We start from the raw sequence: 72,089 nt of genomic DNA on the forward strand, positions 1-72,089 counted from the left end.
AGCCCCAGCCGCACACCTCCACCCCACTGCGAAGCTCTGCCGTGCGACGTCACTCGAGCTCCAGATCTCGCAGCCAAAAACTCCACAACACCCACCACTGCGAGGGGCGTGCCCGACCAGCGCGAGCGCCAGATCCCGCCATCGTCGGCCGCCAACGGGATTTGCCCACCGACGAGCGCCGACGGCGGTGAGAGGGGGTGAGGGAGAGGGGGCGGCGGTGGCGGCGTTTAGGGTTCCGCCCGAGCCGCCCCTGCGGGGCGACGCGGGGGCGAAAGGTAGGAAGGGGAGAAGTATTCAGTTAGTGAGAGCAGAAGTACCAAGTTTTCTTGTCATGGCCAAAATATTGGTAGGATAGCCCTGCTAGAGTCCGAATATATGTCACATCACTCATCTCAGTATCTCAGGCTGACTTTGAAAAAACAGCCTCGCATGCGACATCTGCAAGTTGTTTGGTTGCCTGCATATGCACTTCCTGCATTAGGGGATCAACTTTGGCACATTGTTTGATTGCCTGCATTAATTGTATCGTCGCATACAACTACATGTTGTTTGGGTGCCTCCATGAGGTATGATTAAGAGCTAGCACTTGCACTTAGCACGCAGGGTTAAGAGCTAGCAGAGGAAGGGGGAGAAGAAATGCAGTGTGCGCCGGACCATGGCGACTGCGGTGGATAGTGGCCGTGGTGCCAGACCATGGCGACTATAGTGGATAGTGGCACGGCGAGTGACACCGTCGGTGAACTAGTTGCGGTGCTCGCCCAAAGACAGTGGACAGAGGAGGAGAATGCAATGCTCGTGCCATGGTATTGTTCGTGAAAGGGGAAGGGTGTCGGCGTTGAGAGGGACGAATAGGAGGGCTCTGAGCAGAGGACAGAGGAGCTCGACATGGCGGCATGAGTGCACTAGACTGCTGTTCAAGGAGAGATGAAGCTACGGTCGTCGAAACCCAAAACTTACAACACAGATATCATGCGGAACTGCGAGATTAGGCTGCTGGCCAAAGGAAATTTCAAACGATCGATCGTGTGCGATGAATATGACAAAATTCGTCCAGAATAACTTCAAACGGGAACACGAAATAAAGAATTTCCGGCCGACGAAACTACCAACCGATCGCCTGAATAGAACCGTAGCATCAAAGTGCATCTTTTTCATGTAGAGCTTATCTCAAATCGAAGCACCGTTGTGTACAAAGGGACAAGGAAGAGAGGAGATTAGAGAGAAGCTTACTGGAGGTTGAAGAAGACCTCAGGTAATCACCTCGCATCCCTTCCTTATCCACTCATGCAAGGGCCCGCTCGTTTGCATTTGCCTCGGCCTGGCTCGCAAGAAACTGCCGATCTAAGCATTTCCAGCAAGGCAGGCCCTGAGGTGCTTTAATTTCATGCTATGCAGGCCCAACAGTGTATGCAGCCAACCAAACAGCCTGTTTCCTTCCCGTGCGGATCTAGTTGGGCCTTATGCAGACAACCAAACATGTCCTAGGAGCGACGACCGATATTTACCAGATCTGCCAACACCATCTATCTTGCTAAGAAGAAAGAGGCCGGACAAGTAGGGTAATGCTGGTCCGTACGTCCCTTGCGTGACGGTTTCCGTGATTGGCGCTGTGGCGATCGGGAGGCGCTGTGGAGGCGACCCAGGTTCACTCGTCGGCACAGGCGGCAGCGTAGAGAATGTTACCGACCAGACCACAGCCATGCATGGTGATGGATCGCATCGACCGACCGACCTCCCGGGCTATCGATCAAGCCACGGGATCGGGGATCGCAGACGAGCACGCCCCCGCCCCGCTCCCCGTCGACGCCATGTTCCCCGCCGGTCGCCACCTCGATGGCATGGGAGGGAGTGGGACCCGTCGAAATCCCCTCGCACCCTGACTCCCTCGCCGGTCTCTCGCATGGCATCGCATCGATCTCCACTCCTCTGCGTGGAGACGTCACCGTACGTCCACCGATGAGGTGGCGGCGCCGCCTACTGCCTCTTGAGTCTTGACTCTCCTGGTCTCCTGACAGGAATTATTTAGTCTTCTTTCTTTCCTTCCTTCTTTCTTTCTTTCCACCACCAACCGTTCCGATTTCTTATTCCTATTTCGGTTCAGTAGCGGACACGGAAGCGGGGCGATATATGCTTCGCGCTCTGCCCTGCAGCATCCTCCGCCCCCTTCCACCCTGAATCAGCAGCAACGCCCTGTCTCCACTCTCCACCTCCCCAGCCGCTACGTGTCCGAGCGCCGACGATCGAGGTGCGGATTACTTGGCTTTATGCCGTCAAATCACCGTGTTTTCTGCTATTTTGGTCGTTGGACCGGTGCTATTCTTTGTCTTTCTGCTCCTTTTCGTTGAGCTTTTTAAGCGGAAGAACTGAACCGAAACAATTCGGCGTATTAGGTTTTCTTCGTAATCATAGTTGTAGAAACAGAGCATGCAGAGTAACTGGACTAGAACATATGTAATACAGCTGGTGTTGAGAGGAGCTTACATCATGTCATCATCAGTACTAGTAACTACTCCCGAGCTGGTGTTGAGAGGAGCTTACATTCGGAGTAGTAAGCATAGGGGTAGGGGATGAAAAGCTGACCAGTTGCTGGTCATCATAAGCTTACAGTATTTTGTCAATGCAAACAAGCTCTAGGAGAAAACTTGCACTGACGATCTTTGTCCCGAGTATTATTCTGTTCTTTTTAACAAGCAGCCTTCAAGATAGTTACTACAAATATTATTAGGAATTTAGGATGGATATTTTGGGTCTGCACAAAGTCCAAACGAACATGATGGTGAAGTACTTTGCAATTTTTCATAATCGAGTCGCCGTCACTACATATACTACACATGTTTCCCCGGTTCTTCGTGAATTCTTCTGTCTTCTGAGCCAACTTAGTTGACATTTGTATTTCATCCCGTGCAGCAGCAGCAGCATCTCAGGATCCATCCATATCCACTAGCAAACTGGGGACGATGGCGTTCAAGAAGGATGATAACTTCGGAGAATGGTACTCCGAGGTGTGTTTTCTTACCTTCTTTGGCCCTTGCCGTCTTGGTGAGGCTTGCCAAGTCGATTTGGGCTTAATACAAAGCGAAAGTGAAGTGTAATATAGGGGCCATGATTAAGGCGCTGAAAGAAGCCCCGGACAAGATTTGATATGATTAAGGCTCCGTTAATATCTGTTATGGTCGATAGCTTAAAATTTGTGACTTCGTCAACAAATACTACCGAGATTGGTTCACTTGCTTTTTTGGTGTTTTGTTACAGTTTTTGCTCTTGAATGCGACATATTACATTGGTTCACCTGTCGCCTTGATGTTGGTGCAGTCGTGCTCTCTGAATTATTCTTGGTTTAATACTCATTTTCTCATTTAGTTCGTTTTCTCGAAAGAGAAAAGGAAAACTTGATTTTCTGTGCACTAGTTGGATGATTCCAGATACCAAAATTCAGATAATATCCCGTTCTTGCTAGGGGGGTCTTATCTGAAGCTTTGTTGTTTCTTTGTGCAGGTTGTTGTTAACAGTGAAATTATTGAGTATCATGACATCTCTGGCTGTTATATTTTGAGGCCGTGGGCGATGGAGATCTGGGAATTGCTGAAAGTGAGTTTTATGCTATGAAATTCAGTTAATTGAGATGTTTTTTTATGGACTGTTAGTATTTTCCCTTCTTTGCAATTAAATACAAATATGCTTTGTTGCAAGTTTTGTAAATGTCATTTTCTGTGGTGATGAAAGAAAGGCATCTCTATATGTAGAGACTTATTTTTACTGCCATCTGAAGCTTGATTTGTCAAGCATATGCCTTGTCTTCTTTCTTTTTAATCATTATTATGGTGATAATTTGAACTTAATTTGTCCAGTTAACTTATCGACATTTGATATGCTGAGCTGCAATCCCCCTTACGCACTTAGATATGTGATACCATATTTATTTCAGCATTAGGAATATAAGTTTCACTTCTCTTCGTCAGTCTATGGCTGTATTGTATTCAACTTTTGTTGCATCAGCCTCTCTCATCAGTACCTTCTAACTCTGAATTATGTAGATTTATATCGTTGGCTGCACCGGAATCCTCATTGTTTGTTTCATATTATTTTATCTTATCAAGTGACATTGACATTATTATTATAGCCCCGTTTCTTTTAATAACCGATATGTAATTTTTGTGCAGGAATTCTTTGATGCAGAAATAAAAAAACTGAAGTTGAAATCTTATTATTTCCCTTTGTTCGTTACTGAGAATGTTGTGCAGAAGAAGAAGGACCACTTTGAGGGCTTTGCTCCTGAGGTGTGCTTTTCTCTCTCGTCCCTTACATTCAGTTCTGTATTTTGCCAGTGACTTCATTTGAAGTGACTTTGTGCTACTCGCATATCCAACATTGAAGTGACTTCATTTGTACGATTAACAACTGAAAGAAAAATAATCTGTATGAAATGATGCATACATGATGCTGGAAAGTTAAATCGTTTTTTTCTTCTTCTTTTGGTGTGGACACTGCCCACAAGAAGTGTTTGGTTCAAATAGAATTTCTAAGGGGTACCAGAAAACCAGAGCTTTATGAATCATCTGAAGGATGCCACTGTTTCCTTTTTCTTCGGCTTTGCTAGAACTCATCTAGCTGAGTTTTAGTTATGTCTCATTCACTTTTATAGCCATTGGATTGATACTATAAGATGCGTGTGTGCTGACGTGGTTTGTAGTACTATTTCTATTTGTTTTTGTTTTCAGGTGAATGAGACCAAATTATATCTCATCTAGATGAGTTCTAGGCACTCCCCTTTTTCTTTCTTTCTTCTTTTGGTTAAATGTGAGGTAACTGGACCTGAACCACTCATATTTATTTGTGAAATTTGGTGCACAAGTCTCATCAAGAAACTCCCTGAGCACCTTATTCCTTATGAAGCTGTTGTACTTAGGAAACGTTGCTGTTGTAAAGACAATTTAAATTCAACGAACTCGATAATATCCCTTTATAGAAGACCTTGAATGGATGATTAATGAAGAATGTGTCCTGTCAAGCTGTCAAAACTCCAAACTAGTTTGGTGCTGACTATGAGGCTTGTTTGCAACACGTGTCACTGCCTCTCAAGGAACTTCCACCAGAGTTCAGTCAGACCAATAAGATTGTGTAAATCAGTGGCTGCAAGCCTGTGATTGTTGGCAGCTGTCATTTTTTTTAACATTTTGCGTGCGGCTTTTAGTCCATCAGTGCTTCATAAATATGTTATTTCTTTAATTAAATGTGTGCGATGATCCTAAAAAGCCGTGTCATATTTTTATTAAGCTTCTATTTGATGCTTTATCCATTCTCTTATTGCCCTTTGGTCAGTTATGTAAAAAGGTAAGTACTAAGTAAACCATTAATTTGTTTTCCAGGTGGCATGGGTTACTAAAACAGGAAATTCTGAGCTGGAAGCTCCTATTGCAATCCGTCCCACGAGTGAGACGGCCATGTATCCATACTTCGCTAAATGGATAAGAAGCCATCGGAACTTACCTTTGAGATGCAACCAGTGGTGCAGCGTTGTTCGATGGGAGTGTAGCAATCCAATTCCTTTAATAAGGTAGCTCCTTGTTTGGTGCCTGGTGGCCTATTACGTTTGTGCACTTCTCCCATTCTGCTTATCTTCTGTAGTGCCTACAAGATTGCCATTATTGTCTTTTTAGTTATTACTAGTAATAGTGAATGCAAAATATTCATTTATGTGCGAATGAAATAAATACAGTAGCAAAGTGGCTGCTGAAATATTAGTTGCCGGAGTACTAGGGCCAGGGACATCTGTTTCTTTGAATCATAGAATAGCTCTCTAGCAAATACTTTGTTGCCAACTCTGTTTTCTCGAATGTCAACATTTTGAACGAAAGGACCAAAGGAAGATTGGTAAATAAGACTCGTACAACTTGGACTTTCACAGAATTGTTTCAGCCCGGTTACTCTATAATTCCAACCTTATATGGTATCTACAACCACCAATCATACTGTTCTGCTACAATAGCCATCTGATGCTCGCTAACTCAAGAACTATGACAATTTTAAAAAAATCTTCAATATAGTGAAATAATGCAAATTCCATGCACCTTATGTTTCTGCAAAGGTGCATGATGATGGCTGCATCCATTCGGACTTTTCTTACCCACATAAAATTCTCTAACATTCTGCAACTGTTCTACTCAGGAGCCGCGAATTTCTTTGGCAAGAAGGGCTTACAGTTTTTGCAACTAAAGAGGAGTCAGATGAAGAGGTATTAACTACTTATTTATGTACTGTTTTAATATTGGTTTGTTATGAACTAGCGCTGGTTTACTGGGTTGGTTTTAACCCAATATGAATTATGAAGGGAACAAATGTAGCGACCAGACCTCAAACAGTCTGATCTCTGTGCTCAGGTATCATCCCTGGATCAGTAATGCTGACACCACATAGTACTTGGAGGATTTATAACAGAGTAGCAATCACACTTATTACATCGAGTGTCTCAATAGAGAACTTATTACAATAAATATGGCTTAAGGCCATCTAATAACTATAACAGTGGAAGGCTTGGAAGATAAGTAAGTCCATCAACTCCAACGGCATCACTGAGTATAGAACCACGACCTAAAACTCCTTAATCGTCGTCTGAAAAGTCTGCAACATTAACGTTGCAGCCCGAAACGGGTCAGCACATGGAATATGCTGGTAAAGTAACACATAGAGAGTAATGGAATGAAACAGCTATACTATATGCATATTTGGCTGGTGGAAAGCTCTATGGTTACTGTTTTGCGAAAAGCCAATTTTTCCCTACTGCAAAGGAATAAATTTTATTTAACTATCATGGTAGTTGTTAAACATTGAGAATGGTTGACAGCATCCTCAATCCCAATTAAGCATCATCATTAAACAAAACCCAACAAAATTAATTTTTTGAGTAACATGTTGAGATTCACATGATAATCCAAGTACTAGATACTCAAGCTGTCCATAACCGGGGACACGACTAACCATGATTAGTTTATACACTCTGCAGAGGTTTGCGCACTTTTCCCCACAAGACTCGATCGCATCCGTTTGGTTTCTCGCACTACATGGTGTTTGAGAAACGGATGACCAAGACATAGTCTTTCAGAAGCGCTAGCACCTTACGATGGATAGACCGTTACACCTACTTTCCCCTACATCTGCTAGTCTACCCTGTAAGAGTTCGCATGACTTAATCAACTATGCTAGAGGCCATAATAGCTTGTGGCTGCACACGGAAGTTTCTAGTATGAAAAATCTCATGATCCCTTTGGGCCTGGGTGGTGGTCCGTAAAGAAAAACAGGCAATCCTGGAATACCCAGGTACCTCAATCCACCCAGATGTGTGTTTAAGTTGCCACCTTAGATAAACCATTAATTAACAAACTCACATCTGTCATGAATATCACTCACCCAATCCACGTCTACTAGCATAGCATGGCAATAGTAAGCAAACGTAAAAATAACTCCCAAAGGTTTGATAATACAACAGGTAATAGGTACTACCTCAACTACTTCCCATCCCACAATTTAATTAGATCCTAATCATGCAATGTTTGAGGATTGATCTAATGCAATAAAACTGGGTAGTAGGAGGTATGATCAAAGTGTTACTTGCCTTGCTGATGATCCCCGAAACCTAGAGATTCGAAGTAACAGGCGGCGCACTCCGGGTATTCTGGCGCAGACAAACAAACAAGCATACAATAAGTATTCATCTAATGCACGGGTAAAACTCAAATAAGAGATCTAATCGGAAGGTTCAACTTAAGAACTCCGGTTTGCAAAAAGATTCAAATCAAACGAAGCAACGAAAGTCAAACGGCAAAAGAAACAAGCTTCGTTTACTATTCTGGATCTAGGGCATTTTTTATAGTGGCAAAAATTTGTTTAAGTTGGTTAAACGGATAGAGGATTTCGAGACGAAACTCCAGGCGCTTGAATCGCCTGATTCCGATAAACGAGCGAAAAGTTATACTAAAACAAAAATCAGATAAGGAATCGCGATCAGAAAAATCGCGGATTTAATCCGAGAAAAAGAAAAACGACGAACGTTCGCTAGAACGAACGAACGGACGAACGCTCGCTAAATAAATAAACCAGAAAAACCGGTCTATTTTAAAAAAACCGAAACTAAAAAAATAAAACCGCGACCCCTTTTTTTCTCTCTTCTTTTTTTTACCTCGGGAGACGGGTCGGCGACGGTAGGCGCACGAATCGAGGCGCGGCTAGGGTTAGGGTTGGCGGCGGCTCTGGTGGGCTGGGGGGGCTCGGGCGGCGGCTATTTAAAGGCTGCCCCCGGGCGGAGTCCCGCTCGGGTACGGCCCAAAGTCGGTTCGCGTTTTTTTTAATTATTCCGCGCAGAAAAACAAATAAAAGAAATACTAAACGGACTTCAAAAATCCTGAAATAAATATTTCCGGGCTTCTAAAATCAAGCCGCATAAGGTGAACATTTATTTGGGGCCTAAATGCAATTTTGAAAAACGCACATTTTTTCTAAATTCAAATAAAATAACGAAAAACTCCGAAATAAATTCTTATTTGATTTTATTATTAAATCCTCAATATTTCTTTATTTTGGAAAAGTCATTTTATTTCCTCTCTCATATTTTTGTAATAGAAATAATTGATGATAAAATAATTAAAATCAAATGATCCTATTCGCAAAATTTGAGAAAACTCAAATATGAAAATAACGAAATCCCCAACTCTCTCCGTGGGTCCTTGAGTTGCGTGGAATTTCTAGGATCAAAACCAAAAGCAAATAAATATGATATACCATGATGATCTAGTGTATAACATTCCAAATTGAGAATTTGGGATGTTACAAACCTACCCCCCTTAAGATGAATTTTGCCCTCGAGATTCGGGTTGGCTAGAAAATAGGTGAGGGTGGTCCTTCAGCAAATCTTCCTCTCGCTCCCAGGTGGCTTCATCCTTCGTGTGGTGGCTCCATTGAACCTTGCAAAACTTGATAACCTTGTTGCGGGTGACTCGACTGGCATACTCTAGAATCTTAACTGGTTTCTTCTCATGGGCCAAATCATTATCCAACTGAATTGCTTCCAATGGCACTGTGTCTCTCAAGGGTATGTTAGCCATCTCCGCGTGGCACTTCTTCAACTGAGAAACGTGGAACACATCATGAACTCCTGACAATCCTTCAGGCAATTCCAACTTGTAGGCCACTTCTCCCATACGTTCCAATACTCGGTATGGTCCTACAAATCATGGCGCTAACTTTCCTTTAACACCAAAGCGCTTTGTTCCTCGAAGTAGGGATACTCGAAGATAAGCTCTATCTCCAACTTCGTAAACTGTCTCCTTGCGTTTAGAATCTACATAACTCTTCTGTCTAGACTGGGCTATCTTAAGCCTATCGCGAATCAATTTCACCTTCTGTTCAGACTCCTTAATCAAGTCAGGCCCAAACAACTGGTGGTCTCCAACTTCATCCCACGTCAAGGGTGTCCCGCACCTCCTTCCGTACAAGGCTTTGAAAGGGGCCATCTTTAAACTGGATTGATAGTTGTTGTTGTAAGAGAACTCTGCATACGGCAAATTCTCGTCCCAACTAGATTCATAATCTAGCGCACAAGCTCTCAGCATGTCCTCCAAAATCTGATTGACTCTCTCAGTCTGTCCATGTGTCTGTCGATGAAAAGTTGTGCTGAACTCTAGCCTGGTACCCAAAGTTTCGTGTAACTGATTCCAGAACTTTGAGGTAAACTGGGTTCCTCTATCTGATACTATACTCCTCGGAACTCCATGTAAGCATACAATTTTGGTCATGTATATCTTTGCCAACTTAGCACTGGTGTAAGTGGTCTTTACCGAGATGAAATGAGCTACTTTCGTCAACCGATCAACTACAACCCAAATCGAGTCATAGCATGAACGAGTCCTGGATAATCCCGTGATAAAATCCATGCCTAACTTATCCCACTTCCATTCGGGTATCGGCAATGGTTGTAGCAATCCTGCTGGCTTCTGATGCTCTGCTTTTACTCTCTGACATACATCACAAACTGCTACATACTCCGCAATATCTTTCTTTATTCTGGTCCACCAGAAAATCTCCTTCAAATCCAAATACATCTTGGTATTTCCTGGGTGAATCGAATATGGTGAATCATGTGCCTCTTGCAGAATCAACTTCCTGATCTCCAGGTCATTGGGCACATAAACACGGTCTTCAAACCATAGGGTGTCGTGCTCATCCTCACGAAATCCTTTAGCCTTTCCTTCGCTCATTTTCTCTTTTATAGAGGCAATCTCCTTGTCAGTCTTCTGAGCTTCTCTGATTCTATCCATCAAAGTTGACTGAATCTCCAATGCTGCTACATAGCCTCTCAGAACTATTTCCAAACATAACTCTCGAAGATTTTCGACTAACTCCCTTGGTAATTCTCCCGTCATTAGGTTGTTGGCGTGGCTCTTACGACTTAATGCGTCAGCTACTACGTTAGCCTTTCCGGGATGGTAATGCAATCTCATATCATAATCCTTGATGAGCTCCAACCGTCTCCTTTGTCTGAGGTTCAACTCCTTCTGCGTGAAAATGTACTTCAAACTCTTGTGATCCGTGTACACTTCACAATGATTTCCAATGAGGAAATGTCTCCAAGTCTTCAGTGCATGCGCTACGGCTGCTAACTCCAAATCATGCGTAGCATAATTCAACTCGTGAGGTTTAAGCTGTCTTGAGGCATATGAAACAACTCTCCCTTCCTGCATAAGCACTTCTCCAAGTCCTCGACGTGAAGCGTCGCAGTACACCTCATAATCCTTGGTCTGGTCTGGCAAAATCAACACGGGTGAAGTAACCAAGCGTTTCTTCAACTCCTGGAAACTAGCCTCACACTCCTCAGTCCATATGAACTTGGTATCCTTTTTCAACAACTCCGTCATAGGCTTCGCAATCTTTGAGAAATTCTCAATGAATCTCCGATAGTATCCTGCGAGTCCAAGAAAACTCCGGATCTCTCCAACTGTGGTTGGTGCTTCCCACTTGGTCACGGTATCAACTTTAGTGGGATCTACTAATATACCTTCTCCGGATATAACGTGTCCGAGAAATCCTACTTCCTTCAACCAAAACTCACATTTGCTGAACTTGGCATACAACTGATGTTCTCTGAGCTTCTCAAGTACCAATCGCAAATGCTCCTTATGCTCCTCTTCACTTTTCGAGTAAACCAGAATATCATCAATGAACACCACGATGAACTTATCCAAGAACTCCATAAACACTTTGTTCATCATGTTCATAAAATAGGCAGGTGCGTTAGTCAGACCAAATGATATAACGGTATACTCGTACAACCCATACCTGATGGTAAAAGTTGTCTTAGGTATATCCTGTTCTCGAATCTTCAACTGGTGGTATCCTGATCGCAGATCGATCTTGGAAAATACCTTACCTCCTTGCAATCGATGAAACAGATCATTGACCATTGGTAGTGGGTACTTGTTCTTGATGGTTATTTCATTCAATCCTCGATAATCAACAACCATCCTTAAAGATCCATCCTTTTTCTCCACTGGAAGTACTGGTGATCCCCAAGGCGACGAACTTGAGCGAATGTATCCTTTATCCAATAACTCCTTAATTTGCTTCTTAATTTCCACCAAATCCTTTGCAGGCATCCTGTATGGTCTCTTTGATATTGGCCCTGTGCCTGGCAATAGCTCAATCAAAAACTCAATATCTCTATCCGGTGGCATGCCTGGCAACTCTTCTGGAAATACTTCAGGGAAATCCCTTACCACTGGTACCTCCTCCTGCACAACTCCTGTTAAACAATTTACTTGAGTCCCTTTTGGCACATGTCGGGATACATACTTGATCCTTCTCCCTTCTGGGGTAGTAAGCAAAATTGTCTTACTGACGCAATCAATGTTTCCTCCGTACATCGATAGCCAATCCATACCCAGAATTACATCCAATCCTTGTGATTCCAAAATGATTAAATCTAAGGGAAACACATGCCTACCAATACTCAATGGCACTTGAAAACATCCTTGACTGGCCATATACTCCACTCTTGGTAAGCTTACTAGCATAGGTGTTCTAAGAACCTTAGTGGGCAGGTTATACTTATCCACAAATCCCCTTGATATGTATGAATGCGATGCACCAGTATAAAAAAGAACGAGTGCAGTAATTGACTTAACCAAAAACTTACCGATTACGGTATCTGGCTGCTCTTCAACCTCCTCCACGTTAACGTGGTTCACCTGTCCCCTGTTGAAAGGGTTCGGCTTCTTCCGAGAGCTTCCATTACCATTCTGGCCTTTAGGACATTCATTGGCATAATGTCCGGTCTTCTGGCACTTAAAGCAAGTGACTTGGCTCAGGTCCTTCTTGGCTGGGGTTGATGGGTTGGTACGGTTCTGGCCGTTGCTTCCTCCATTGCCATTACCATTCTTGGTGCCGTTGTGATTGTGCGAGCTACCTCCTCCATGGGTATGATGAAAATGTCCTCCCGGTCTAGGGGTAAAACGTGGCTTCTGCTGGGCTCCAGAATTGTACTTCCTCTTGCAGTTCTCAATTTGCTGTTGCTTGCCTTCAATCATAAGAGCACAGTCTACCAACTCCTGGTAGTTGTTGAAGGTTGCTACCATCAACTGCATGCTCAACTCATCATTCAGTCCTTTCAGAAACTTCTCCTGCTTAGCTGCATCCGTAGCAACGTCATCTTGGGCATAACGTGCTAATTTACTAAAGTCCTCCACATACTGGCCAACTGTCCGTCCTTCCTGACGCAAGTTGCGAAACTCACGCTTCTTCATGGCCATAGCTCCTGCTGAAACATGGGCAGTTCGAAAAGCCTGCTGAAACTGGTCCCAAGTGACAGTGTCGACAGGGAAAGTGGCTGTGAAATTCACCCACCATGATGCTGTGGGTCCTTCAAGCTGATGTGCGGCAAACTTCACCTTCTCCGTATCTGTGCATCCTGCTGTGGTCAACTCTCTAGCTGTTTTGCGGAGCCAATCTTCTGCTACTATCGGCTCGGTGCTACAGGAAAACACCGGCGGATTCAGCCTAAGAAAACGGGCTAAGTGATCAACAGGTGGTGGTGGTTTGTTGTTGTTGTTCCCCTGATTCTAATTCTGGACTAGCAACTGCATCAATGTGTTCTGCTGCTGGATCAACTGGGTGAGCTCCGGTGAAAAGGTAAATCCGGGGTCACATCTCGGAGGCATCTGAGGGTTTAGAAAAGATGAGATTTAGAATAGAGGGGGTCTAAAGAGAAAACACTATCCATATGCAAATGAGGCAAAAGCAAACAATTCACTTCATTCAATCAAACAAGGGCATACAATCGATCTAACTATCGCAAAAGTGCTTCAGACTACTGTATTTACATGGTGGACTGCTACTACTGATGAGGTGGTCTACTAGAAATATTCTTCGGTTGCAGACTCCATGATATCTGCTCCAGCTTCATCAACATAGTCATCATCGCTATCATCTGGATCCGAGTCGGTGTCGTCGATGATGATGTAGTCTTCTGGGCGAATCTCCTTGGGTTCTTCGTCTTCATCTACTGGTATAGGGCCTCCCATAAATATTCCGATCTTCTTGATCAGATCGTCATTCTTCTCCACTAATACTTCTATTTTCTCTTCATAATCTTCACGTGTAGCCTTGAGTTCTTCCTCCAGTTCCTTGATTTTTGTCCTTGCCTTCTTTAGGTCTATCATGTCGGCGCACATCTGGTTCTCCTGTCGTCGAATGTGCTGGTTTAACTCCTGGATAAAAGGTGCAACTGATCTATCCTTCCTGGTGCTGATCATCTCCCAGTGTTCATCTCGGCGCCCACAAATCTGGTAGATAGTATCCTTGAGATCATTGCGGTAGACTTCTCCAATGCGTCCCATGGCGATGTGAGCTGCCATGCTCTTTCTTAGACTTCAAATTGGTGCATCAAAAGAAAACTCTATGGGCTCAGTGACTGGCATGAACGTCCTTTCTGGAACTTGAACTTGAATCATCCAGCGCTCTTCTTCAGGTAAGGTGGCATTGTAGGTTCCGGTGAAGCTTGGTACTCCTATGTTCAGGTATCTAGTGACTTCCTTCAAGTGACGTCCAAAGGGTGTATCGTCATCCGGTTGCCTGAACTTGTTCCTTGCATCCGCCATCCTAAAGAGTAGAAAAGATGAGAGGTCAGAAGAGAAGAGAGTGAATAGTGATCTAGGTCTTTAGCTTAGTGGTTGTGTCCTACAGTCAGCGTATGCTCTGATACCATCTCTGTAGCGACCAGACCTCAAACAGTCTGATCTCTGTGCTCAGGTGTCATCCCTGGATCAGTAATGCTGACACCACACAGTACTCGGAGGATTTATAACAGAGTAGCAATCACACACTTATTACATCGAGTGTCTCAATAGAGAACTTATTACAATAAGTATGGCTTAAGGTCATCTAATAACTATAACAGCGGAAGGCTTGGAAGATAAGTAAGTCCATCAACTCCAACGGCATCACTGAGTATAGAACCACGACCTAAAACTTCTTAATCGTCGTCTGAAAAGTCTGCAACATTAACGTTGCAGCCCGAAACGGGTCAGCACATGGAATATGCTGGTAAAGTAACACATAGAGAGTAATGGAATGAAACAGCTATACTATATGCATATTTGGCTGGTGGAAAGCTCTATGGTTACTGTTTTGTGAAAAGCCAATTTTTCCATACTGCAAAGGAATAAATTTTATTTAACTATCATGGTAGTTGTTAAACATTGAGAATGGTTGACAGCATCCTCAATCCCAATTAAGCATCATCATTAAACAAAACCCAACAAAATTAATTTTTTGAGTAACATGTTGAGATTCACATGATAATCCAAGTACTATATACTCAAGCTGTCCATAACCGGGGACACGGCTAACCATGATTAGTTTATACACTCTGCAGAGGTTTGCGCACTTTTTCCCACAAGACTCGATTGCATCCGTTTGGTTTCTCGCACTACATGGTGTTTGAGAAACGGATGACCAAGACATAGTCTTTCAGAAGCGCTAGCACCTTACGATGGATAGACCGTTACACCTACTTTCCCCTACATCTGCTAGTCTACCCTGTAAGAGTTCGTATGACTTAATCAACTATGCTAGAGCCCATAATAGCTTGTGGCTGCACACGAAAGTTTCTAGTATGAAAAATCTCATGATCCCTTTGGGCCTGGGTGGCGGTCCATAAAGAAAAACAGGCAATCCTGGAATACCCAGGTACCTCAATCCACCCAGATATGTGTTTAAGTTGCCACCTTAGATAAACCATTAATTAACAAACTCACATCTGTCATGGATATCACTCACCCAATCCACGTCTACTAGCATAGCATGGCAATAGTAAGCAAACGTAAAAATAACTTCCAAAGGTTTGATAATACAACAGGTAATAGGTACTACCTCAACTACTTCCCATCCCATAATTTAATTAGATCCTAATCATGCAATGTTTGAGGATTGATCTAATGCAATAAAACTGGGTAGTAGGAGGTATGATCAAAGTGTTACTTGCCTTGCTGATGATCCGCGAAACCTAGAGATTCAAAGTAACAGGCGGCGCACTCCGGGTATTCTATCGCAGACAAACAAACAAGCATACAATAAGTATTCATCTAATGCACGGGTAAAACTCAAATAAGAGATCTAACCAGAAGCTTCAACTTAAGATCTCCGGTTTGCAAAAAGAATCAAATCAAACGAAGCAACGAAAGTCAAACTGCAAAAGAAACAAGCTTCGTTTACTATTCTGGATCTAGGGCAATTTTTACAGTGGCAAAAACTTGTTTAAGTTGGTTAAACGGATAGAGGGTTTCGAGACGAAACTCCAGGCGCTTGAATCGCCTGATTCCGATAAACGAGCGAAAAATTATACTAAAACGAAAATCGGATCAGGAATCGCGATCAGAAAAATCGCGGATTTAATCCGAAAAAAGAAAAACGACGAACGTTCGCTAGAACGAACGAACGGACGAACGCTCGCTAAATAAATAAACCGGAAAAACCGATCTATTTTAAAAAAACGAAACTAAAAAATAAAACCGCGACCCCTTTTTTCTCTCTTCTTTTTTTTACCTCGGGAGGCGGGTCGGCGGCGGTAGGCGCACGAATCGAGGCGCGGCTAGGGTTAGTGTTGGCGGCGGCTCTGGTGGGCTGGGGCGGCTCGGGCGGCGGCTATTTAAAGGCTGCCCCCGGGCGGAGTCCCGCTCGGGTACGGCCCAAAGTCGGTTCGCGTTTTTTTTAGTTATTCGCGCAGAAAAACAAGTAAAAGAAATACTAAACGGACTTCAAAAATCCTGAAATATATTTTCCCGGGCTTCTAAAATCAAGCCGCACAAGGTGAACATTTATTTGGGGCCTAAATGTAATTTTGGAAAACGGACATTTTTCCTAAATTCAAACAAAATAACGAAAAACTCCGAAATAAATTCTTATTTGATTTTATTATTAAATCCTTAATATTTTTTATTTTGGGAAAGTCATTTTATTCCCTCTCTCATATTTTTGTAATGGAAATAATTGATGATAAAATAATTAAAATCAAATGATCCTATTCGCAAAATTTGAGAAAACTCAAATATGAAAATAACGAAATCCCGAACTCTCTCCGTGGGTCCTTGAGTTGCGTGGGATTTCTAGGATCAAAACCAAAAGCAAATAAATATGATATGCCATGATGATCTAGTGTATAACATTCTAAATTGAAAATTTGGGATGTTACAACAAATGGCTAGTCTGAAGCAGCGCAGCAGCTTACCTAGTTTAGCGTATGAAGCTATACGATACGAAACGTCTATTATGGATTAAAAAAATATCACTGTTTAAATTACATCACCGGAAAGTTGAAACTCATATAACGTCACTCTTTCATATCTCAAACACAAATAATCTTATTTTTACGTAAGTAATTTTTCCCAATAACTAGTTGCTCAAGTCCTCGCGTATCAAAGGCATACTCGAATGAATGAAATATTGATGTGTTCATTATAAGGTGTGTTTGATAAAATGATTCTATGCCAACCTACATGTGGAATTTCAATGTTCACAATTTTATCAGGTTCTCCGTATATTGGAACTCTACCGAAGGATATATGAAGAATTTTTAGCAGTTCCAGTGTCCAAAGGGAGGAAAAGTGAGATGGAAAAATTCGCTGGTGGACTTTATACAGCTAGTGTTGAGGTATTGATATGAGAACTTTGCTAGATTTAGCTTTCTTAAAGCTGTCCTAGTAAGAAGGCAAGCTGTATGTTTATTTTCAGGCCTTCATTCCAAACACTGGCCGTGGTATACAAGCCGCAACTTCAAATTGTCTTGGTCAAAACTTTGCAAAGAAGTTTGAAATCTTTTTCGAGGATGAGAATGATCCCGCTCAAAAAAAGAAAGAGAAGAACAAAAGGTCCTTGGTGTGCCAGAATTCTTGGGCGTACACCACCCGCTCGGTAATTCTTACCCTCTACTTGATATGGGTTTCTATTTCTTTCTCTGTTTTACTTTCTTCTGAATGCTGAAGTGTTGGAAATGACAATGACGGTTTTCATATATTATACATATGTACTTACCTGATTATACATCTTGCTGGTTGATGTAAATTATTTGATTAGCTTATCAATTCACTTTGTAAGAACAACAGGTGGCAAAATAGGTACATGGCATTTATGACATACTCACTCCGTAAACTAATATAAGAGCGTTTAGATCACTACTTTAGTAATCTAAACGCTCTTATATTAGTTTACAGAGGGAGTACATGCTGTCAATTCTATACATGCATAGCTACTTTCTTTCAAAAGTATCCTCTTAGCACTGCCAAAGCATTCACGTATCAATAGTAGGAAATGGTAAGGTGGGGAATGCTGGTATACATCTGGGTGTAATTTTCACGACGAAAAAAGAACACCCAGTCAGTGTGAAGCCGCGCGTGAGAGCCCGCTCCCCTCTCGCGACCGCCCCGCTCCTAGGGTTCCCTCGCCGCCGCCGGCGGCGCGGGGCCGCCGCCGCGGCCAGAGCCCGCTCCCCTACCCCTCCCCTACCCCTCCCTTCCCTTCCCCGTACCCCCGCGTCGCCTCCCCGAGTGGGGCGACTGGGGGCCCCTTCGCCGCTCCTCTCCAGCGCCCCTCCCCCGCCCCTGCCTCCTCCCGCCGCCGCCAGCGAGCGCCACCGGGCCTCGGCCGCGTGGTGCTGGCGGCGGCGGGCCTACCCTTTCCCCGCGCGCGGTTCCCTCCTGCTCGGACGGTGGTGGCCTGCGGCGGTGCTCCTCGGTCTGCATCGGTGCGGCCCCTCGATGGTGGTGCCGCGGGCCCGGTGGCTCTCGACGCGGCGGTGCGGCCGGTGGGCGGCGCGGTGGCATTGTGGCTGGCGGCGCCCGCCCAGCGCAGATCTGGGCCCTTTTGGGCCCATCTGGGTTGGGGCGGGCCGGTGGCTTGGTGCTCGGCGGCGAAGTTCCTTGGTGGTGGCGGTCTCGGGTGGTGAGGACTTCGTTGGCCGGCGTGCTGCAGCGTGGTGACAGGACTGTCCGGGTCCATGTGGGCCCGGCCGGGCCATCGAGGCCTGGCAAGTCCTCGTCACCGCGTCCGGTCGGCTCCGCTGTGGCGGTGGAGGCTGTCCCCTCCTTCCGGTCGAGTTGCGGTCGCTCCCGTGGCTGGTGTCTCCTCTTCCTCTCCAAGCCTCGTGTTGATAGCTCCAGTGAAGCGGGGAGGGTTGTCCGGTAATCATGGTGGCACAAGCTGGTGGGTGGCTGAGGAGGTGGTGCATTTCGAAATGCCTGAGGTGGAGGTGGTGGTTGTGGATCGGGAGAAATCCCTGTCGGCCTGGCCGGCACCGATGCGATGACGCCTGCGGGCGCCGTCGGACCTTCCTGAGGGGCATCGGGTATACCCCTTCCCCACTATCCCTCGCGTACTGGGGGAAACCCTAGAACTTGTTCGGGCAACAGCGGCGGCATCGTCGCACTCCCTCTTGAGGATGTTGCTTGGGGCGCGGCGCTTCGGGATGCTGGGAGCGTGGTGGTACTTCTTCGGAGGGTGCAGCGGTTACCGGACTTCCCTTCTTCGTTGATCTGCCGTGTCGGCATTTATTTCTCTTTCTTCTTGTTGTTTTTCTTTTGGGCTTATCTGTGCTGCGGCCCCAGCGAGTTGGATGTATCGGGTGTTTGCTTTATAATATAAAGCGGGGGAAACCATTTTTCTTAATTTTCACGACAACTGTTTTTGATATTGTAACTAACTAGACACTTCTGTGTAGTGGCAGCTGGACAGTTGGTAGTTAGTGTTCTGTTTTATTTTCTCATCAAGTTGAGAATTTTGGTGCTAATTCAGCGGGCTGTGAATAACCATGTGGTAATCTTGGCAATATTGTGGGGTGTTCTATATGTTGTCGGAAAATGTATTGCATGTGTACAATTATTTTGTGTCTGAAATATCCCATCCGAATGTTCCACCTAAATTATGTTCAGATATCTAATCATATGCAGCACTTATGGTCTTCTTGCAGATTGGGGTGATGGTGATGACCCATGGCGATGACAAGGGCTTAGTGCTGCCACCAAGGGTGGCACCTATCCAGGTCATAGTTATTCCTGATCCATTAGAGGATGCGGACACGACGGCTATTAACGAAGCATGCGAGACGATTGTATGCACTCTAAACCAAGCTGGGATTCGCGCAGACTTGGATACTCGTGAGAACTACTCTCTGGAATGGAAATATTCTCACTGGGAAATGAAAGGTGTTCCCCTGAGAATCGAGATAGATCTGAAAGATCTGGCAAACAAGCAGGTACCTGGAGTTGTCAGCATACAGTTTTTTACAGAGTTAACAAAGATTTGTCATCATGTCATGAACATCCATTCTGCGGGTTATTCAAACACATAATCTTTTGTCTTTTCAGGTGCGCGTCGTCCGGCGAGACAATGGTGCAAAGGTTGATATTCTTTCGACCGATTTGGTTGAGCATGTAAAGGTGTTGCTGGATGGGATTCAAGATAGCTTGTTTCAAACAGCCAAGCAGAAGAGAGATGCTTGCATTGAAGTCGTCTACACTTGGACGAATTCACAGCAGCTTTGAATGACAAGAAGCTGATCTTGGCTCCATGGTGCGATGAAGAGGTAAGTGAAGGCCTTCTCCACGTATATTATATTCTGCATCGTTGTAATAGGGTTTCCCCTCAGCATGTTTATCACTCAATTTCTTGCCTTCGGTGCAGGAGGTTGAGAAGGACGTGAGGGCTCGGACCGAAGGCAATCTCGGCTCTGCCAAAACATTGTGTGCTCCATTCGATCAACCAGATCTTCCAGAAGGTATATACGGTATCAGATTTCCTAAAATTTCAGTGCAGGTGGGCTACGTTTTAGGTTTCTGTTTTGCTGATGTTCGTGGCTCTGATCGTCTGCATGTGGTATTTTGCGCTGAAATTTTCAGGAACTGTGTGCTTTGCTTCTGGAAAGCCCGCCAAGACCTGGTCGTTTTGGGGCCGCAGCTATTGATTGAATCTTCTCCGTGTGTGCCATGATACCGCCTGCCATGCTGCGGTTCTTTGCCATTCCTTGCCGTTTGGAGAGCCCATTGATTTTGAATAGGCCTGCAATCTTGGACTTCACGCACCCGCGCACGCACACATGCACACATATTTAGCATGCGGTGTTGCTTATTACTAGAGGCTAATGTGCGCTTCGCCGCGCCGTTCTTCACCTGTAGGATTAACTCTTTTTTCTATGTTGGCTTGGGTTTAAATTATGTTATGTTCTTTCATCCATATATATATCGTGTTGGCCTGCTACTGAAGACAATATTGTTCTGAGATAAGAGTGAAGTTGTTAGGTGCATTGTTGTGGAGTCCTTCTATGTTTCCGCCTCGGTGTCAGTTGATGGTGGTTGTATGAGTCCTTTGAGAGCTCTCATTCCATGCTGAAATCGTGGAATTGTTGTTATAAGGCTCACATGGGCCGGCACATGAAGCTCTCGGCTTAGCTCGGCTCCCTATTTCACTTGTTCTCTTAGTTTTTTTCAGTCGCTCCACTGCTAGCTCAGAAAAAAAAACGGTTATCGTACTTTTTACTTAAAGAAGTTCATTACATCAAAAGTTTATGTACTTTAAAAAGATCTTGGATTTTTATAAAATGAATGTGAATTTAAAAATATCCGTGGATTTCAAATAACATACATGAGTTTGAAAAAATTGAAAATTTAAAATGTTCACAAACTTACAATATGTTCATGAACTTTAAAATTATTCACTAATTAAAATATGGTCATGAGTTCAAAAAAATAATAGTGATTTCTTTTTAAAAAAGTTCAATGTCTTTAAAAAATCATCCTTTCAAACATATTCATGAATTAGCATGTGAAAACTAAAAAATAAAAAGAGAAGAACAAAGGGGAAAAGATAAAACAAACAAAAAACAAAAATACAGGAACTAGCCAAAGAAAAACTATTAAAATTGATGAAAAACATAGAAAGGTGAGAAAACAAAAGACCAGGCAATATCTTCTCAAAATAATAATAATAATAAAGGTCGGCTCAGTGACACACACCATTATAGGCGGTGGCCACTGTTGAATTATAGATGGGCCTTGGCCCATATAAGACAATAATTCGTGGTCAATCTTTTAGGGCCATGTAGGTGCATGACAAGTGGTGCGAAGTTTAGTATCACCTCCCAAATTGAGGAGAGTTGAGGCCTTTTTATATGGGCTGCTCTACCACTTGCCATTCGAAACTTGAGAAGAGTGGTACACGTGTGCTCCTCCTACGTCGTTGCCCACCTCATCATGTGCATGCATCTTGTTTCATGAATCGAGCCAAGCTCAGACCTATGCTTGCGCTTTACTTTTGTTGGGAAAGGTTAATTAATTCCGAATTAATTAGCGAGTCGTTCACAAATGCGACTCAATCGTGGGTCTAAGCCCAGGCCCACGACTCCCTACTCGACGACGTATAAATTGGAGGCGCTTGTGGGATGGATTATGTGGATTAAGATGATCTTCAGCTCAAGATGTTCTTCAATTATGTTACATGGGGTGTCTTAAAAGCAATTTCACTGCAAAAGAGGTGTAAGACAAGGGACCCTTTGTCATCACTGACCTTTGTTTTGGCTGCTGATCTTTTGCAAACAGTAATGGAGCAATGCAGGCAAACATCATCCAAGCATCGTTACCCTATCAAGCAAATCCAGATTTCTGTTATTCAATATGTTGATGGCACAATCCTCATTCTGCCTGCTATTCAAAGCAAAGTAATGCAAGTGAGCAGTCTGTTAGGTCACTATGCTTCTCAAACTTGTTTAAAGATTAACTATCATAAGTCAATTATGGTACCTATTAATGTCACTGAGGTAACTCTGACTCAACTTCTCAATGCTCTTGGATGCAAATAGGGGAGTTTTCCTTTTACTTACTTGGGAATGCCTCTAAGTGCAAAAAAAAATTAAGATTGAAGACTTCCATTTGCCAGCAAATTGTGAGAAGACTTGCAAGGTGCTCCACTATGCTATCCTATAATGGTAGATTTTGGCTCGTCAAATTAGTGTTTTGAGCTCTAAATATTCTTCATGAGCAGCCTGGCTCTTCCAGTGGCTATCACAAGCCACATCAACAAGTATTTAAGACACTTCCTATGAAGAAAATTTGGTCAGGGCAATGCTAGACTTGCACTAATTTCTTAGAAAAAAGTGTGTAAGGCAAGGTTTCAAGGAAGACTAGATATCCTGGATGTTGCTCCGCATAACAAAGGCCTCATGATGAAAATATGCATAGATTATTTAACAAGGGAAATCTACCTTGGGTTAACGGTTAACCTGATCTGGGAGACCTATTACCTATAGACCTCTCTGGTATTAGGATGGAGGGCTCAAGTTGGTGAAGAACCACCTGAAACTTTTAAACATGTACAAACAAAATTCTGAATGGAAAAATTGGCAATGGACAAACCATACTCCTTTGGCATGACCGGTGGCCAGGGCAACCTTTGATTAATAAATATCCAAAGCTGCATTCTTTTGTCAAAAATGATTCCAAACTGTTGCAAGCTGGATAACATCTGATGACTAAACCCAATTTTTTCATACACCTCTGTCAGCTCAAGCCTTTCTTCAGTACATTGAGCTTCAAGGTCTGATTGATCAGCGCAACAACTTTTGGGTACAGGACATTGCAAATGTCATGGGGGGAACAAAAATACTCCTAAATTAAGATGTATCAGAACCTATGTGCAAATGAGGAGGAGCACATTTTCTTCAAATGGATTTGGAAAAGTGCAAACAAACTAAGACACATGATTTTCCTCTGGCTTCTCCTGCATGATAGAGTCAACATCGGGAATCTCTTAAGAAGAAAAACTTTCCACTTGGAATTTTACGAATGTGTTTTCTATAATGAAAAATCTGAGGAAAGTGCAAGGCATCTCTTCTGGGATTGTTGTTTCTCTCAAGATTGTTGGACCAACATCATTCCAAGCAAAAAGATGGGTATCTCTAACTTTGATGATATACTCCTAGCCCACCAACTACTTCCAAGGAAAATTGCTATTGATGTCTCATACAAGGATGTTGGAACATTTGGGATCCAAATAAATGGCAAGGTCTTCAGAAATGAAGTCGAGACTGTTACCTGTTGGAAATTCAAGCTCAAGGAAGATGTTGTACTGTTGGAGCGGATAATCAAGGCAAAACATTTAAATACTTTGAAAGGATGGATTAGTGCACATCTATGATGCTGGCACTTTGAGAATCAAATCTACTAGATAATTTCATGTTCCCAAGAGTAGGAATTGGTTGAACTCAGTATTTTTTCTTTAATCTTATTGTTGTTTCACTTGTTCCCAGTTATTTTCCTTTACAATTATTTGTTCTACGGTTTGCGATTCAAAAAAACTTGAGGTGAATTCAAGAGAATTTCAAACACCTTTCGGTAGAGTATTAGCTATTGATGAGGTATGTGTTAGTCTAGTAGAATAATGGACATGCTGCCTTTATAACATAGTCTCAACGTATGTTATGATTTGTTATGAATGTTTAATTGGCCATTACACATACGTATATTTATATTTATGTGTCACCTCTGCTTTGAGAAATTTTACTGGTGAATTTATGAACCCCTGTAGAATTTCCTACATAACAAACTTCTTCAAGCTACTTTTACATGCACTTTTAGTTTTTGTAATTAATTGATCTCAAATTATAGAAACACTTATATTAACATCATGTGCCCATAACTTATTGCAACTAGCAATGCTAGTGAGGTTCGCAACCTGACCAAAACCGTTGGAAGCACAAGTGGGTTCATTTTTCACGTGGCATGATAAATTACAATATATGGTGCAAAATATAAGTTTGACTAAAAATGGTTGGGTGTTATGATATCCACTTTCAAATGAAGAAGTCAATTAAATTCAGAAACACATCAATCTATTTCCAACTAAAATGAGCACTTGCCATGTTTGAATTAAAAATGGGAATTTTCATATCAGAGTCCCTCTCATACTGCAAAAAAATCTAAGACTGGTCCGTCAAACCTAATGCCATATTTTTCTCAAAAAGGATAAACTGAAACCATATGATTGGTCTGTGTCAAAACCATCGAGCTTTACCCCGATCAAAAATAACTTTGACAGTGATGTGGCCACAATTTTGCAGACCTAGCAAACCCAAACAACACAATACTTGAAAGATAAGTGAAAAAACAAGAGAACGTATGGAAAAAACATGTTTATAGACATTATTAACAAAGCACGTTTGTCCTAAATATTCTACAAAAGCACATATATGGGCTTCAATTAATTTCGGAAGGTTGTTTAATATGTGTTTTACAAAATACTCCCTCCGTCCCATAATATAAGAGCGTTTTTGACACTACACTAAAACCGCTCTTATATTATGGGACGGAGGGAGTACAAGTTAGTCTAAAAATGGTTAGGTGATACGACGATATCCGCTTTGAAATGAGGAAGCCAATTAAATTAGAAAGCGCATCAATCTACTTCCAACTGAAATGAACACTTTCAAACTATCTAGCCACAAAAGAATCATGAAGCGCTCGATACAAAGAGCCAGGGGAAATGATGAGGGAGCGGAATCAATAGAGGTGCAAAATTTATATTAAGAAAACAGATCAACCAAAATGTCATAAATTTCAGAGATTGCCCGGGGCATTTCCAAATTGGAAATTTGAAACCATGCATAATTTTCACTCCGAGATGCCTAGTCTATGCTTTGGAACAGCTTCAGCAATTACTATGAGGCGACGAGTACGTGTCCACCACTAGTCACTCTGGGGAATTGAAACGGTCTTCATAGGGAGTTTCATGTGGGAGCCAGGTCTCTGTCACCACGAAGGCCCGGAAATCAATTCAAATCCGGTGTCCACATCGCCGCAGAATGGGGAGTTCCACGCTTTGGCGGTGCCCCATCGAGGAGGGGCGCAAACTAGTCCCCAAGAAATAATAATAAGCAAGTAAAAGGTGTTCAATTCATTCAAGAAGAAGATGCCAAAGAAAAAGGGAACGAGAAATAGCAGCCATGACCATGGCGCCGCCCCCCTCCCCCCTCCGCTTGCTCCCGCCACTTCCTCCTCTCTCTTTATATATATCTGCGCTGAGACAACAAGTGCCAATTATGCATCGGCAGCTCCAAATCGGCCATCGCAGTCTCTGGCCGCTTCCAGGCAGCACGAGCCAAGCCACGAGAGACGGACAATTGGACATATCGCATGCGCTTGACGCCTTGAGAAACCTTCGTGGATTGATCTGGTCCATTTTGATTGTGCACCTAGCAAGCAAAGCATAGGCTGGTTCGTTGAGCGGTTCATGGTGGGACGAGCGATGGCCAGGGCCAGGGCGGTGAGCGGCGGCGGCGAGGAGATGGCGGCGGCGGTGGCGAGCGCGGTGAGCTGCCTCGGCACGGGGGTCGACATGGCGGGCGACCTGCGGCTGAAGCACTGCAAGGCCGCGGAAGGGTGCCTCGTCGCCCGGAGCGGCGGCAAGGCGGCGGCGGTCCCCGTGCCGGGGATGGGCGCGGTGGCCGACGTGCCGGCGGACGTCATGTGCGGCAAGGGCAACCGGGTCAGGATCAGGTCCGACGTGCTCGAGTTCAACAAGGTTTGTTACTAGCTGCTGCTCAACTGCACCTTCCTCTCCTCCTTTTTTCTTGAGAGGCCCTCTAATTTTCTACTCATGCCTTAGAGTTGGAGGAGAAGAATTTTGGCTAAAATGATTTAGTATGAAAATGGAATTTGTTGAGCTGTGTTCAACTGTTAGATCTATATGCACCAAAAAAATGTCAGATTGATAAATCAGAGATGATAAAAATTAACTAGTCAAGTCATGAAACTATTGACCAAGATAATTCATTATCATTCTAATCCAGTTCCCTCGCAATCCCACCCGAGTACTCAACTCCTCGCCCTGGTCAAATTTTCCGACCAAACAAATCAGAGCAGCATGACGAATTACATTATCTTGTATTGACTTTCTAGTTGTCTTGAATCCTGGAGTTCTTGACTAAGCCAAACGCGACGGAACAGTTACTACAAAAGAATACACTCTAGCAGAGAATTCATCAAAGTTTAAAAATAATGGACAATGGCAAACAGCGACGGCCTCAAAATAAGACTAAAACCGTTATATCCCGCTATTCAAAACTTTGAATTTTTGTAAGGAAATTAGAGAACGCGTTCGTGACCGTGGATTGAATCTTGACCGCGCGCGCGCGTGGGTGCAGATGACGGAGCTGTTCAACGGCCGGAGCTCGGTGGCGGGGAAGATCCCGTCGGGGCTCTTCAACGCGTGCTTCGGCCTGGACGGCGGGTCCTGGGCGCAGGACGCCTCCAGCACCAAGTGCCTGGCGCTCGACGGCTACTTCATCTCCCTCCTCGACCTCCACCTCGACTGCCGGCCGCTCGCGCTCGCCGACCGCGTCGTCGCCGACGTGCCCGCCGCCTGGGACCCGTCAGCCATAGCAAGGTACTCTACAGTCTACATAGTGTGCAATGCATACATGTGAGCAGCTCCTGCTTGACCGTACTTGGAAACGAATCATGCAATTGACGAGGCGATCAGCTGTGGACGGCGACCTCCTCGTCCTTTGCCAGGATAGTGCAAGGCCGCCCACGACACTCGTGCCCATGTGGTGTGAAAGATCGTATGCGTGCGCGGTGGAAAATTGACGCAGGGCTTGACTTGTTCAAGTCAAGGTCTCGAATTACCTTTCACAACTTTGTGGGGCCTAATAGTATGTGAACCCTGATCATTTCACCCTCGAGAGTCATGGAAGCATGATGCATCAGATGATGTTTTGTCAGTCAGGACTTAGGACTCGGGACTCAGGATTCAAATTATCAGCTGATCTCCACACTTTTTTCGAAACGGAGGCAAAAGATTTGCCTCATCGATTAATTAAGCAGAAGAGAATTGCCCGGTTAATTAAAGAAAAACCGGACGAAAACCGATACAAACTCACCACATGTGGACTACTCACAGAGCATGCAACCCTATAACCACACAACCAACCCGACAACCAAAACCAACACGCAAGGTCCATCAACCCTCACACTCTTACATCGCAAAGAAGACCCCAACGAGAGTACCTCGCTAAATACCATGCTCATCACCAAAATCCACTGAACCATCAAGCTGCTGCGGACACCTTTCCTGTGGCGCTACTCTTCTTTGCATTGCTCCTGAGAGCCTCCTCCACAATCGTCTTGCCAGATCCAGGGCTAGCCCTCTTCAAACGTTTGAGCAAACTGTGAATCTCAATCTCGAAGAGAATTTCATCAACCTTGTCGCGCACAGACGCCTCGTGCCTCACAGCCACATGCGAGCCGGTAACCGCAACGTCGGAACCTCCACGATCCACAGAGGCGAGCGGCTGGCTGGGCGCTGAAGGATCAGGCGCCAACATACTGACCGCCTCACCATCATCAGCCACGGGTACCACTGACACAATGGACTCAGGTGCCACCGACACAGTGGACTCAGGCGCCTCCAGTTGCTCACATGACAAACGAGAATCATGTCCCTCACACGAGGTCGCTGGCGCGTCGACCTCCATATGCTCCACAGACGGAGGCGAAGCTGGTCTCACACATAGTTGTTGAAGCTCGGGCATGACCTGCAGCACAGGGGTGACGACCTCGACGATGGCCTTATCCTCAACAGTAGCCGACACAAGGGGCAAGACAAACACCGGCGAAGAACTGGCCCCAGCACGAGGGGAGAAACAACCGAAGAGCTCCGTCCCCTCGTCTCCCACGGAACCAACACCAGAAACAACAGGAGGTCGCGGCGTCGGAGCAGTCGGCAACAAAGCCGACACGAGGGAGAGCTTGGTCAGAGTAGCCTCCGCCCGCTCCAGAAAACTCTCAACACGTGCCATCAAGCCTTGCAACATCTTGGACTGATCTGCCAGAGTGGACTGTAGCTGATCTCCACACTGATAAACTGCATGAAAACTAACCCCACTCCCACTCTGTGAATCTGTGAGCAGTTTCATCGAGAGGTACGGGACGCACATCGTCGTCGGGGTGAGCATTGGCGGCCAGGACGTGGTCTACGTGAAGCAGGACAAGTCGTCGCTGCTACCGGAGTCCGAGATCAAGGAGCACCTGGAGAAGCTAGGCGACCAGCTCTTCACCGGGACATGCCCCATGCCTCCTTCACACAGCAAGTCCAGAGATAACAAGACCAAGGTCAAGAAATTTTGTTAATTTTCTGACCATCCCAAACTGAAACTATGATTACCTCAAGCGAAATGTGCTTAAAAGAACTCCATGATTATGACTGCAGCAGGTCCCTGAGGCCTTCAACGTGTTTGATGCCCAGTTAACACAGCCGAGGGTTGAAGGAATGACTAGTCAGGTCGCATGCAAAGAGGTACACTACTATTCCAAGTTGCAACTTATCAACAGTCATGAAGCAGGTCGTCTTTGCTGATTTTCAGCTGATGCAGGGCGTGACAGTGATATACTCCAAGAGGGGAGGGGACACGGCGGCGAGGAGCCACGCCGAGTGGCTGCTCACCGTGCCGGCAAAGCCGGACGCCATCGGCTTCAAGCTTGTGCCCCTGACATCCCTTCTCAAGGGAGTGTCAGGCTTGGGCTTCCTCTCGCATGCCATAAACCTCTACCTGAGATGTAAGACCTCTATCTACTCCAACAACATTTTTGGTCTAGCAGTTTCATGGAAAATCACCAGAGGAGAGAACGTCTATGTGCAGCTAAAAATGCTTAACTATGTCACTGATCTCCAACAGACAAACCCCCGGTAGAAGATTTGAGGTACTTCCTCGACTTCCAGCACCACAGATCATGGGCCCCTGTGCTCAGTGACCTACCCCTCGCTCTGTGTTCGAACCGGCAGGGCGCGAGCCAAGCCTTGCACTTCAGCCTTGTGGGATCAAAGCTCCATGTCAACTCAAACCAGGCAAGAAACCATTCCCCTTTGCTTCAAACCATCTGCAAATCCAATGGAGATGCATGCTCACTCAACTAAATGCAGGTTATCATTCCAAACTTGCCGGTCACCGGGATGAGACTGCATCTAGAAGGCAAGAAGAACAACAGGTAGCTGTGCTATCTGCAGTTTGCTGTAGCAGTATGTTCAGTTTTCTTCTATTGGTCCCGCAAAAAAAAAAAAAAAGTTTTCTTCTATTGGAATGTTGACTGAACATCTTCATGTCATGGTCAGGCTAGGCCTCCACCTGCAGCATCTGGCGAGCACCCCAACGTTCATCAAGGGACGGCGGGACAAGCCGCCGATATGGCGCGGGTCGGAGGCGGTCTCCGACGAGCGGTACCACGAGCCGGTGCAGCGGCGGATGTTCGCCCGCGTCTGCACCGCGCCGGTGAAGTACGATCCCAACTGGTGCAGCGCGCACCGGCGGACCGCGTACGTCGTGTCCGGCGTGCAGCTGCACGTCAGGGCCCACGACTCGACCGCCGTGCTGCACCTCAGGGTCCTGTACACCGAGCTGGCAGGGTACGCCGTGGTGCAGTCCAAATGGGCGCACAACACGGCGAGGCTCTCGGGTAAAGGGAGCTTCCTGTCCAAGTCGTTAGGGGCGGCGGCGTCTTCGGGCGCCGCTGAGAGAGACCGGCAGGAACCGGCAAGAGTCAACGTCGACTCCGGCGTGTTCGCCGGAGGGCCGCCGGTGCCCGTCGGCGACCAGAAGCTGCTCAAGTTTGTTGACACGTCTCAGGTTACCATGGGGCCGCAGGACGCCCCTGGGTACTGGCTGGTCACAGGTGCAAAGCTTGATGTCGAGAAGGGGAAGATCTCACTCCATGTCAAGTTCTCACTGCTGGCTCCAGTTTCTTGACAAGCTGCTCCAAGAACTGTACAGTATCAGACTTGCTATCTTTTGTCATGCATTCTTTCAGAAATTTGTACAGGGAATCAGACCCAGGGAAATCCAATGGGCAACATTTCTATTTCTGATTGTCAGGCTGGAATGTAAATCAACGACGAGTATTGTAATGGAATTTCCAACCAAAACACCATGGTAAATAGAGGAGAGCCAATAATCATGTGAGAATAACAATATATTCACAACCTGGGCAGCGGGGGTATGGAGGAGCAGAACCAAGCAAACACTCTAGCTACATTACAGATGGGAGAAGGACGTGGAGACCCGTCCAGCCTATACAAAAGCATCAGGTGCATCGACGACAAAACGAGGGCGAGCCGTAGGGGGTTAGACCTCGCCTCAGGGCCACCTCCTCTACGGCAGAGAAGCAATCACGTCAGATCCGAGCCTACTGCCCTTTCCCCGGCTCCCAAGATTATCACAGGGTCATCTGTGCTATCATCTCAACCACAAAACTAATACGTAATGGAACGAAACAAATACAGAGCGAAATGGACTCTATGGAATAGTACGCCGCCTCAAGTTAGTGCCGCCGTCATTGGAAGTTGCGTGCCAACCCACTTCGTGTTGCGCTTCTGCACACAAGGAACAAAATTCACTGTGGGTTAGAGGAAGAAACTGTATGAAGATGTAATTTCAGGAAGAGGGTGGTAAAAGATAAAGTCTCCTTAAATTTTTTCAGTTTCACCACATAGTAGTTGAGCTTATAGGTACGACAGACTTGAGAGCTTTCTCCAGTATCAAATTTACCAAGTGGCAAAATAATTCTAAGCTTTTGTTGTAAATGTAGTTCTGTACACCTGAATAATTCACAATTTCACATGTTCTCCTCGTATATTTTTTTAGTGGCATGACATCGTAAGAGAACTAATCACTAAGAGCAAATATGGACATAAAATTGCAGGTGCAACATAACAAAACTAAGATCACTTGGTGATGGAAATATTAAACAGAAATTGCTACTAATGTCACACATGGCAAATCATCATCCCAAGAATGTCATTTGAACTATTTCAATCAGAATAAGTTCCTGAAAACGTTTAAGAATCTGTGAAGATGTACCTTCCAGGAAGCAGTTGAGAACTCCCAGACCCTTTTGAGTTACCAAGCCGCCTGGCTTTGATTTCTTGGTCCTTATCGACACGCATAGCTGCAACTTCTTTCTCCATGGCAGCAACCTCTCGCCTCATCTTTTTAGCCTCCACTTCCATGGCTTTGGTTAAGGTATCAACTTTCTTTGCTAACATCTGCAAGACAAAAGGAGATAATAAATAACTTTATAATGTCCGCATCATGTCCGCACAAACTGCATAAATAAGAAATGGTTGCATACTTCAATGGCATCATCTTTGTCCTTTAGACTTTGATCTTTTTCATGGCATGCTTTCCTCAAAGATACCACCTCCTTCTGCAACATATTATACAGGAAACCAGAGACCATTTCAATTGAGTTGCTATTTGTGGTTTCATTACTTCTCTGATCTGCATTGCTATTTGGACTTTCATTAGTTCCCTCATCCACAGTCCCTTTCCAACCATCATTCGCTTCACGATCTTTAACTGCATCTGTAGATTTGTTAAGTAAATGTGATCCATTCCCATGGACCTTTCCCCTGTCTTGTGACCTAGTTCCACCATCAAATGACTTTGAAGTTCCTTTAGCGTGTTTTAGTATCAAGCTGCTGCTAGAAGAAAGAGAGGATCTTGAATGGAAAGATGGAGATCTCCTTGTTAATAAGCCATTTGGTGAGACTTTAGACACATTATCTGCTCCGCCGAGTGATAACCGACGGGAAGGACCGTTGCTGAAACTCTTCCCTTCAGTAGGCGGTCGACTAGAGCCACTTGGTGGCCCTCGCAGTCCATCTTCCAAAACTTTCAGGCGCAACTGGTATTTTTCCTGAGTTTATGAAGAACTAACAAGTTTAGCCTGTCTGAACAATTCCCTTAACAAGTTCTAGCTCACACTGAATTAAAACAGAACGGTTTGCAAACCTTAAGTTGAGCTTCAGACCGTGCTGTTCGTTCTGCAACAGCAAGCTTATCACGAAGTTGTTGCATTTCACCCTGCAGAAACCCCCCAAAAAAGGTAATTACAGGTTGCCACATATGATTTCAATAAAAGAGCCAGCAGGCAAAACGTTTAACTTCACCAAGAACAAGCATATGCCTGCATCTAAGCAAACAATGCACATCAATAACAGAAAGGCATAAATAAATCCTACTAGTCTCACCTGCATGAATCTGCGCTCTTCAAGCCACTGTTTAACTGGCATCACTTTATCATTAGAATCTTTCCACTCATTTGCTACCACCACAGCAACCCTATTTGCTGTAACTTTCGCACGAGCAAGTTCACGGTCAAGTGTTTTTCTTTCGTCCTGACAAAATCATGAACATAACTAGGTATCAGCCAATTAATATTTGATGGCAAAGGCAACAAATTAAGGGTAGTTTGTTACATTCATCTCCTGCACTTTGCGCTGGTAATCTCTAACAGCATTGGCAGCTGCACCACCTGCAAGAACAGACTCTTCCAGCTCCCTCACAGTTTGACTAAGCTTTTCAACTTCTGCAACCTTTTGGCGATGCAACTTATCCAATATCTTATTTTCTTCCTGCAATGCATAAAGTAAACAATTCAGCATTTTCATAGCTCTATTGCTATATGTTGGAAGTTATTTACTCCAGATGGCCAAGAATACACTACATGCACCCACATACATGACAGATCTCAATTTGCTTCATCAAATCTTGGTTCTTGTTTTGCAAGTCATCAACCATAGCAGCTTTTGCAATTGCTATTTGCACAGTCCTTTCTGCTTCCAGTAGTGCTGCCTCTTTTTGTTTTGTTAGTCGATCCAAGGCTCTATTATCCTCCTGGAGCTTTGCAATCTGAAATCAACCAAGTCAATTTCATAGTTTATCATCTCTTTTGTTCATGTGAATACATGACTACTGGAAAGTTGCAATTAGATACTCCCTCCATATCACAAATAAGTGACATTTTGGACGTTGACACAGCCTTCGAGATGTAATTTTGTCCACTAACTCCTATTGTAATATATGTATAAAAGACAAGAAAAATATAGTGCTCTAGAAATACCTTTCGAGACAATTTACACATGATTTTCAAATTTCCAATATGAATAATTAAAATGATATTCGCAGTCAAGGTTCAAAAAAAATCACTGGAGACATGTCCAAAACATCACTTATTTGTGACAAGGAGTAACCATCTAGGTGCATTGGAGGATGAAGATTGTGGGCTGTTAGGGAGACATTATAAATTCATGACAAACACAAAAATAGAAGGGGGGATATATGAAGTAAAAGTAGAACCTCTTGCCGAGATAGCTTTAGCTCTGCTTCAAGTGGGGCAAGAATGGCTTCAATTGGCGGCATGTCATCATCCTTTTGAGCTGCATGCACTCTTCGCAAAGTAGCTTCTGCCGCAAACTGAGCAGCCATTGCAGCCTTTTTCTCGTCATTTATCTTCTTGACTTCTAGATTCTACAAGTTTTATTCTCTATATTAAAGCACAATCAAAAGACAGAGAATAGCAAAAGATAAGACATAAATCATAAGACAGTACTTTGTTATCTAGGTGATATTCTGTCAACTTGAGCTTCTCGTCCATCCTCTCCAGCTCATCTGTAAGCTGCCACACAAGATTACAGTCATGTTAATCAGAGAAAGTAGGTAATCATCGTCAGGTTTATGGTTAATAAAAAATAATTAGTATCAACAAGTAATTCAGCGTTTTAACTTATGAACTTACACGAAACAGAAAAAATATTCAGTATAATATGAGCTGCAATAACTTATACTCAAACTTGTTTTCTAATTCATAGTTCTCTAGTCAGAGGATTTCAAGCCCTAAGTTTCAATCCATAATGATAGGTTGACAACAAACAAGTGAAATTCAATATAGGTATACACAAGCATTTTAAGTTCTTCGACGCCAATTTATAATAAGAACTCATTGTCCACCAAAAAATATGCAATCATCGATAGTGATTCACATAAAATAAAAGGACTACTAGTGCATTATGACATTCGAATGGTCAAGAAAATGAAAATAATAATCAATAGCACATCATAAATATTTTATATTTCAAAGTTTGTTAACATGAAAGCAGGATATAGTATGCCAATGCACAAATATATAAGCTCCTCTACCTTATCTATGGACCATGGAATGTATTGAAACCCAAGAGTGGAAGAAAGCTGTATTATTCAAGTGCAACTGAAGAACTCAATTCGTGAAAAGCCATGCTACCATATTTGACCAATTAACTCTTGACGCCAAAAAAAAATATTGATAAAAGAATAACAGAGAGCGAAAGTAAGCTATAAGCATACAGTAACCCAGTCATAGTAATCCTAAGAGTTGGCAACAAGAGCCATTAGGCCCTGTTTGGTTCGGCTGTGGATTTCTAAAAGCAGCTGTGAAAAATCTGCTGCGGAAAAACAGCTGTGGAAAATCTGATGTAAAAAATATGTAGGTCATTTGGCAAACCAGCTGATACAGCCTTTTCAGATTTTGGCCCGCAGCGGAATCAGATTTTGGAAAGCACGTCCTGGGCTGATTCTGCTTTTGGTTCAGATTTTGGCAGCGGATTTCTGGAATCGGATTCTGCTGGGTTCGCCCTTTGGTTCAGATTCTGCTGCGCGGCAGCGGAATCTGTCGATAAAAGCTGAACCAAACAGGGCCTATGTCACAAGAAAAGAAAAGCCAGGCACCTCCTATACAACAGTTTGGCAGCATAAGTCCCCGGTTAGCAGAATGATTTCATTGTTGTTGAGCATCTAAACCCATTCACATTCAGTCCTTGCAAATCTAAAAATCTAGTTTGATAACCTAGCACACGGTATATCGAAATGAACCAGAATTCAGTGACAGCACACGCAGCAAGAGCCATGAATTAGCATACTGAAGTGTCCATTCTAAATAAATACAAGACCAGCAAAAAAACGAACAGCTTTATCTTTTTACCACAGGTGCTTCTGGCATTGCTTAAGAATGAAGTCATGGAAATTTGGTAGAGTTGAGCACCGAAATACCACAAGTACAGCCCAGAAAAATACAAGGCACAGGACCACTAAAAAATATGAAGCATGAAAAACAAATGGCTATATTCCATTGCTAAGAACAAGATTAAAGATGGCTGTAGAAACACAAACACCTCCTATACGACAGTTGACAGCATAGGTCCCCACTTAGCAAATCGACTTCATTGCTGCTGAACACCTAAACCCATCGTTGCAAAACTAAAATTTTGGTTTGATAATCTAGCATTCAGTGGGCCAAAATGGACCATAATGCAATGACAGTACAAGGTACCTCAACACCGCAACAAGAGGCTAGAGCCATGCAATTAGCATACTGAAGTGCCCATTCTAACTAATAACCTAACCGAATTTGGCACTTCCCCGCAATCCCTGACATCAATTCCAGCCTAAAATAGCAGATACCGCACCTCCGTACCACAAAATCCCAAGAGCAATCGGCAATTTACCTCCTCCACGGCCTTCTCCCGCGCCCTCTCGGACAGCCGCAGCGCGCGTATCTCCGTGTGCGCCTCCCCGAGCTCCCGCTCCTTGTCTGGCACCACAAACCAGCAAAACAGTCAGACCCTATCGAAAACACCGGAGCGAAACGGCAGGGGCAGATCAGCAGCTCACCCCTGAGCTCGTTCTCGAGGCGGGTGAGCTCGACCCGGACGGGATCCGAGCCGTGCATGAGCGCCATGAGCTCGTCGGCGTCGAGGCTGGCCCGCACGGCGCCCCTCCGCCGCGAGAAGCCCCTGGGCGCCGCCACATTCCCCTCCTCGCCGCCGTCGGCCATCTCAGATCTGAGCCCCGGCGGGCCGCCCCGGCATGCAGGGTCCGCCGCGCCCCCCGCGTCGGAGGGAGCCCTCGCCCCGCCGCGCCGGCGAGCCTCCCCCGCCCTAAGCGGCGAGCTCGGGGAGCGCCCCTGCCGCGCGCCGGGATCGGGGAAACCCTAGCTGAGCTCCGGCGCTTGCTCCTCCTCTTCCCCCCGCGTCACTGTGCGTGTGCTGTCTGCTGTGCGTGTCTCGCTTTTAGTAGTTGCGGTTGTCTTGCTCTTAAGTGGCGCGTTTAAAAAACTCGGGGCAGGGGAGGTCGGGGGGAGGGGCTTTTTGGATTATCTTAGTAGTACTCCCTCCGTTCCTAAATATAAGTCTTTCTAGAGATTCCACCAAGTGACTACATACGGAGCAAAATGAGTGAATCGACACTCTAAAATATGTCTACATACATCCGTATGTTGCATTCCATTTGAAATGTCTAAAAAGACTTATATTTAGGAACGGAGGGAGTATAAGCGTGTCGGGTTTTGAGAGCGATTAGTGGCTTGATTTCTTTTTCATGGAGGAGGATTAGGGTGGTTCACAATGCTATTTTTAGAGACGGAGATGGAGTGTATTGTTACTCAAGTGTCTCCCTCTCTATTGAGCCTTTGTACTTTATTTATTTTTTAGTTTTTTATTTAGGATTTTTGTACCTTAGGTTTCTTTTGAATGGGTGTATTTATATCTTAAAAAAACACTTTGAATATGGAGGGCAACACATGGTAACTTTGGCGGTGGTGCTCTGCGAGCACAAGTCTCGAGCTTAGGTGTGAAGATCATCCGTTTGGACTTGGATGGTTGCACCTGGCAAAGCGATGTTTACGCATCACGTCCTTTGTTGAACAGTTGAAGGTGTTGTTTTCGAGTTTGCTCAGATGTGCATTTCAGGGTGAAGACCTAATATATGATCCTCGGTGGTGGGCCCGGCGACGACTGACGCCTATGACAGCTTCATTCCTAGGGGATTGCTTTTGGAAAACGTTTCCCGTGGCCCGTGTGTTGCCAAGGACGATGGATGGTGTTCCCTTGCAAGTCGCTCATCTGGTCGACTCTCTTTGTTTTTCCTTATTTTTCTAATTTTCTTGGCTTTGTGCATCCTTGATGTCTTGATTTAGTCTTGATATTTTGTCGTCATGTAAGGTAGGTGTAATATGGAAGAAAAATATCACCCTCCCACCCTGCACCCGCGTGCGACGAGGAGGGCAGCCCTAGCAGATGTAGCCAGGTAGTCCCTACACCATGTCTCCTCTCCTTCGCTGCGGCCAGAGGGCGCGGTTGGGACCGGACGCCGGCACCGGCGACGAGGTCTACTCGTCTTCCCCCATGGCTGGCTCGACGCAGGACATTGTCATGGTGATGGGGACTGCTATGTGGTCGCGCGCCAAAGCTTGAAGGGGCAACAGTGTGCCCGTGATGCAACGGGGAGCCTGGAGGTGGTCAAGGTGGTGCATGCCTGACGGGTTGGTGTCGGCGGGCGCAACAGGCTTCGGCGGCGGCGGCTGGCCAGGTTTGGACAGACGGGTGACGCGAGCTACGGCGGCTTGGGCTGTTAGCTGTTGCCTTGGCGGTGGTCGAGGACAATGGTGCCCTAATGTTGGTTGGTCATGGCGACCTTGTGGCATGTGGCTGGCATAGTCCGGGTCTCCGCCTCTCTCTATGGGTGCATGGATCATGGTTTGACGGTGAGTTGGCAGTCCTCGGTGGTTATTGTGGGGGCTAGCGCTAGTATGGGGGCTTGGAGGTGGTGGTGGTCGGCGCGAGCAACGTTGCCCGTCGACCGGACGTGCCAGTTCCTAGGAAGCCCCTGTTGAGATCTGGATGGTCAGATCTGACGGGGCGATGCATGACACTCCCTCTGGTGGTGCTACCAGGAGGTGGCTAGCGGTGCGAGTCTGGTGTAGGACGCCCCTGCCCAGGACAGGCTTTTCCACTCTCGCAATCCAGTGTTGGCTGGGCAGCCATGGCGGCGGTCCTGGATGGCAATGCCCCCTCCGGCAGGCCAAGTGATGGGCCATGAAGGTTGTTGGTGAGGTATTTTGCCTCCACTTCGGGGTGACATTCATGTGTTTTGACATCAGCGGGAGGTTTGGAGTGAAGGAAATATGCCCTAGAGGCAATAATAAAGTTATTATTTATTTTCTTATATCATGATAAATGTTTATTATTCATGCTAGAATTGTATTAACCGGAAATATAATACATGTGTGAATACATAGACAAACAGAGTGTCACTAGTATGCCTCTACTTGACTAGCTCGTTGATCAAAGATGGTTATGTTTCCTAACCATAGACATGAGTTGTCATTTGATTAACGGGATCACATCATTAGGAGAATGATGTGATTGACTTGACCCATTCCGTTAGCTTAGCACTTGATCGTTTAGTTTGTTTCTATTGCTTTCTTCATGACTTATACATGTTCCTATGACTATGAGATTATGCAACTCCAGTTTACCGGAGAAACACTTTGTGTGCCACCAAACGTCACAACGTAACTGGGATATTATAAAGGTGCTCTATAGGTGTCTCCGAAGGTACTTGTTGGGTTGGCGTATTTCGAGATTAGGATTTGTCACTTCGATTGTCGGAGAGGTATCTCTGGGCCCACTCGGTAATGCACATCACTCTAAACCTTGCAAGCATTGCAACTAATGAATTAGTTGCGGGATGATGTATTACGGAACGAGTAAAAAGACTTGCTGGTAATGAGATTGAACTAGGTATTGAGATACCGACGATCGAATCTCGGGCAAGTAACATACCGATGACAAAGAGAACAACGTATGTTGTTATGCGATTTGACCGATAAAGATCTTCGTAGAATATGTAGGAGCCAATATGAGCATCCAGGTTCCGCTATTGGTTATTGACCGGAGACGTGTCTCGGTCATGTCTACATAGTTCTCGAACCCGCAGGGTCCGCACGCTTAAAGTTCGATGACGGTTATATTATGAGTTTATGGGTTTTGATGTACCGAAGGTAGTTCGGAGTCCCGGATGAGATCGGGGACATGATGAGGAGTCTCGAAATGATCGAGACATAAAGATTGATATATTGGACGACTATATTCGGACATCGGAAAGGTTCCAAGTGATTCGGGTATTTATCGGAGTACCGGGGAGTTACGGGAATTCGCCGGGGAGTGTATGGGCCTTATTGGGCTTTAGGAGAAAGAGAGAGAGGCAGCCCCGCCCCCCAAGGCCTGGTCCGAATTGGACTAGGGGGAAGGGTTGCGCCCCCTCCTTCCTTCTCTTATCTTTTTCATTTCCTTCTCTCCTACTCCTACTACTTGGAAGGGCTCCTAGTTCTACTAGGAAAGGGGGAATCCTACTCCCGGTGGGAGTAGGACTCCCCTAGGGCGTGCCATAAAGAGGGCCGGCCCTCCCCTCCTCCACTCCTTTATATACGTGGCCAGGGGGCATCCCATAGACACAACAATTGATCTCTTGATCTCTTAGTCGTGTGTGGTGCCCCCCTCCATCATAATCCACCTCGATCATATCGTAGCGGTGCTTAGGCGAAGCCCCGCGTCGGTAGAACATCATCATCGTCACCACGTCGTCGTGCTGACGAAACTCTCCCTCAACACTCGGCTGGATCGGAGTTCGAGGGACGTCATCGAGTTGAACGTGTGCAGAACTCGGAGGTGTCATGCGTTCGGTACTTGATCGGTCGGATCGTGAAGATGTACGACTACATCAACCGCATTGTGCTAATGCTTCCGCTTTCAGTCTATGAGGGTACGTAGACACACTCTCCCCTCTCGTTGCTATGCATCACCATGATCTTGCCTGTGCGTAAGAATTTTTTTGAATTTACTACGTTCCCCAACAGTGGCATCCGAGCCTGGTTTTATGCGTAGATGTCATATGCATGAGTAGAACACAAGTGAGTTGTGGGCGATATAAGTCATACTGCTTACCAGTATGTCATACTTTGGTTCGGCGGTATTGTTGGATGAAGCGGCCCGGACTGACATTACGCGTACGCTTACGCGAGACTGGTTCTACCGACGTGCTTTGCACACAGGTGGCTGGCGGGTGTCAGTTTCTCCAACTTTAGTTGAACCGAGTGTGGCTACGCCCGGTCCTTGCGAAGGTTAAAATAACACCAACTTGACAAACTATCGTTGTGGTTTTGATGCGTAGGTAAGAACGGTTCTTGCTAAGCCCGTAGCAGCCGCGTAAAATTTGCAACAACAAAGTAGAGGACGTCTAACTTGTTTTTGCAGGGCATGTTGTGATGTGATATGGTCAAGACATGATGCTAAATTTTATTGTATGAGATGATCATGTTTTGTAACCGAGTTATCGGCAACTGGCAGAAGCCATATGGTTGTCGCTTTATTGTATGCAATGCAATCGCCCTGTAATGCTTTACTTTATCACTAAGCGGTAGCGATAGTCGTAGAAGCATAAGATTGGCGAGACGACAACTATGCTACGATGGAGATCAAGGTGTCGCGCCGGTGATGATGGTGATCATGACGGTGCTTCGGAGATGGAGATCACAAGCACAAGATGATGATGGTCATATCATATCACTTATATTAATTGCATGTGATGTTTATATTTTATGCATCTTATCTTGCTTTGATTGACGGTAGCATTATAAGATGATCCCTCACTAAATTATCAAAGTATAAAGTGTTCTCCCTGAGCATGCACCGTTGCGAAAGTTCTTCGTGCTGAGACACCACGTGATGATCGGGTGTGATAGGCTCTGCGTTCAAATACAACGGGTGCAAAACAGTTGCACACGCGGAATACTCAGGTTAAACTTGACGAGCCTAGCATATAACAGATATGGCCTCGGAACACTGAGACTGAAAGGTCGAGCGTGAATCATATAGTAGATATGATCAACATAGTGATGTTCACCATTGAAACTACTCCATCTCACGTGATGATCGGGCATGGTTTAGTTGATATGGATCACGTGATCACTTAGAGGATTAGAGAGATGTCTATCTAAGTGGGAGTTCTTAAGTAATATGATTAATTGAACTTAAATTTATCATGAACTTAGTCCTGGTAGTATTAGCATATCTATGTTGTAGATCAATAGCTCGCATTTAGCTCCCCTGTTTTATTTATGATATGTTCCTAGAGAAAACTAAGTTGCAAGATGTTAGTAGCAATGATGCGGATTGGATCCGTGATCTGAGGTTTATCCTCATTGCTGCACAGAAGAATTATGTTCTTGATGCACCGCTAGGTGACAAACCTATTGCAGGAGCAGATGCAGATGTTATGAATGTTTGACTAGCTCAATATGATGACTACTTGATAGTTTAGTGCACCATGCTTAAACGGCTTAGAATTGGGACTTCAAAGACGTTTTGAATGTCATGGATCATATGAGATGTTCCAGGAGTTGAAGTTAATATTTCAAGCAAATACCCGAGTTGAGAGATATGAAGTCTCCAACAAGTTCTATAGCTAAAAGATGGAGGAGAATAGCTCAAGCAGTAAGCATGTGTTCAGATTGTCTGGGTACTACAATCGCTTGAATCAAGTGGGAGTTAATCTTCCAGATAAAATAGTGATTGACAGAATTCTCTAGTCACCATCACCAAGTTAGTAGAACTTCGTGATGAACTATAATATGCAAGGGATAACGGAAACGATTCTCAAGCTCTTCGTGATGCTGAAATCGACGAAGGTAGAAATCAAGAAAAGCATCAAGTGTTGATGGTAAACAAAACCACTAGTTTCAAGTAAATGGACAAAGGGAAGAAAGGGGAACTTCAAGAAGAACGGCAAGCAAGTTGCTGCTCAAGTGAAAAAACCCAAGTCTGGACCTAAGCCTGAAACTGAGTGCTTCTACTGCAAAGGGACTGGTCACTGGAAGCGGAACTACCTCAAGTAATTGGCGGATAAGAAGGATGGCAAAGTGAACATAGGTATATTTGATATACATGTTATTGATGTGTACTTTACTAGTGTTTATAGCAACCCCTCAGTATTTGATACTAGTTCAGTTGCTAAGAATAGTAACTCGAAACGGGAGTTGCAAAATAAATAGAGACTAGTTAAGGGTGAAGTGACGATGTATGTTGGAAGTGGTTCCAAGATTGATATGATCATCATCGCACACTCCCTATACTTTCGGGATTAGTGTTGAACCTAAATAAATGTTATTTGGTGTTTGCGTTGAGCATAAATATGATTGGATCATGCTTATTGCAGTACGGTTATTCATGTAAGTTAGAGAATAATTGTTGTTCTGTTTACATGAATAAAACCTTCTATGGTCATACACCCAATGAAAATGGTTTGTTGGATCTCGATCATGGTGATACACATTTTCATAATATTGAAGCCAAAAGATGCAAAGTTAATAATGATAGTGCAACTTATTTGTGGCACTGCCGTTTAGGCCATATTGGTGTAAAGCGCATGAAGAAAATCCATATTGATGGGCTTTTGAAATCACTTGATTATGAATCAGTTGATGCTTGTGAACCATGCCTCATGGGTAAGATGACTAAGACTCCGTTCTCCGGAACAATGGAGCGAGCAACAGATTTGTTGGAAATCATACATACTGATGTATGTGTTCCGATGAATATTGAGGCTCGCAGCAGGTATCATTATTTTCTGATCTTCACAGATGATTTGAGCAGATATGAGTATATCTACTGGATGAAACACAAGTCTGAAACACTTGAAAAGTTCAAAGAATTTCAGAGTGAAGTGGAGAATCATCGTAACAAAAATAAAAGTTTCTACGATATGATCGCAGAAGTAAAATATTTGAGTTACGAGTTTGGCCTTCAGTTAAAATGATGTGAAATAGTTTCACTACTCATGCCACCTGGAACACCACAGTGTAATAGTGTGTCCGACGTAGTAACCGTACTTTATTATATATGCTGTGATCTATGATGTCTCTTACCAATTTACCACTATCGTTTTGGGCTTATGCATTAGAGACAGCTACATTCACGTTAAATAGGGCACCATCTAAATCCGTTGAGACGACACCATATGAACTATGGTTTGGCAAGAAACCTAAGCTGTCGTTTCTTAAAGTTTGAGGTTGCAATGCTTATGTGAAAAAGTTTCAACCCGATAAGCTCAAACCCAAATCGGAGAAGTGCGTCTTCATAGGAGACCCAAAAGAAAATGTTGGGTACACCTTCTATCACAGATCCGAAGGCAAGATATTCATTGCTGAGAATGGATCTTTTCTAGAAAAGGAGTTTCTCTCGAAAGAAGTGAGTGGGAGGGAAGTAGAACTTGATGAGGTAATTGTACCTCTCCCTTATTGGAAAGTAGTTCATCACAGAAATCTGTTTCTGTGACTACTACACCAATTAGTGAGGAAGCTAATGATGATGATCATGTAACTTTAGATCAAATTACTACCGAACCTCGTAGGTAAACCAGAGTGAGATCCGCACCAATGTGGTACGGTAATCCTGTTCTGGAGGTCATATTACTTGACCATGACGAACCTACGAACTATGAGGAAGCAATGATGAGCCCAGATTCCGCGAAATGGCTTGAGGCCATGAAATCTGAGATGAGATCCATGTATAAGAACAAAGTATGGACTTTGATTGACTTGCCCAAAGATCGGCGAGCCATTGAGATTAAATGGATCTTCAAGAGGAAGACGGACGCTGATAGTAGTGTTATTATCTACAAAGCTAGAATTGTCGCAAAAGGTTTTCGACAAGTTCAAGGTGTTGACTGCGATTAGAGTTTCTCACTCGTATCTATGCTTAAGTCTGTCCGAATCATGTTAGCAATTGCCACATTTTATGAAATCTGGCAAATGGATAAACAAAACTACATTCCTTAATGGATCTATTAAAGACGAGTTGTATGTGACGCAACAAGAAAGTTTTGTCAATCCTAAAGGTGCTAACAAAATATGCAAGCTCCAGCGATCCATCTATGGACTGGTGCAAGCATCTCGGAGTTGGAATATACGCTTTGATAAGTTGATCAAAGCATATAGTTTTATACGGACTTGTGGTGAAGCCTGTATTTACAAGAAAGTGAGTGGAAGCACTACAACATTTCTTATAAGTACATGTGAATGACATATTGTTGATCGGAGATAATGTAAAATTATTCTGCAAAGCATAAAGGAGTGTTTGAAAGGAGTTTTTCAAAGAAAAACCTCGATGAAGCTGCTTACATATTAAGCATCAAGATCTATAGAGATAGATCAAGATGCTTGATAAGTTTTTTCAATGAGTACATACCTTGACAAGATTTTGAAGTAGTTCAAAATGGAACAGTCAAAGAAAGAGTTTTTGGCTGTGTTACAAGGTGTGAAATTGAGTAAGACTCAAAGCCCGACCACAGCAGAAGATAGAAAGAGAATGAAAGTCATTCCCTATGCCTCAGCCATAGGTTCTATAAAGTATGACATGTTGTGTACCAGATCTATTGTATACCCTACACTGTTTTTTTAGCAAGGGAGTACAATAGTGATCTAGGAGTAGATCACTGGACAACGGTCAAAATTATCCTCAGTGGAATAAGGATATGTTTCTCGATTATGGAGGTGACAAAAGGTTCATCGTAAAGGGTTACGTCGATGCAAATTTTGACACTAATCCAGATGAATCTAAGTCTCAATCTAGATACATTTTGAAAGTGGGAGCAATTAGCTAGAGTAGCTCCGTGCAGAGCATTGTTGACATAGAAATTTGCAAAATACTTACGGATCTGAATGTGGCAGGCCCGTTGACTAAACTTCTCTCACAAGCAAAACATAATCACACCTTAGTACTCTTTGGGTGTTAATCACATAGCAATGTCAACTAGATTATTGACTCTAGTAAACCCTTTGGGTGTTGGTCACATGTCGATGTGAACTATGAGTGTTAATCACATGGTGATATGAACTATTGGTATTAAATCACATGGCGATGTGAACTAGATTATTGACTCTAGTGCAAGTGGGAGACTGAAGGAAATATGCCCTAGAGGCAATAATAAAGTTATTATTTATTTCCTTATATCATGATAAATGTTTATTATTCATGCTAGAATTGTATTAACCGGAAACATAATACATGTGTGAATACATGGACAAACAAAATGTCACTAGTATGCCTCTACTTGACTAGCTCGTTGATCAAAGATGGTTATGTTTCCTAACCATCGACATGAGTTGTCATTTGATTAACAGGATCACATCATTAGGAGAATGATGTGATTGACTTGACCCATTTCATTAGCTTAGCACTTGATCGTTTAGTTTGTTGCTATTGATTTCTTCATGACTTATACATGTTCCTATGACTATGAGATTATGCAACTCCCATTTACCGGAGGAACACTTTGTGTGCCACCAAACGTCACAACGTAACTGGGTGATTATAAAGGTGCTCTACAGGTGTCTCCGAAGGTACTTGTTGGGTTGGCGTATTTCGAGATTAGGATTTGTCACTCCGATTGTCGGAGAGGTATCTCTGGGCCCACTCGGTAATGCACATCACTATAAGCCTTGCAAGCATTGCAACTAATGAATTAGTTGCGGGATGATGTATTATGGAACGAGTAAAGAGACTTGCCGGTAATGAGATTGAACTAGGTATTGAGATACCGACGATCGAATCTCGGGCAAGTAACATACCGATGACAAAGGGAACAATGTATGTTGTTATGCGGTTTGACCGATAAAGATCTTCGTAGAATATGTAGGAGCCAATATGAGCATCCAGGTTCTGCTATTGGTTATTGACCGGAGATGTGTCTCGGTCATGTGTACATAGTTCTCGAACCCGTAGGGTCCGCACGCTTAAAGTTCGATGACGGTTATATTATGAGTTTATGTGTTTTGATGTACCGAAGGTAGTTCGGAGTCCCAGATGAGATCGGGAACATGACGAGGAGTCTCGAAATGATCGAGACGTAAAGATTGATATATTGGACGACTATATTCGGATATCGGAAAGGTTCCGAGTGATTCGGGTATTTATCGGAGTACCGGGGAGTTACGGGAATTCGCCGGGGAGTGTATGGCCCTTATTGGGCTTTAGGGGAAAGAGAGAGAGGCAGACCACGCGCCCCCCAAGGCCTGGTCCGAATTGGACTAGGGGGAAGGGCTGCGCCCCCTCCTTCCTTCTCTTCTCTTTTTCCTTTCCTTCTCTCCTACTCCTACTACTTGGAAGGGCTCTTAGTTCTACTAGGAAAGGGGGAATCCTACTCCCGGTGGGAGTAGGACTCCCCTAGAGCGCGCCATAGAGAGGGCCGGCCCTCCCCTCCTCCACTCCTTTATATACGTGGCCAGGGGGCACCCCTTAGACACAACAATTGATCTCTTAATCTCTTAGCCGTGTGCGGTGCCCCCCTTCATCATAATCCACCTCGATCATATCGTAGTGGTGCTTAGGCGAAGCCCTGCATCGGTAGAACATGATCATCGTCACCACGCCGTCGTGCTGACGAAACTCTCCCTCAACACTCGGCTGGATCGGAGTTCGAGGGACGTCATCGAGTTGAACGTGTGCAGAACTCGGAGGTGTTGTGCGTTCGGTACTTGATCGGTCGGATCGTGAAGACGTACGACTACATCAACCGCGTTGTGCTAACGCTTCCGCTTTCGGTCTACGAGGGTACGTAGGCACACTCTCCCCTCTCGTTGCTATGCATCACCATGATCTTGCGTGTGCGTAGGAATTTTTTTGAGTAACTACGTTCCCCAATATGGAGTAGGATGCCAGGGTGGCGGTGTACCCAATGTCTAATGTCTGCATCGATAATATGCCAATATTTCTTGAAAAAAATTGCATGTAGTCCATCAGGAATAGGCACCTTTAGATCCCATACATTAATTTATTATTCATATTATCCTTATTATAAGGTGCTATCAAATAATTATTCATCTATCTTGGACCGGATTTTTGGTAGAATAGAGGGGTTTGTTCTACACTTCAGAGGTAATCCAGCCATACCTTTTAACCAATTCCCACTGTCATCTTTCAATCTTTTATGAAGTTTCTCTTTCTTCTAGCAGACAGAAAGGCTTGAAAGGAAGTTGTGTTGCGGTCATCACTTTTTCTACCAAGGTGCATGAGACAATGATCAGAATGGTTGTACTTCATATTTTTTCAATGCTGCATTGAGGAAGATTGTCGTCCATGCATCATTAACAAGTCCCTGTCAAACCTCTCTCCGATTCACCTCTATGCCACCCTCTATCAGATTGAATACTTTGGATTTGAGATCACTTCATGCATGTCTCACTCGCGGATATTCGTGGTGACATTGAACTATCTAGGTGAAATTAGAGTTAGATTTATGTGAATCATATGGTGTTGTTGGAGTACGATCTCTAGAGCTATTCGTGACACTTTGGTATGGTTCAATAGATTGAGTGAAAACACAACTTTGAGACGGTTTACTACCTACGTGATTTCATTCTACTTTCTCTGATAGAAATAAAGACTTTGGAGTGATTTTTTGCCTCACTTTGAGGGATTATTATATGATTCAGTTATGTTAGTAATGCTAAGAGATTGCACTAGTGAAAGTATGAACCCAATGCCTTATTTCCAAGCATTGCAATAACGTTTGTGCTCACTTTTATCACTTGCTACCCTGTTGTTTATGTCCTTTCAAATTACAAAAACCTATATCTACTATCCATACTTGTATCACCATCTCTTCGCCGAACTAGTGCACCTATACAATTTACAATTGTATTGGGTGTGTTGGATACACAAGGAATTTCTTGTATTTGATTGCATGGTTGTTTGATAGAGACCATATTCATCCTACACCTCCCACGGATTGATAAACTTTAGGTCATCCACTTGAGAAAAAATTGCCCCTGTCCTACAGAACTCTACGCTTGGAGACCCAACAAAGTCTAAAAGAATAAAGTTGTGTAGTAGACATCAAACCCCAAGTCGTGCAGCTTAGAATCACCAATGTCGCTCTGGAGTCTTGCATGTACTGAGATGGACGTGGATTCCAGCCTTATTTCTTGTGCAAGAACTATATTTCATTATGGTCACCTAACAAAATCCATGGGAGATGAAGATTTTGGTGTAGCTGTCTCATATGGTTCCACGTCAGGTGCTTGTTCTCCCAATGAAATTCCTCGTACATCCCCATCAAATGCCAAATACTATTATTCTTTTCCCTAACCAGGCGTGTTTAGATCCACTATACTAAATATTGCTTTTCTTTTTTTTACTTCATCCTCATTATAAGGTGCCTTCAAAACTTATTCATTTGTTCTGTAACTTCAGACTAAACTTTTTGTGGAATAGAGGGTCTGTTTGCTGCAATTCATACATAAACAAATGAGTAAAACAGTTTAGTATATGGCGGTTTAATCCAGCCATCCCTTCTAACCAATTTCCACTATCAACTTTCAATCTTTTTATGAAGTTCCTCTTTCTTCTAGCAGATGCCAAGGCCTGAAAGAGAGCGGTGTTGCGGTCACCACTTTGCAGCCAAGTCGCATGAGACCTTTGCGTAACTTGAATTTCTTCTAACTCCAGTGGGTATTCATTCATCTCTGCAACTTCTTTTTTCTTTGTATCATTTTCATCATTCATTGCCCTAACTAAACCTTTTCCAACTCTTTGTGCCTTACGGAGTCTCTTCCTTGGCTTCTTCTGTACTCGCTCATCTCAATCATGGGATTTTGTGTGCATTTTATTCAGCTTCTTATAGATATATGTGACGTTCGGGCCAGCCCCAACCTTAGATCAGGCCTTTAGCACAATCACGTTAAAGTTGTCTTCCCTTAACCATTGTGCCTCGGACCTGCTTTGATGTACATTATTTAATGCTTCACATTGGTTATAATTTTCAGTATTTACGTCATCCTCTATAAGGTGCCATCAAAATATTACTCATATGTTTGTAACTTTGGACTAAATTTTCTGTCGAATAGAGGGGTTTGCTTGTTGCACTTCACACGTAAGCAAATGAGTAAAATAGTTTTCTATGTGAGGGTTTAACCCATCAATACCTTCTAACCAATTCTCACGCCCATCTTTCAATCTTTTCACGGAATTCCTCTTTCTTCTATTGGACGCAAAGGCCTGAAAGAGAGCGGTGTTGTAGTCACCACTTTGCAGCCAAGTCGCATGAGACCTTTGCATAACTTGACTTTCTTCCAACTCTAGTAGGTATTCAATCAGTTATGCAAGTTCTGTTTTCTTTGTATCATTTTTGTCATTCATCGGCCATGACATGGCCTTTTTCAGGTCTCTTTGTGCCTTACAAAGTCTCTTCTTTGGCTTTTTTAGCACTCGACAATGGAATTCAGTGTGCATCTTATTCAGCTTCTCATAGATACATGTGAAGACTGGGTCAGCCCAAACCTTAGACAAGGCCTCTAGAATAGTCGCGTTAAAGCTCTCTTCCTTTAATCACCATAGCTTGAACCTGTTTTGTTGTCCACTGTTTGGTACTTCAGGTTGGTTATAACATCAATATTTATACACAAGGGGCGATGATCATAATGGTTTTACTCCATATTTCAAATGCCGCATTGTGGAAGAGTGTCGTCCATGCATCATTAACAAGTCTCATGTCCAACCTTGCTCTATTTCGTCCTCTATGCCATGTGAAGGGGTCCCCAATAACCCCAAGTCGCGCAGCTCGCAATCATCGATAGCTCTTTGGAACGCTTGCATATACCGAGATGGACGTGGAATCCCGCCTTCTTTATCACTCAAGAACTATATTTCGTTAAGGTTGCCTAACAAAATCCATAGGCGATCAAGACTTTGATGTAGCTGTCTCATACGGTATCATGCCAGATGCTTGTTCTCCCAATGAAATTTCCCGTACATCTCTATCAAGCCCCAGACACTATTATTTTTTCCTCAATCAGATGCTTTTAGATACCCCGTACTAAATGCTGGATTTTCACACCATCCTCATTATAAGGTGCCATAAAAAAATTACTCATCTATTTTGTAACTTTGGACTGAATTTTTGCCGAATAGAGGGGTTTGCTTGCTGCAATTCACACGTAAGTAAAATAGTTTTCTATATGAGGGTTTAATCCAGCCATACCTTCTAACCAATTCTCATTGCCATCTCTCAATCTTTTAACGGAGTTTCTCGTTCTTCTAGTAGACGCAAAGGCCTGAAAGAAAGCAGTGTTGAGGTCACCACTTTTCAGTCAAGTCGCACGCGACCTTTTCATAACTTGAATTTCTTCGAACCCCATTAGGTATTCAATCAGTTTTGCAAGTTTTGTTTTCTCTTCGTTTTCTTTTTTAACACCCGCTAATCCCAACCATGGATTCTGCGTGCATCTTATTCAACTTCTCATAGATACATGTGACGTCCGGGTTAGTCTCAATCTTAGACCAGGCCTCTAGCAAAGTCGCCTTAAAGCTCTCTTCCCTTAACCACCGTGGCTTGAACATGTTTTGCTGTCCATTGTTTGGTGTTTCGGGTTGGTTATAATATTCAGTACTTACACACATCGGCTTAATATGAGGAATATGCCGCATAAGGTCCTCGGGACGAAAACAAATCTACTGTTGGCCTGGAACCTTGAAGGCCAGTGCCATCGACTACACCTCACGGGCACCATCATGGGGCGCTAGTGCCGCCGCCAAGATGGCGGACCGGCTAACCCTAGTCGCACGAGTTTCGCCTTGCACAAGATTTTAAGCCTATGTAACTCGGGAGGTATCACCTTCTAGGTATCTGACATTGATCACCCGACATAACCATGGACAGTGAGTTCACGAGCCGAGGACCACCACGGACGAGAAACCAAAACGGTCTGGCCGTTACGTGCAACGGGGAAAACGGCATGGTCGGCCGACCGTCCGTGGCGGCAGAGAATATCGTGCCCATGGACCGCTGGCCCGGCCCTCCGACCGCGAGTGCGAGCGTACATCCAGTCCAGCGCAGGTGCGCAGGGTCCCTCTTGGTCCGTAGTAGCCCCGTGCATGCATGGATGCGTCTCCCTCCCTCCTCTCAAGTTCGAATAGCTCGCTAGCCGATCGTTGGTTTTGGCCATGTTATGTGGCTCACGTGAAGCACAAACGATGAGCTGGTTGGTGGGCTGGCCTAGCCGGTCGAGCGTTCGAGCTACAGGCCTCGTCACTCTCCTGGGTCCATATTACACCAGCTAATTAATCATGCATAGGTGGTCGAACCTAGACGAACATAGCTAGCTGATCGTTGGCCATTGTCGCCCGCCGGAGATTAGTTTTAGGGAAACCGCTCTTTGTGCACAGTTCTCATGAGAGCATCTTACAGCCTGGCCTTCCAAACCGGTCTCAAATGTCCGGACAGCTCGTCGGACACGAAAATCTGATCCTGATGGACGTTTCAAACAGGTCTCAAATGTCCGGACTGCCAGACACCTCTTATATCCAGCTTAAATATGAGGACGGATATGGGTGTGGCCGGGCGCACCCGCCATGTAGGACTGCCGATGGGGTCCCATGCGGAATCATCCGGAAAGCCGGCGGTCCGACGGATGCCTTCTTCGTCGCCGCGGTGTGAATGCCGCGTAGCGCCACTCCGACTCGCCGCCCGAGGTCAAATCCGGCTATTTAAGCCGGACGACGCCCCCCAACTCTAGCCCATCCATGGATGAGCATGCCCACCATGGTCCCACAGAAGATCACCACGTACGCTATATTCACGTCGGAGCGCCGGAGGCAGATCGTGGAGGAGATCCAGTCTAGGTGCGCCCGCATCGCTGCCGGGTTGCCTTTGACTCGCCGGAGCCGGAGGAGGAGGAGGAGCATCAGCCAGAGGAGGAGGAGGGAGAGCAGCTGCCGGAGCCGATGGAGGTGGCGGATCCGGAGAAGGACGAGGCGGAGCAGCCTGTTCCGGGGTTCAACATGAAGGACGCGGAGTTCGCCGTCGCTCAAGCCACGGAGATGGTGGAGCAGCAGGCCATCCTGAAGTCCATCTAGGATGAGGCCTATGTGAAGGGCAACTGACAGTTCCTCTGGCAGGAGCGGGTGGCGACCGAAATGCTCTTCGCCGAACTTGAAGCGGAGATAGAGGAGGAGGCCGGAGCGGAGGCATACTTTGCCGAACTCGAAGCGGAGATAGAGGAGGGGGCCGGAGTGGAGGAATCCTTCGCCGAACTCGAAGCGGAGATAGAGGAGGAGTAGTATCTCACATGTACCCGGAGCCGGGCACGAAAATAGTCGACATCTCCGACGTGGAGTAGCTAGGTGATCTACGTAGTACGTAGGTTTTTTTTCCTTTGCATGCTTTTTTATAGATTTAAGAATCTAGTATGAGGTGTCCGGATGCAGTTGTGCTAATTTAAGGCGTGCCTGGTCACTCCTCACGGACGCGTTCGAGCGCATCCACGGACATTTGAGGGATCATTTTTTTTCTTTGAAACGTGGGGCAAAAGATTTGCCCCTTTTCATTAATTAGGAGAGGGGAAAAGGTCTTTCAAAGTTACAGAGGACAAGAAAATAAAAGCCCCACGCATGGGGAGCATAACCCATCCGCACTACTCTCCCGGTAGAATGTGGCCCAAATGTTTCGCCCCGGCGGTCGCCCAAAGAATCGCCGCTTTCTGGATGGTGCGAAGAAGGATGGTTGGAGGAGCAAAGTTGCGTCGAAAAACCCTTGCGTTTCTTTCGTCCCAGATCGACTTGCATACTAGCATAGTGAGGGAAGACATCGCCCTTCCATGGATCCTCTGGGTGGCAACCATGTCGAACCACCAATCCTTGATACTGCTATAGCTTGCCCAGACTGCAACATCCAAGCTGACAAGCTGAAACCAGTCCTTCACCAAGCCCCATAGCCTCAGCGTGTAGCGGCAGCCAAAGAAAAGGTGCTCGACAGTTTCAAGGCCCGTGCGGCAAAGACGGCAAGGGCAACAGTTTGGCCACCCCCTCTTGGCCAACCGGTCAGCTGTCCAAATCCTGTTTTGTAGAGCAAGCCACGCGAGGAATTTGGCGTTTGGGGGCGCCCAGGTCTTCCAGACAACCTTGCACATGTTTGTGCGAGTGATGGAGAGAAATTGCGCATTGTACGCAGAGGAAGCAGAGTATTCTCCTGAGACCGTATGCTTCCAAATGATGGAGTCCTCGGCATGCTCATCCAGACTAAAACCGCGGATCGAAGTCCACAACACCAGAAATTGTCTCAGGTGGTCAAAAGAGAACGCAGCCGTATAGTTGATTTTGCTAATCCAAGCTTCATTGTGCAAAGCTTCCCTGACCTTCCATTGCTTTCGCGACGATGCCTCAAAGATTAGGGGGGCGATGTCCTTGGGCTTGCACCCGTTTAGCCAAGGGGACTCCCAGAAGGGCGCACGGGCGCCGTTGCCGATGGTGATGGTCGCGCAAGCATAGAAAAAGAGCTTATCCTCCTCATCACATATGCTACCCAGGCCAACCCACAATCTCGTTGGCGCGGTCCATTCAAGCCAGAGCCAGCGCAAACGAAGCGCTCGACAGAACTTCTCCAGGTGTAGGATCCCAAGGCCCCCAAGGTCCTTGGGTCTACAGACGCGCTCCCAATTGACTTTACACTTGGCCCCAGTCGTCTTGTGCGAGGCCGACCAAAGGAACGCTCGCTCAATCTTGCTGATGTTGTTCAGGGTGCCCTTAGGAATGGGAAGAGCAGTAGCAATGAAGACAACCTGCAAGGTCAGGACCGATTTGACCAACACTATATGGCCCGGTGTTGCAATGTATCTCCCTTCCCAAGGTACAAGCCTTCCAGCGACCTGATCCTCCAGGTACTGAAAGTCGGCACGTTTGAGCCGCCACACCGACAAGGGCAGCCCCAGGTATTTTAGCGGGAAGGAAGCTCTCTTAGCGGGGAGCCCATGAAGAATGGCGTCAAGGTTAAGGTTTCAGCAACGAATGGGGGCAACTGAGCTTTTGGAGACATTTGTACAGAGGCCCGTGACCTCCCCAAAACCTTTCAGAATGGAAGCAAGGTTGTCCACATCCTTCTTAATAGGCTTGATGAAAATTGCTGCATCATCGGCATAGAGCGAGGTCCGAAAGGTAGACCCGCGACCTCTAATCTTGTGAAGCAGCCCGTGCCTGGTGGCCAAGTCGAGAACCTGTTGGAGCGGGTCGATGGCAATGACGAACAAAAGGGGTGAAAGCGGGTCGCCTTGACGAAAGCCCTGACCGTGCAAAAAAGGGGGACCCACCACACCGTTCAGAAGGACACGAGAGGAGGACGTGCTCAAGAGCGCAGCAATCCAATCCCTGAAGATGCTCGGGAAACCTCTCCGCTGCAAGAGATGCAAGATGTAGTCCCATCGTACGGAATCAAAAGCCTTGCGGATATCCAGCTTGAAAAGCAAGGAGGGTGTCTTGCTTTTGTTCAGACGCCGAGCGAGGTTGCGGACGTACATGTAGTTGTCGTGTATACTTCGCTTTTTAATAAACGCGCTCTGGGCATTGGAGACCAAGTTGTCCATGTGGGGACCCAGTCGAAGTGCCAGCATCTTGGCTATAATTTTGGCAATGGCATGGATGAGGCTAATGGGCCTGTAATCAGCAACTCCTTCCGCGCCATCCTTCTTCGGCAGAAGCACAATGTTTGCTGAGTTTAGCCAGTGCAAGTTGGAAGTCCGTAGAGTCCCAAAAGAGTGTATAACCCGCATGATATCGTCTTTTACTATATTCCAACAGCTCTTGAAGAACAGCCCGGTGAACCCATCGGGACCGGGGGCCTTATCTTTGGGCATTTGGCACATGGCCGCAAACACCTCCTCCTCCGAGAAAGGGTTCCCAAGCTCGTGCAAGTCCACTTCGGGAAAGTTGAAGTTATCCCAGTTGAAGTCCTTCTCTTGCCTGCCATCCCTGCCCAAAGCACTAGAGAAGTGCTAAAAAATGATCTCCTCTTTCTAAAAATGCCCAGTGATCCAGCCATTGTTGTGCTTGAGACGGTGGATGTGATTTTTCCTTCTACGCGCATTCACCCTCAGGTGGAAAAACTTAGTATTGGCGTCCCCTTCTTTTAAATTCCTTATTCTGGAGCACTGCTTTTTCCTTGAGCGCTCGATCACTGCGAGACCAATAACTCTCCTCTTGAGCCTAGCCCGAAGCTCAATCTCTCCGGCCGACAATTCTCTTGTCTCCTGGGCCACATCTAGTCTGAGGATGACCATGAGTGCTGCGCGAAAGTGGATCTTAGCTTGGGAGAAAAGTGTCCTGCTCCATTTGGACAAGCAAGCCCCAGTCCTCTTAAGCTTGTGGAAAAGGTTCTGGCATGGCTCGAAGTGCCCGGAATGATGATGCCAAGCCTCTTTCACCACATCTTGGAAACCTGGGATGGACGTCTAGAAATTTTCAAATTTGAACGTGCGCGGCCGCCGAGGCCCACTGTCCTCCGCAAGGAGAAGTGGGCAGTGGTCTGAGAGAGATGATGACAAGGCGTGTAGGATATGAGAGCCAAAGTGAATGTCCCATTCGTCATTGCAGAAAATGGAGTCCAGCTTGCATAGGGTCGGATTTTGTCGTTCATTGCTCCAAGTGAAGCGCCTGTTCTGGAGATGGATCTCCCTAAGCTCGCAGAGGTTTAGGGCTGCCCGGAAGCGGTTTATGCGGCTCAGGTTTACATTGCGCTTGTTTTTATCTCGAGCCTTGTAAATTTGGTTGAAATCACCCATCACTACCCATTTGACACCAGCAGTCGGCTTGTGTGTGAGAAGCTCGGCAAAAAAATTGTCCTTTGTAGGTGCGCTTTGCGATCATATGTCTTTGTAGATGCTCTGATGGCGTTGCCGTTTGTTTGTGCGCTTTGCGATTTGTCGATGTGGTGGCTTTATCTGTTTGATATGTCGCTTTGCAAGGGTATTGAAACATTAGTTTCGGTTTGGTAAATAGCTTTTATAGTTATTAATATGGTACCTACCGAATCAAATTAGTATTATTTCTTTTGGAAACGAAGGTAAAATTTGTCTCATCCGTTTCGCAAAAAACAAATTGTCTCATCCACTAATTTTTTCGAAAAGGATCTCATCCACTAATTAAGAAGAAACAAGTTAACCAACTAATTAACATAAACTGATGAAACTTGTTCACTCATGTGGACTACTCCCAGACTATAGCCACATGACCCCCGAACAAACACACCCAACGCAGAACCACTCCAGCCCCCAAAGACTTGGGGCGCACCAACGAAACCCCATGGACCTACAACAACATGAGAAGGGTATAACGACAGAGGCACCAGACACATCCGAGCCCATGTTTGCAGCCTAGACAACAAATCACCTGCGCCTCTCCATTGCAACACTTACCAAATTAATATGGTAGTACATGCATGTAACTTGTGGGAGTAAAGTACAAGATAGAAGTGGTGGCGTAGGTGTGGAAGACATCATGAAAGTCTTTGGCGAGTCTGAAGTTGACGAGAAGAACAGTGACATTGACGAGCCGCAAGCGGAGTGGAAGCGCCACCATTCACAGTGGCTGGTTTGATCAGCACGGCCGCTTGTGCAAGACCACGATCCTTGCTCCGCACACTAGCGCGGTCAGCTGTGGATCAGGTCCATGGCGCTTCTCGCATGAAGGGACGCAACGGGCGTCTGGACAGGAAGAAAAGAGCCATTGATGATGAAGACCTGAAAATCACATCTCAAACGAATTGAATAGGACCGGCCATTTTGACAGGAGAGACGACGTTACAAGCAGCAATCGGTTTCCACACGACACAACAATCAATTCTCAACCATAGGCTACCCCACCGTTCGCCCGTATCTACAAAAAGAAAGCGTTTGCTGGTAACTGTCTTCCTACCATCAAAGGCGACAGATCAAATCGTGTTACATCTCTCGCCAGTTTTGGTATTGCTGCAAAACGAAAACATGCCAAAGCACCGTTTGAGCATCAGCTACAGAGCCGAAAATGACCCATTAGAAACATCTTTTTGTGAAAGACGCTTGAGCATGCGGCTGTCAAAAAGCGTGTACCCTACCCTCGGAAGTTGGAGAGTCTAGGATCCCTAATCAGATGCTTTCACTGTAGCACATTTAATAGTTTGTTTATAGGCCAACGTCAACCTGACAAATGTGATTCATATGTTTATTTACCTAGACTAAAGCCTAGGCCAGTAGGAAGTTGCGTAAAATATGGCACATATTTAACATGACCTCTAATTGCACGCATCGACGCCAGATCCTATTTACCGCCTAAGGGGCCACTAACAGTGTATACTTCATAGATGTAACGCCTGCTTTTCTTTTACCTCTTGTACTCTATGATGTTACTTTACCCCAAATTGAATAAAATGCCATGAGGCGTTCCCATAAAAAAAAATACTTCATAGGATGCTGTCAAAAAACAAAAAAACAGTGTACTTCGTCCGCAATGCCCCATAGCTTCCCCCGATCCCTTCCGTAGTGGGCCAGCCCATATGATATTTTAATCTGCACCGATTTTGGGAACCTTCTTCCCTCTGGTTCTTTCGGGCCGGTTTTCTCTGGGTTTTCTTGGACTAGGGTTTTTCCCGTTTTTGATGGTTAGTTTACCTTTTTTTGTTTCCTATTTAATCCACAAACTTTATTTAAATTCTAGAATATTTTTGAATCCATGTTTTTTAAATTCACGATCATTTCTCAAATCCATCAACTTTTACAAATTTATGATACTTTTCTTCAAAATAGATGAACTTTTTTCAAATCCCTGATGTTTTTTCAAAGCCATGAACTTATTTTAAAGTCACAAACAATTTACAAATTTGTGAACTTTTTCAAATTCATGAACAATTTTTCATATTCATGATTTTTTTCTTTCAAAAACATGAACCTTTTCAGATCCACAAACTTTTTAGAAAAGTCAACGGTCAACCAAACGAGCGAGGGGAGACGACTCGAGTGAGCCTGCAGCTAATGTTAGTGGGCCGGTCCACGCGAGCGACGGTGTGAGCGCCAGTTGGCTAGCCAACACATAAGGCACTGACTAGGAGCTCTCTGCATCTTGCATCGACCTAATGGTGTGTGAGAAGCAATGATTATATATGGAAACCCAAATGTACCCGTTTGCGAAGAGGCAAAACCCAAAGGCTAGTCCTTCTAGTTTAGCTCATGGCATGCAGTCAACGAAAAATACACATGTGCGATGTGAGGTGTCCCATCGGCACAGTGCTTTACCAAGAATCATGTCGCCGAAGGACACGGCTCCTCTGCCGTGCGCTAGGTGACGTTGGGTCGCTTACATGTAGGCCAGATTTCCAACAGGCCCACACGTCAGTGGTAGAACGGCAGGCTGCCGAACGGTAGAGGATCCTAGCGCGTCGCCGAACTATGGGCCATTGCACACAACCTAGTACTTCCGACCACGTGCGTTGCTGCTAGACCTTATGTAAATAAGCCCATCACTCTCCCCCCTTCCCCCTTCCGGGTTAACCCTACTCACTCTCACACTCTCTCACCCTCTCTCCCCTTCCCCCTTCCGGGTAACCCTACTCACTCTCACACTCTCTCACTTCTTCTTAACTACCTCCCGATTAATAACATGTTTCTCTCTCTGATTGGTTCATTAAGTGATTTTTTGTGAGTCTAGATAATTTTTAAGCAAGTTAATATGAGGCGCAATAGGTTTAATATTTTTGGGATGACGACGTGTCGATATTCATTTGTTTTCAAATATCACTGCAACCTATGGTTCCTAGGATGCACGGCGATGCGGCCTATGCGTGCATGTTTTTCTTAGTTATAAGAAAACCCGAATTGACACTCGCACAGACTTTTCATCTTTTGATTGGTGCGACTTATGCAATGCGGGTGCCATATAAAACTTTGATTTTCATAACTAGCGAACGTTCGCTGGAAGGGCATGGAAAATCGAACGATTTTCCTATCAATTTGTGTTGTCCATAGATGAATTTCTTTTAGTAAGCATGATAAATCCATCCAATTCAGTTTTTTGCCAGGATTTGATGGGCTTCCTGAAGGAGTTTGCTACCCTCACAACAACGTAAATTGCCATGCCCTCCCAAGGAACGTCAACACAATAACATTTCCCTATAAACAATCCGTGACGACTTACGTGCTCACATAAGTTCAACAAACGTTCAGATTAGATAGCTTTTCGTAATAGTAATTTACTCTCCCTGTTACTTAATGTAAGATGTTTTTGCTTAATACGCACACAACATAAGGAAAATACACATGAGCTCCTTGGTGCGCCACCCGCCTATGAATATTAAATTCCAAAAAATACCAGATCGTTTTATAGAAAAAACTAGAATTTGACAGAAATGGCTCATGTGATATCCGTGGCGAAGAAAATACAGTCCGACCTATAAACCATCCAAACTGTTTTCACTATACAAAGGATTTTTTTGACTTTTTTACGGAGAATACTACGGATGACATTTCTTCACGAAACTTCAAACTAGAGTAGATTGGACATCCAGGTTTGACATCCCAAAAATTTAGTTTTTTTATTTTCCTGGTATTTTTTGAATTTGACATTTTAAAAGGGGGAGGCGGCGGGAGCACCCGAAAGCTTGAAATCCACATCCACAACATAACATTTATTACAAAGTGTTAGCCAAGAGCGGAAAGAGAAGGACGTACATGCTGGCCATACAATCGATAGAGATGGTACACTCAAAGGATCGATGAAGGGGATAGATAATTCACCAAGCAAAGTGTTAGGCAAGAGCTGAAGGAGAACCGCATACGATCGCTAGAGATAGTAGTAGCTAGAGAGTCGCGATGCGGCGCGGTCGATCGCATTGATTTGAAGTCTCCATCGCGAGCACATGCAATATAGTGTAGTACGTTCAGCGAACCCACCGGAGGATCGATGAAGGGGATGATCCACCACCCAACTTGTGAGGCGTACGTGTCCAAGGACATGCTTTCCTACTTGCTTGTTGGTCTACCGGAAAGGAACCACGCAGCCTTCCAAGCTGGCTTAGCTAGCGACCGCCTCGCTCCCTGCCGACGAGATTAGCAAGCTCTCACCCACTTTGTTAATTTGCGGCTGCTTGGTGATCATCCGACAGGAGGCCGTGATGTCCCACACCAACGTGCTTACGGGTTGTGATCTGACGCTAATGGCGGTGCATACCCGGGGGATTAGATGCTTGGCTCCGGGGACGTTGGCAGGTGGAGTGGTTAGAGCATTTACAATCAGATCCTACATATCCACTTCAAACGCCTGGATAGGCTGTCTAGTCACTGGCTGAAAAAAAAGCAACACCAAACCAGGCTCTCCGCAACCAGCCCAAATGCCCGAACTGATTGACACTGTCCATATCCGTCCCAAATTTAGGCAGATATGGGACGCCCGGACATATGCCCGTCACGTTGGACTGACCGCTAGGGTCCGCGCCAATTCGTCCATGTCCGCCCCCCTTCTTTGCCCGCCACGTCGTGGAATGATGGCTATGGGACCCGTATGCAGATGGATTCTCATCTGCAATAAAATTATTCAAAACATAACAAAGAAATGGAAAAATGATTTAACTTTATAAAAAAGCAGAGCCATCTATGCTCACTTTGTGAGGGTATCAATATCTGTTCATAGTGACAGTTCATATCCTTCACAAAGGATGCATTGATGTCCCTACTCAGAGTGAGAGAGAAGCTTATCGTGCGCCTATTTAATTCGGTCGTGTCACTCCTCTCGCGGCGAGGTGGGACTAAACCCCCAACCCTGCCGGCCCAGCACGGATGTTACATCCACACTGAAAACCTCCAACCCTGCCAGGTCTGAAATTTTCTATTTGTGCGCACTAAACTATGTTTGACCAAAGTGATCAACATGCATGTATTTGATGTTTTAAAAATAGAGTTTAAGGCTAGGCCGGTTACTATCTACGAACGTATCGGGATCCAGATTAGGCAATTCCGCTTGTAGATGCTCTTACTTTTGTTGTGTCTTGTGACTGAGCCTGTCATGGTGTTGGCTCACTAGGCCGATGCAAATGGACAAGGTATGATCAAACACCCTGCTTTTTTGGCAAACATGGACCTTCCAAATGATGGCTTTCCGTGAATATCATTTAAGCTCATAGTACATATTAGGGTCATGGCAAACCCTATGAACAGAAACAACCCTGCTGAAGAAACAGACTACAAGTAAATCCCAAAAGAAGATGTGTACCCCCGCCGCTGGTGGGTGATCCACATGTCAGTCTTGAGAGCAAAAGTTGCTTCGGGCTTTAGAACAAACTTTCACAGCATTCTCGACACCATCGCTGACTGGAGGAGGCTTGTCAACGACATGCAGGTGCTTTGTCTACCACCAGCTAGGTAGTACCACCGCCAATGGCCCGCTAGTGTAGCCAGTCTCCGGCTACACTAGCAATATCTCTGGGCTCATGGGCTATGGAGCTACCACTGCGGTAAGGATGGCACCAGTAGAGATTATGCCGACGCCATGACAAACAATGAAGCATATGTGCCAACAACCAACACTCAAGTTGCTTAGGAGCAGCAACACACCAAGATCCCAACAACAACAGAGAGCATCGCACATGACCTAAGAATGGGGCTGAGTCCACCAACCCCTCTCCAGCGTCAGGGACCCTTGAAGGGGCCTCCGAAGATGGAGGTTAGAGAGGCACCGGGAGAAAACTTGACATACACGGCGCCAGAGATCAACCTCCGCCGAATGCATAAAATCAGAGCTCAGAGCATCACCCGAGGAAGAAGGGGACGATGCACCCGAGGAAGGAGAGGATCGTGAATTTTTTTATTTCATGATTTTTTTTCAAAATCCATGAACATTTTTCTAAGATTCATGATTATTTCACCCTTTTAATGTATGGATTTTTTAACCTATAAAAGACCATATTAGTTCTTTTATCTGGGAAAGTAGAGTCATATCCGCAAAAGCCATGCAAGATTTTTTTTTTGAAATAAACGGGCTAGCGAGAGAACTTAGACCAGCCGAGTAAGGGGGATTTTCTTTTGGGCAAACTACTTCTAAAAACCGAGAACAATTTTTGAAGCCGTGAATACTTCTACAAATTTGTAAGTAATTTTTGAATTCACGTATGGTTTTTTGAATTTGTGAACATTTTACTGAATTCATTAACATTTTTTTGAATTCACAAACATTATAAAATTAATGAATTTTTTTTGAATTTGCGAACAAAATTTTAATTCATGAACATTTTTCCAAATTCATTACTTATTTTTTGAATTCATAAACATTATTTGAATTCATGAACTTTTTTTTGAATTCATGTATGTTTTCTCAAATCCATGAATATTTTTGGAAACTGTGAACATTTTTCCAAAGTCTGAACCATTTTTTAAAATCATGAATAACTTTTGAACCCACGAACAGTTTTTGAATTCTTGGAAATATACTTAAACAAGGAAAAAAGGACAAAATTGCAAACATGTAGCGCCAGCCATATAGGCGATCTCTTTTTCTAGCGATGTTTTTTTGACGCATCTAGCGAGACAAAGGAAATTCCTATTCGGCGCGGGAAATAGGCATAAGGCGCCAGCCATATAGGCGAACTATAGAAATTTGGCGCTTCAGGCCCCCGTTACTAGTGTTTTCGCAAACGGGCGCCTGAAGCGCTCCCACGCTGGACCAGCCCATCATGATTCGAACCAACGACTTCATTCATCTAGTTACACTAGTGTAACCACCCAGCCACCCATCGGAATCTGGTAAGATTGAACATTTTTCTTTTTTTATTCTTTCTTTTCCCTTTTCCCCTTTTCCTTTTCCCCTTTTTGTTTTTCCTTTTTTCGCATTCCTTTTTCCCTTTTTTGTTCTTTCTAGTTTGATGAATTGTTTGCAAATACATGAACTTTTCTTTAAATTGTTGCTTTTTTGAGATTTGATGAACTTCTTCTAAAACTTGATGAACTTTTTATCAAATTTGTGAATTTTTTCAAAATCGATGAACCGTTTCAAATTCGGTGAACTTTTTTGAAAATCAATGAACTTATTTTAAAATTTGATGTTTTTTTAAAAATTCAATCATGTTTTTTTCGACGAACTTTTTTTAAAATCGATGAATATTTTTCAAATCAGATGAACTTGTTTCAAACTCGGTGAAATTTTTTCAAATCCGATGAACTTTTTTTAAAATTTGATGAAATTTTTTCTTCAAATTTATTAACTTTTTTTAGTTTCACATACATTTTTAATTCATATTTTGTTGTGATCTTTTTTCCTTTTTTTGAAAGTCAATGGTTCGACCGGTCAACCGGGACTAATCAGCAGCGAACCAGGCGACCATCAACACTAAAGCGACCTGCCAGCGAGCAACCACGCGCGTTTTTGGGCCGGCCCCAATAGCGTGCCTGCGTGAGCGCCGAGATCCTTAGTTGGCGCCAAAGGCCAACCGGCACACACACCCCATCCACCTTGGGCCGGCCCATGTACATCCTTTTTTCTTCTTATGTAAAATTTCAAAAAACATGCGCCGGCCGAGCGTGGGATTCGCGACCTCTAGGAATCACAAGTACGCTGTAACCAACAGGATGCCTTAGCATTTGTGATGACTATACGTCTTTCCACTCTAAGTATAAGGCTAAAAACATGTGGTTCCATGTTTTTTTTTCCGGTTTCTTCTGTTTTTTTCTTTTTGTTTTTTTTTCAATTTATGAACTTTTTCTCTTCAAATATGTGAACTTTTATGAATGCAATACCTTTTTTTAAATCCATGAACTTTTGTTTTCAAATTTGTGAGCTTTTTTTGAAACACGCGAACTTTTCTTCAAATTCATAAACTTTGTTTTTCAAAGCCTTGAAAATTTTGCAAATTCAATGAACTTGTTTTCAAAGTTAAGGAGCTTTTTTCAATTTTTTGAACTTTTTTGGCAAATTCGATGAACTTATGTTTCAAATTTGTTGAACATTTTCCAAAATCGACGAACCTTTTCAAATGTGTGAACTTTTTCTCAAATTTGATGAACTTTTTTTAAATTTGATAAACTTTTTTAAAAGTTGATCAACCTTTTCAAATTCTTGAAAAATGTTGAACATTTTCAAATTCACAATTTTTCTTCAAATAATTCAAAAAACTAAGTGATACAGTAGATGGTACTGTGCAATAAATAGCATGGACACATTGTTCTTATAAGGTTGGCGCTATTATCGGTCACAACAGTCGAGTAGGTCTAATTTTTAGCCAAACTCATACTTGAACACAACGGCGTGAGTTTGAATCCCGGGGAGAGCCTCATTGTTTGCGGGTTTTTTGCGCTTTTACAAGTTCCTTGCGCTTGCGCGTTCCTGGGCCAGCCCAATTGGGCGTTATAGTGAGCGTCATTTGGTTTTCCTGATGCTAATGGCGCCTAATTGGAGGTCCCATCTAGCGATGATTCATGGAAGTCACACTCGAGTGCCGAGCCTAGCTCATATGCGGGCTATAGTGAGCGTCGCTGTGATTGCGATCGCAACGTGAAACTTAATCGGGACCTTGTTCCAGCACACTGCCAGAGGGGGAAATTATCACCGGAGGCCATCTTCATCATCCCGGCGGCCACCATGGTGAGCAGGGAGTAGTCCACCCTCGGGGCTGAGGGTTTGTACCAGTAGCTATGTGTTTGATCTCTCTCTCTCTTGTGTTTTTGATTTGGCAGGATCTTGTGTTGGGGAACACAGTAATTTCAAAAAAAAAATCCTACGCACACGCAAGATCCATCTAGGTGATGCATAACAACGAGAGGGGAGAGTGTTGTTCACGTACCCTCGTAGACCGTAAGCGGAAGCGTTATGACAACACGGTTGATGTAGTCGTACGTCTTCACGATTCGACCGATCCTAGCACCGAAAGTATGGCACCTCCGCGATCTGCACACGTTCAGCTCAGTGACGTCCCATGAACTCTAGATTCATCTGAGTGTCAAGGGAGAGCTTCGTCAGCATGACAGCGTGATGATAGTGATGATGAAGTTACCGATGCAGGGTTTTGCCTAAGCACTACAACGATATGACCGAGGTGAAAATCTGTGAAGGGGGGCACCGCACACGGCTAAACAATCAACTTATGTATCTATGGGGTGCCCCCTCCCCCGTATATAAAGGAGTGGAGGAGGGGGAGGGCCGGCCCTCTATGGTGCTCCCAACGGGAGGAGTCATACTCCCGGTGGGAGTAGGATTCCCCCTTTCCCTTGTTGGAGTAGGAGAGAAAGGAAGGGGGAGAGAGAGGGAAGGGGCCCCACCCAATTCGTATTGGGCTAGAGGGGGCGCACCCTCCACCTTGGCCGCCTCCTCCTCTCTCCCACTAAGGCCCATTAAGGCCCATACACTCCCCGGGGGGTTCCGGTAACCCCCCGGTACTCCGGTAAATGCCCGAACTCATCCGGAACCATTCCGATGTCCAAACATAGCCTTTCAATATATCGATCTTTATGTCTCGACCATTTCGAGACTCCTCGTCATGTCCGTGATCATATTCGGGACTCCGAACTACCCTCGGTACATCAAAACACATAAACTCATAATACCGATCGTCACCGAAAGTTAAGCGTGCGGACCCTACAGGTTCGATAACTATGTAGGCATGACAAAGACTCATCTCCAGTCAATAACCAATAGCGGAACCTGGATGCTCATATTGGTTCCTACATATTCTATGAAGATCTTTATCGGCCAAACCGCATAACACCATACGTTGTTCCGTTTGTCATCGGTATGTTACTTGCTCGAGATTCGATCATCGGTATCTCAATACCTAGTTCAATCTTGTTACCGGCAAGTCTCTTTACTTGTTCCGTAATGCAACATCCCGTAACTAACTCATTAGTCACATTGCTTGCAAGACTTATAGTGATGTGCATTACCGAGAGGGCCCAGAGATACCTCTCTGATACACGGAGTGACAAATCCTAATCTCGATCTATGCCAACTCAACAAACACCATCGGAGACACTTGTAGAGCATCTTTATAGTCACCTAGTTACGTTGTGATGTTTGATAGCACACTAAGTCTTCCTCCGGTATTCGGGAGTTGCATAATCTCATAGTCATAGGAACATGTATAAGTTATGGAGAAAGCAATAACAGTAAACTAAACGATCATCGTGCTAAGCTAACGGATGGGTCAAGTCAATCACATCATTCTCTAATGATGTGATCCCGTTCATCAAATGATAACTCTTGTCCATGGCTAGGAAACTTAACCATCTTTGATTAACGAGCTAGTCAAGTAGAGGCATACTAGTGACACTCAGTTTGTCTATGTATTCACACATGTACTAAGTTTCCGGTTAATACAATTCTAGCATGAATAATAAAAATTTATCATGATATAAGGAAACATAGATAATAACTTTATTATTGCCTCTAGGGCATATTTCCTTCATCTTGATGTACCGCATGCTTTGATAATCTAGTTGGATCATATGGTGTTTTCACCTGTCTATCTTGTTGTGATGAATTGAGTTTTACCTTTGAGGTTTCACTATTATCGGATTGAATAGCTTTATGGATTTGAGAACACTTAATGTATGTCTTGCATATGAATACCCGTGGTGACAATGGGGTATTATATGGATTCACTTAATGTATGTTTTGACACTCTTCACGGATTCCCGAGGAGACATTGGTGTAATCTATGGGGTTGATGCACGTTTTTGTCCTACTTTCTCCAGTAGAAATCATGGGGCACTCTTTGAAGTTCTTTGTGTTGGATTGAATATTATGAATCTGAAGTTGTTTGATGCATATCATATAATTGACCCACGGATACTTATGGTGACATTGGAGTATCTAGGTGACATTAGGGTTGATTGATGTTCTTTCATATGGTGTTATTTTAGTACGAACTCTAGCCTGTTTGTGACACTTATAGGGACGAGTCAATAGACTAATCGAAAAGGATAAATTTGAGGTGGTTTGCTACCTACAACATTTTTTCTGAATATTCTCTGCTAGACATGAACTTTGGAGTGATTCTTTATCGCACGTTGAGGGATTGTTATATGATTCAATTTTGTTAGAGGTTGCACTAGTGAAAGTATGAACCCTAGGCCTTATTTTCAAGCATTGCAATACCGTTTGTGGTCACTTTTACTACTTATTACCTTGTTGTTTTTATTTTTTCAAATTACAAAAACCTATATCTACTATCCATACTACACTTGTGTCACCATTTCTTCACCGAACTAGTGCACCTATACAATTTTCTATTGTATTTGGTGTGTTGGGGACACAAGAGATTTTTTGTATTTGATTGTAGGTTTGTTTGAGAGAGACCATCTTCATCCTAAGCCTCCCACGGATTGATAAACCTTAGGTCACCCACTTAAGAGAAAATTGCTACTGTCCTACAAAACTCTGCACTTGGAGGCCCAACACGAGTCTACAAGAATAAGTTGTTTAGTAGACATTAGATACCACATTAGCGCCCTTGGAAGGTTCCTTTCTGGTTTCTGGGTTGGATTTTCTCTATTTTTACTTTGTTTTTACTGATTTTTCATTAGCTTTTGTTCATTTTTTGTTTATTATTTTTATATTTAAATGTTGTTATTAAAAATAACAGGCCATTTTTAATTTTTTTAGTATTTTTCAACTTCATGACCTTTTGAAATTTGTTATTTTCTCAAACTTGAGAACATTTTTCAAAATAAAGTTTTTTTTGAAAATTCAGGAATATTTTTAAAAATTACACACATTTTCTTACATTGACTAAAATTAATCAAATTTGCAAATAAATTCTTGTTAGCAAAAATATTTTCAAATTCACGAGGTTTTAAAATTCACGAGTATTTCTAGAATTTTTAATTATTTTTAGACCCATGATTTTTCATTAAAGAAATAGGTTTTTTCTCAAATCCATAACTTGTGAGCAAGGGTAGGGGAACCAGTCGCCCAACGACAACGACAAGTGAAGATAGCGTGCGGTACGAAATGGCGCCACTTCCCCTTAGTCAAGAATTTTAGCCTTGTGTGATCGGATTGGAAAAGAGACGGACAGAGAGACAACAACTATAATGCGGAACAAGAAATCATCATCTCCCGAATGGATCTGGTGGGGGAATCGCCAGAAGGGTGATATGTCCATTTTGCATCATGTTTACCTACTGTTATTTATATTTTTTTATGCATAATAATGCTTTTTGGAGTAATCCTAAGGCCTTCTCTATCATAATATGCAAGGTTCATACAAAGAGGGAGAATTCCGGCAGCTGGAAATCTGGACCTGAAAAAGCTACGCCAGGCTACCTATTCTGCACAACTCCAAATGAGCTGAAACTTTACGGAGATTTCTTATAGAATATACAAGAAATATTGGAGCCAATAAGTACCAGAGGGGGCCTATCAGGTGGGCATAACCCACCTGGGCGCGCCAGGAGGCCCAGGCGTGCCCTGGTGGGTTGTGCCCTCCTCGGCCCACCTCCGGTGCCCCTCTTCTGGTATATAAGTCATTTTGACCTAGAAAAAACAAGGTACTACTTTCGGGATGAAGCGCCGCCGTCTTGAGGTGGAACTTGGGCAGGAGCACTTTTGCCCTCCAACGGAGCAACTCCGTCGGGGGAACTTCCCTCCCGGAGGGGGAAATCATCGTCATCATCATCACCAACAAATCTCCCATCTTGGGGAGGGCAATCTCCATCAACATCTTCAACAACACTATCTCCTCTCAAACCCTAGTTCATCTCTTGTGTTCAATCTTTGTACCGGAACTATAGATTGGTGCTTGTGGGTGACTAGTAGTGTTGATTACATCTTGTAGTTGATTACTATATGGTTTATTTGGTGGAAGATTATATGTTCAAATCCATTATGCTATTTAATACCCCTCTGATCTTGAGCATGATTATTATTTGTGAGTAGTTGCTTTTGTTCTTCAGGTCACGGGAGAAATCTTGTTGCAAGTAATCATGTGAACTTGATATGCGTTCCATATTTTGATGGTATGTATGTTGTGATTCCCTTAGTGATGTCATGTGAACGTCGACTACATGACACTTGACCATATTTGGGCCTAAGGGAATGCATTGCGGAGTAGTTATTAGATGATGTGTTGCGAGAGTGACAGAAGCTTAAACCCTAGTTTATGCGCTATTCCGTAAGGGACTGATTTGGATCCAAAAGTTTAATGCTATGGTTAGATTTATTCTTAATACTTTTCTCGTAGTTGCGGATGCTTGCGAGGGGGTTAATTATAAGTAGGAGGTTTGTTCAAGTAAGAACAACACCTAAGCACCGATCCACCCACATATCAAATTATCAAAGTAGCAAACACAAATCAAACCAACATGATGAAAATGACTAGATGAAATTCCCGTGTACCCTCAAGAACGCTTTGCTTATCATAAGAGATCGTTTTGGCCTGTCCTTTGCCTCAAAAGGATTGGGCTACCTTGCTGCACTTTTGTTACTATTATTTTTACTTGCTCGTTACCAATTATCTTGCTATCAAACTACATGTTACTTATAATTTTGGTGCTTGCAGACAATACCTTGCTGAGAACCACTTGTCATTTCCTTCTGCTCCTTGTTGGGTTCGACACTCTTACTTATCCAAAGTACTACGATTGATCCCCTATACTTGTGGGTCATCAAGGCTCTTTTCTGGCGCCGTTGCCGGGGAGTGAAGTGCCCTTGCTAAGTGGAAAACGGTAAGGAAAAATTATTAGTACGTGTTGAAACTTACTGTCACTTGTTACTATGGAAAACAATCCTTTGAGGGGCTTGTTCGGGGTATCTTCACCTCGAACGGAACCACATTTAGTTACCCCTCAACCTACTGCACCTACTGAAAATATTAGTAATGAAATTCCTTCTGGTATGATAGAACAACTGCTAGCTAATCCTTATGCAGGAGATGGAACCGAACATCCTGATATGCACTTGATATATGTGGATTATTTAGGCTTGCAGTTTTACCCGGAGATGAAGCTAAGAAGAAGGTTTTCCCTTTATCTTTCAAGGGAAAATCATTGGCATGGTATAGGCTATGCAATGATAATGGATCTTGGAATTGGAATAGATTGAAATTGGAATAGATTGAAATTAGAATTTCACCAAAAAATTTATCTTATGCATCTAGTTCATCGTGATCGAAATTATATATATAATTATCGACCTAGTGAAGGAGAAAGTATCGCTCTAGCTTGGGGGAGGCTTAAGTCAATGTTATATTCATGCCCTAATCATGAGCTCTCAAGAGAAATTATCATTCGGAATTTTTATGCTCGGCTTTCTCGTGATGATCAATCCATGCTTGATACTTCTTGTACTGGTTCCTTTATGAAGAAGACTATTGAATTCAGGTGGGATCTTTTAGAAAGAATTAAACACAACTCTGAAGATTGGGAACTTGACCCAAATGTAAAGAGTCAAGTATTACACTTAAGTATGATTGTGTTAAAACTTTTATGAATACCGATGTTTTTCAAAAGTTTAGCACTAAATATGGACTTGACTGTGAGATAGTAGCCTCCTTTTGTGAATCATTTGCTACTCATGTTGATCTCCCTAAGGAGAAGTGGTTTAAATATCACCCACCTATTAAATAAGAAATTAAAAAACCGGTAATAGCTAAAGATGAAACTATTATTTATAATATTGACCCAGTTGTTCCTACTGTTTATATTGAAGAACCACCTTTCCCTGTTAGGATAAAGGAACATGCTAAAGTTTCAACTGTGGTGAACAAAAGTTATGCTAGAACTTCCAAACCTGCTGAACAAATCAAAGTAGAACCTAGTGTGGCTATGGTTAAAGATCCCCTGGTTGAAAATTTATATGGGCATGTTATTTACTTCTGCGATGCTGCTGCTAGAAATGCCAAACCCGATGAAAAAGATAAACATAGGCCTGTTGTTGGCACGCCTGTTGTCTCAGTTAAAATAGGAGATCTCTGTTATCATGGCTTATGTGACATAGGTGCTAGAGTAAGTGCTATTATTTTACCTTATATCAAGAAATTATGAATGATATAACACCCGCTGAAATAGAAGACATAGATGTTACCATTAAACTTGCTAATAGAGACACCATCACACCACTTGGGATTGTTAGAGATGTTGAAGTCTTGTGTGGGAAGACAAAATATCCTACTGATTTTCTTGTTCTTTGTTCCCCACAAGATGACTTTTGTCCCATTATCTTTGGTAGACCTTTCTTGAACACCGTTAATGCTAAAATAGATTGTGAGAAACAAACTGTCGATGGTAGTTTTGGTGATGAGTCTCATGAGTTTAATTTTTCCCAGTTTAGTAGAAAGCATCACATGAAAGAATTTCCTAGTAAGGATGAAATAATTGGTCTTGCTTCTGTTGCCGTGCCTCCTACTGATCCACTAGAACAATATTGCTAGACCATGAAAATGATATGCATCTGCATGAAAGAAATGAAATAGACATGATTTTCTTTGAACAACGCCCTCTGCTTAGACACAATTTGCCTATTCAAACTCTAGGAGGTCCTCCTCCACCTAAAGGTGATCCTGTGTTCAAATTAAAGAAATTACCAGACACTTTGAAATATGCTTTATCTTGATGAGAAAAATATATATCCTGTTATTATTAGTGCTAACCTTTCAGAACATGAAGAAGAAAGATTATTGAAGGTTCTGAAGAAGCACCGAGCTGCTATTGGATATACTCTTCATGATTTAAAGGGCATTAGTCCCACTCTCTGTAAGCACAAAATTAATATGGAGCCTGATGCTAAACCTGTTGTTGGTCACCAACGATGTTTGAATCCTAAAATGAAAGAAGTGGTAAGAACTGAAATACTGAAGCTTCTGGAAGCAGGTATAATCTATCCTATAGCTGATAGTAGATGGTTAAGTCCTGTTCATTGTGTCCCTAAGAAGTGAGGCATTACTGTTGTTCCTAATGATAAAAATGAACTTATTCCACAAAGAATGTCACCGGTTATAGAATGGTAATTGATTTTAGAAAATTAAATAAAGCTACAAGAAAAGATCATTACCCTCTGCCTTTTATTGATCAATGCTAGAAAGACTATTTAAGCACACACACTTT

The 72,089-nt window shown here is 44.0% G+C and overlaps 2 protein-coding genes and 1 pseudogene across 3 annotated transcripts; 2 read left to right on the forward strand and 1 right to left on the reverse strand.

Moving 5' to 3' along the window:
- The first annotated feature begins 2,098 nt into the window (after positions 1-2,098).
- Positions 2,099-20,805, forward strand: LOC119331004 (annotated as a pseudogene).
- Positions 20,806-25,554: 4,749 nt separating this feature from the next.
- LOC119328173 (MACPF domain-containing protein At1g14780-like) lies at positions 25,555-30,376 on the forward strand. 2 transcript variants are annotated; one of them, XM_037601192.1, is made up of 8 exons: positions 25,555-26,100; positions 26,723-26,964; positions 28,490-28,691; positions 28,789-28,875; positions 28,952-29,135; positions 29,255-29,424; positions 29,500-29,564; positions 29,689-30,376. In XM_037601192.1, exons 1-8 carry the CDS (start codon positions 25,810-25,812, stop codon positions 30,317-30,319), a joined length of 1,872 nt encoding a protein of 623 aa, XP_037457089.1. In that variant the 5' UTR covers positions 25,555-25,809; the 3' UTR covers positions 30,320-30,376. The 2 variants fall into 2 exon arrangements, with proteins under 2 accessions (XP_037457089.1, XP_037457090.1); XM_037601193.1 differs by having other exon boundaries at positions 28,792-28,875.
- A 127-nt stretch (positions 30,377-30,503) lies between these two features.
- LOC119328174 (microtubule-associated protein 70-3-like) lies at positions 30,504-36,397 on the reverse strand. The gene is made up of 11 exons (XM_037601194.1): positions 36,056-36,397; positions 35,890-35,975; positions 33,963-34,028; positions 33,710-33,880; positions 33,092-33,262; positions 32,830-32,985; positions 32,602-32,748; positions 32,363-32,434; positions 31,701-32,267; positions 31,430-31,614; positions 30,504-30,942 (listed from the first exon to the last, which is right to left on the reverse strand). The coding sequence occupies exons 1-11, from the start codon at positions 36,216-36,218 to the stop codon at positions 30,903-30,905; spliced, it is 1,824 nt and encodes a 607-aa protein (XP_037457091.1). The 5' UTR covers positions 36,219-36,397; the 3' UTR covers positions 30,504-30,902.
- Between the last annotated feature and the right edge of the window lie 35,692 nt (positions 36,398-72,089).

The sequence above is a fragment of the Triticum dicoccoides genome, chromosome 7A (genome assembly GCF_002162155.2).
Source record: "Triticum dicoccoides isolate Atlit2015 ecotype Zavitan chromosome 7A, WEW_v2.0, whole genome shotgun sequence".
In the NCBI taxonomy this organism is placed as follows: Eukaryota; Viridiplantae; Streptophyta; class Magnoliopsida; order Poales; family Poaceae; genus Triticum; species Triticum dicoccoides.

Bases quoted from the DNA above. Each gene is read 5' to 3' on its own strand.
- LOC119328173 (XM_037601192.1), top strand. From the start codon at position 25,810: ATGGTGGGACGAGCGATGGCCAGGGCCAGGGCGGTGAGCGGCGGCGGC. The intron at 26,101-26,722 runs GTTTGTTACTAG...GCGTGGGTGCAG, and splicing joins ACGTGCTCGAGTTCAACAAG to ATGACGGAGCTGTTCAACGG. The intron at 28,692-28,788 runs GTCAAGAAATTT...TTATGACTGCAG, and splicing joins CCAGAGATAACAAGACCAAG to CAGGTCCCTGAGGCCTTCAA.
- LOC119328174 (XM_037601194.1), bottom strand. From the start codon at position 36,218: ATGGCCGACGGCGGCGAGGAGGGGAATGTGGCGGCGCCCAGGGGCTTC. The intron at 33,263-33,709 runs GTTCTACTTTTA...GGTTGATTTCAG, and splicing joins TAAAGCTATCTCGGCAAGAG to ATTGCAAAGCTCCAGGAGGA. The intron at 32,268-32,362 runs GTTTGCAAACCG...TCATAAACTCAG, and splicing joins GGTCTGAAGCTCAACTTAAG to GAAAAATACCAGTTGCGCCT.